The following is a 72089-nucleotide window of genomic DNA, read 5'->3' as shown; positions in this document are numbered from 1 at the left end:
CATCTTGTGGAGACGCTTCATCTCCATAAATGTCACCTGAACAATGTATTGAACGCGGTGATTCTGCACAGTTCAATGAACACATGCGGAATCACCTGCATTCAAAAACCTGCAGCACTTTGGACGGAGCGGACATGTGCTGCGTCCAAAGAGCTGTCAATACTGACCGTAAGAAAAGGAGAGAATATACCATCATGCATTCAGGCAGGGATCATCATAAAAAAATATGTAACATTTTATTAGACTACTAGATGGCAGCCCGATTCTAAAGAATCGGGAGTCTAGAATCCATATATACTTTATTTATTCAAATGTAAGAATAATACAATTAATAAATAATAGTAAGAAAGAACAAAAAATGGCTGCACTCACCAGCTCTTGACAATTCTTGTTATTTAAGGTACAGTTACACAGGATCCATGAACATGCTTATGAGGGGAGTGATGAAAGACATCAGACAACAACTTTGCGTGTTGTGGCAAATGCCACAACAACGGTTCTTTGCTTAAGAACAATAATGTAAATAATAAATATGTATCAATAACTATGTATATTGGTATGTTCTATGACATTTTAAAATATTTCATTATTATGTGGAAAAGCTCTTAGTACCCATACTGGCGCATACTTGTGTGCCCATCAGGTATTTTCACAGTAAAATTTTCACAGGTGGGGCCCCTCGGCCTCCGATGTGGTGGGCGGGGCCCCTCGGCCTCCGATGTGGTGGGCGGGGCCCCTCGGCCTCCGATGTGGTGGGCGGGGCCCCTCGGCCTCCGATGTGGTGGGCGGGGCCCCTCGGCCTCCGATGTGGTGGGCGGGGCCCCTCGGCCTCCGATGTGGTGGGCGGGGCCCCTCGGCCTCCGATGTGGTGGGCGGGGCCCCTCGGCCTCCGATGTGGTGGGCGGGGCCCCTCGGCCTCCGATGTGGTGGGCGGGGCCCCTCGGCCTTCGATTTGGTTGGCGAGGCCCCTCGGCCTCCGATTTCGTTGGCGGGGCCCCTCGGCCTCCGATTTGGAGGGCGGGGACCCTCGGCCTCCGATTTGGTGGGCGGGGACCCTCGGCCTCCGATTTGGTGGGCGGGGACCCTCGGCCTCCGATTTGGTGGGCGGGGACCCTCGGCCTCCGATTTGGTGGGCGGGGACCCTCGGCCTCCGATTTGGTGGGCGGGGACCCTCGGCCTCCGATTTGGTGGGCGGGGACCCTCGGCCTCCGATTTGGTGTGTGCTCTGCCTGGGGCCCCTGTGCTCTGCCTGGGGCCCCATATGCTGCCTGGGGCCCCATATGCTCTGCCTGGGGCCCCATATGCTGCCTGGGGCCCCTGTGCTCTGCCTGGGGCCCCATATGCTCTGCCTGGGGCCCCATATGCTGCCTGGGGCCCCTGTGCTCTGCCTGGGGCCACTGTGCTCTGCCTGGGGCCCCATAAGCTGCCTGGGGCCCCTGTGCTCTGCCTGGGACCACTGTGCTCTGCCTGGGGCCCCATATGCTGCCTGGGGCCCCTGTGCTCTGCCTGGGGCCCCATATGCTGCCTGGGGCCACTGTGCTCTGCCTGGGGCCCCATATGCTGCCTGGGGCCCCTGTGCTCTGCCTGGGGCCCCATATGCTGCCTGGGTCCCCTGTGCTCTGCCTGGGGCCCCTGTGCTCTGCCTGGGGCCCCATATGCTGCCTGGGGCCCCTGTGCTCTGCCTGGGGCCCCTGTGCTCTGCCTGGGGCCCCATATGCTGCCTGGGGCCCCTGTGCTCTGCCTGGGGCCCCATATGCTGCCTGGGGCCCCTGTGCTCTGCCTGGGGCCCCATATGCTGCCTGGGGCCCCTGTGCTCTGCCTGGGGCCCCATAGGCTGCCTGGGGCCCCTGTGCTCTGCCTGGGGCCACTGTGCTCTGCCTGGGGCCCCATAGGCTGCCTGGGGCCCCTGTGCTCTGCCTGGGACCACTGTGCTCTGCCTGGGGCCCCATATGCTGCCTGGGGCCCCTGTGCTCTGCCTGGGTGTAGGACACTGGTGACGTCACTTAGCTCCGGACATTAGCTCCGGACATTGCCACGGAAGTTGGCACAAACTGCAGGAAGTAGTATTCTAGGCAATTATATATTAGATATGTAAAAAACACAAAAATACAAAAACATGCACTATGAGGACAGGGGCTGCGGAACCCCGGCCAACACTCAAAGTTTAGCCCCAATGGGCTTAGTACCAAATATTTAGACTGTTATTGTTTAGTGGCAATTAAACAGTATAGCTTCATTGCAATGTCATTTAAATAGCAAAAAACACGATTATACAGTATTATATACATTATCTTTACATGATTTCTAAGTAGAAAAGAAAGCACCAATGAATAATGTCCAACCAATAAAATCCCATCCACTATGCTGTAATATCTGGACGCTGCGGATTGGATGCTGCGGCTGTACACAATATCCAATCTGCAGTGTTCACTGACCGTGGGAACATACCCTTATAGGTTTGGGAATATTGTGGACTAATGAAGTCTTGTACCCAATAAGCTTTGGATGTTTTGCACCTGACTATGCAGGCTATTGATAGCATAATTTTGGTTTTCTCTCAATGTTGGGTAACATTTATATTGGGTACCAATCATTACCTTCTTATTGGTCGGACATTATTCATTGGTGCTTTCTTTTCTACTTAGAAATCATGGAAAGATAACACTGGTCAACAGCATTTTTGGTGCCAAATATATTTCATCGAATTTAGGGTGTGATGATGACTGTTATTTATGGTAAACACAGGTACAGGCACATCTTCACAATGAGGGACAGGCCTTCTTGCAGATTCCATGTTACTCCCATTTTCGTTTCTTATGCTTATTGAATCCTTGCACTTGCACTGCACAGAAATAACAGTCATCATGATGATTTTTTGGCTCTCTCCACACCATTGGAACACCAAATTTGAAGCTTTTTCTTTGTCCTTTGCTCCATTTTCGTAATAATTCGATACATGCTTTGCACACTATGTGTGGTGCCCAAAACTTGTCTTGGTCCCCAAGCATAACCCCAAAATAGGCAAAATACACTTTTTTTTTACGAAGTCTGTTATGTTTCTTCTATGTTTTGGCAGTGTGTATTCACCACAAATGTAACAGAATGAGTCTGGATCGTTAAGACAACTTCTTGATGAGTTCATGCTTTTCACTGGAAAACAGACAACATAAAGTTAGTGCAAAAATCAAGCTATGAACAAACTTTTAGAACACTAATTAACACAAAACTATATTGAGAACTGCTCAGTTCAAGTACTAATCCAAAGAAATTAATGAGATGATGCGTCGCATTTACCAACAAGTGCTATAAATAAGATACCAAAAATGTCAAAAACTTGAGCCAATCTGGCAAAACTGATAGCATATTCAGAATCAGCACCCCAAAAATACCCCAAATTCATTAAAATATTTTGGACACCAGAAAAAAAAAATTTTTTTGTTTACCTGTGTAATGTATATAAGGCCGGGGTCACACTTGTGAGAAACTCGCATGAGTCTCGCACCTCAATATCCAGCACTGCCGCTGGCACTTGGGAGCGGAGTGTGCGGCTGCATGTATTTCTATGCAGCTGAACGCTCCGATCTCGAGTGCCGGCAGCAGTGCTGGATATTGAGGTGCGAGTTTCTCACAAGTGTGACCCGGCCTAAGGCTGCCGTCACACTAGCAGTATTTGGTCAGTATTTTACATCAGTAATTGTAAGCCAAAACCAGGAGTGGAACAATTAGAGGAAAAGTATAATAGAAACATATCACCCGCTCCTGGTTTTGGCTTGCAAATACTGATGTAAAATACTGACCAAATACTGCTAGTGTGACGGCAGCCTTATAGTGTGTAATCATGGTTTTTGCTATTTAAGGCCTCATTCACAGTATTTGGTCAGTATTTTGCATCAGTGTTTGTGTGCCAAAGCCAGGAGTGGAACTTAAAGAGAAAAACTACAAATTGAAAGAATGACATCTGTTCTGTGTTTTCAAGACACTCCTGGTTTTGGCATACAAATACTGATCAAATACTGATGGAGAAATACTGACGTGTGAATGAGGCCTAAATGGCATTGTTTGGTACTAAGCCCATTAGGGCTAAACTTTTTGGGTGTTGGTCGGTGTTCCGCAGCCCCTGTCCTTACAGGGCACGATTTAAAATTTGTGTCTTTTTTTAAATGTTTTTAATATTTTTGTGTGGTTTACATATAGTCTAGTACAATTTTATATATTTTTTTTATGGTGATCCCTGCCTGAATGCATGACAGTCTATTCTCTCCATTCATCCACTGATGCTGGTTCTGACCCTGCGTTCATCTACTGACTGTGGTTCTGACCCTGCATTCATCTACTGATGGTGGTTCTGTCCCTGCATTTATCTACTTGTCAGTGGTTCTGTCCCTGCATTCACCTACTGATGGTGGTTCTAATGTTGTATTGATTTGCTGACTGTGGTTCAAATGGGTTATTAATTTACTGATGGTGGTTCTCACCCTGCATTCATCTACTGACGGTGGTTCTATCGCTGCATTCATCTACAGATGGGGTTCTGTCCCTGCATTCATCTACTGATGGTGGTTCTGTCGCTGCATTCATCTACTGACAGTGGTTTCTATCGCTGAATTTATCTACTGATGTGGGTTCTGTCCCTGCATTTATCTACTTTGGGTTGGTTCTATCGCTGCATTTATCTACTTGTCGGTGGTTCTATCGCTGCATTTATCTACTTGTCGGTGGTTCTATCGCTGCATTCATCTACTGACTGTGGTTCTATCGCTGCATTCATCTACTGACTGTGGTTCTCACCCTGCATTCATCTACTGACTGTGGTTCTGTGCCTGCATTCATCTACTGACTGTGGTTCTCACCCTGCATTCATCTACCGACGGTGGTTCTGTCGCTGAATTTATCTGCTTGTTGGTGGTTCTGTCCCTGCATTCATCTACTGATGGTGGTTCTGTCGCTGCATTCATCTACTGATGGTGGTTCTGTGCCTGCATTCATCTACTGATGGTGGTTCTATCCCTGCATTCATCTACTGATGGTGGTTCTGTGCCTGCATTCATCTACTGATGGTGGTTCTGTCCCTGCATTCATCTACTGATGGTGGTTCTATCGCTGCATTCATCTACTGATGGTGGTTCTATCGCTGCATTCATCTACTGATGGGGGTTCTGGGGTTCTGGCGCTGCATTTATCTACTGACGATTCTGTCACTTCATTCTACTACTGGTTCTGGACATGTACACATGTAGCAAACCATAATGTGCTTCATGGCTATATTAAAACTGAAAATTATATGTTTCCCTATGTGATATCTAAAGGCTCTGTAGGCAGGTCAAGGTGTGACCAGTATAAAGCATTTAAAAAAAAAAAATCCTAGGTAATGATGAGAAGCATAATATATGCTTTGCTTTATTACATATCTGAAATTGTGTATCCAGTTTAAAAATAATACATGAGCAAAATATGTGATTTGTCTGATCAGTAGAAACGCTCATCTGAGCTGATCCGAGAACTTTCAGGTTTTTCACTGAGCAGCTGTCAGACAGGCAATACAGTAGTAGAAATATAGGCTATGAAGCAGCCAGAGGTAAACATGTTAAAGGGGTTGTCCAGTTTTAAGTTACAAGTCACTCTGTGACTGCAGACTCGTGAATCCTCACATTGCTCACAGTGCTGTGGTGATTCAGCGGGCGTGTGACTGCAGGTAAGGGATTTGCATACATGACAACTAGCCTTGCTCAGCTTCACTTATTACACCTGTATTGAACAAGGCCAGAAACAGTCTAGTTGTAATGTGGCAGGGAATATAAATATCACATACTTGATCACATAACTGCCCGCTCCCACTGCCAGCACCAGAGAATCCTCACAACGCACATGATGTGAGGATTCACATATAGTGACTTTAGACTTGTAGCTTAAAATCGGACAATCTTTTAAACGATGGGCCGCTACTCATGGGCCACTGCTGTGTGCTTGCCCCCAGGCTAAAATTTGCCAGCCAGCCCCTGATGATCTCTGACCACCGCCCCACCTGTCCGGCGGCTGCGGGAGGTGAGAGACCGAGACCTGCAGCAGGAGAGGATGTGGCGCCATGGCGGGCTGTGTGCGGTGCAAGCTGCAAGATGTAGCTGAGCTGGACATGTGCATGACACGGGGGCTGCAATGTGTCAGTATAGTGATGTCTCCGACCTTGTGACAGCACCAGAGATGCGTGTGTGTATGTCTATATATTTGTGTGTATGTCTATATAATGTGTATCCGCCTTTGCCTCCGTATCCACTGCGGCCTGTGCCTCCGTATCTGCGTCTGCCTCCGCATCTGCCTGTGCCTCCATCTGTCTTTTCTGATCTCAACTGTTTGATTGCGCCCCTACTTGTATATGTTTGATGAAAAGGTGTGTGTAAATGGGTGTGGTTTTCCTACACACAAACACAACCTGTTGTTAAAAATTTTAATCCCACCCCTGGGCTAGGCGGATAGACAGAAATAAGGGAGATGTAAGGGAGTGCTGCACTGTGAAGACCTTTGTGGGTGAGGACAAGTACTTTGAATTGGATCCTATAATGAATGGGTAGACCGTGTAACGACTTGCAAAGAGCGGCTGCATCTGAGTACCGATTAGCCAGGTAGATGACCCTGGCTGCATTAAGGATAGACTGAAGAGGGGAAAGTCGAGTAATGGGGAGGCTAATTAATAGAGCGTTACAGTAGTCCAGGGGGGAGTGTATCAGGGCAACAGAGAGGGTTTTTGTTGTTTCCATGGTGAGAAAAAGGCAGATTCTAGAGATGTTCCTTAGGTGTAAGCGGCACGAGCGGGCAAGAGATTGTATATGTGAAGTGAAGGAGAGATTGGTGTCAAGTGTAACACACAGACAGCGCACCTGCTGCCAGGGTGTTATTATGGTGCCACCCACGGAGAGGCAAATGTCAGGTTTAGGGAGGTTAGTAGACGGTGGGAGCAGAAGTAGTTCAGTTTTGGACAGGTTGCCTTTCAGATAGAGGGCGGACATGATGCTGGAGACTGCAGACAGTCACTGGCATTCTGTAGTACAGCGGGAGTAAGGTCAGGGGATGACGTATATAGTTGTGTGTCATCGGCATAAAGATGTACTGAAAGCCAAATCTGCTAATAGTCTGTCCAATTGGGGCCATGTAGAGAGACAAGAGAAGTGGGCCAAGGACTGAGCCCTGAGGTACCCCGACAGTGAGAGGAAGAGGGGACAAAGTGGAGCCAATGAACGATACACTGAATGAGCGGTCAGAAAGATAGGAAGGGAACCAGGAGAGAGCAGTGTCCTTAATGCCTAGTGACTGGAGCCTAGAAAGTAGGAGATGGTGGTCAACAGTGTCAAAAGCTGCAGAGAGGTCAAGAAGAATGAGCAGAGAGTGGTCACCGTTACACTTTGCTGTCGGAAGGTTATTGGTCACTTTGATGACTGAGTGCAGTTTTTGTCGAATGTAGGGGGCAGAAGCCGGACTCTGAAGGGTCTAGGAGGGAGTGAGTGGAGAAGTAACGGGTAAGGCCTGAGTAGATCAGGTGCTCCAAGAGTTTAGAGATGAAGGGGAGGTTGGAGACTGGGCTGTAGTTATTTGTGCAGGATGGATCGAGTGAGGGTTTCTTTAGCAGTGGAGTAATATAGTGTTTTTGAAGGCGGATGGGAAGATGCCCGAGGAGAGGGAGAGATTAAAGATTGTAGTAAAGGTACCTTCACACGAAGCGACGCTGCAGCGATAGCGACAACGATGCCGATTGCTGCAGCGTCGCTGTTTGGTCGCTGGAGAGCTGTCACACAGACCGCTCTCCAGCGACCAACGATGCCGAGGTCCCCGGGTAACCAGGGTAAACATCGGGTTGCTAAGTGCAGGGCCGCGCTTAGTAACCCGATGTTTACCCTGGTTACCAGCGTAAAATGTAAAAAAAACAAACACTACATACTTACATGCGTCCCCCGGCGTCCGCTTCCTGCACTGTGTGAGCGCCGGCAGTAGCAGGGCACAGCGGTGACGTCACCGCTGTGCTGTGCTTTCACTTTCACTTTGCGGCGCTCAGTCAGTGTGGGAAGCGGACGCCGGGGGACGCATGTAAGTATGTACTGTTTGTTTTTTTTACATTTTACGCTGGTAACCAGGGTAAACATCGGGTTACTAAGCGCGGCCCTGCGCTTAGTAACCCGATGTTTACCCTGGTTACCAGTGTAAAATATCGCTGGTATCGTTGCTTTTGCTGTCAAACACAACGATACACGGCGATCGGACGACCAAATAAAGTTCTGAACTTTATTCAGCGACCAGCGACATCACAGCAGGATCCTGATTGCTGCTGCGTGTCAAACTAAACGATATCGCTAGCCAGGACGCTGCAACGTCACGGATCGCTAGCGATATCGTTACAAAGTCGTTTCGTGTGAAGGTACCTTTAGGCGAGTTGTGATGACTGGAGGAGGTGTGAGGGAATGGGGTCAGTAGTGCATGTAAACGGAAGAGGAGAGGAGCCTGGAGACTTCTTCTTCTGTGATGGGATCAAATGAGGAGTGAGCCAGGGGAAATGCAGGGAGGGATGCACTTAGTGGCTGGGAGCAGATTTCCAGACGGATATTATCTATTTTCTCTATAAAGTGGGAGGCCAGGTCATCAGCACAAATGTCTGTGATAGGGGCTTGTGCTTTTGGCCTGAGGGGGGAGTAAAAGGTGTCAAAAAGTTTCTTGGGGTTGGATAGTGAGATCAGAGTGGTGAAGTAGGTCTGTTTGGTGAGATGAAGGGCAGAGTTATAGAATAATACAAATTTGAAGTGGATGAAGTTTTCTGGTGTGCGAGTTTTCCTCCATAAGCGTTCAGCACACCTAGGGCATCGCTGGAGAAATCGGGTTTGCGATGTGGGCCAGGGCTGTTTTACTCTGTGTTTGGAGGTTCTGAAGGTGAGGGGGGAGCTACTTGGTCCAGGGTGCTTCTAAGAGTGTCATTGTAGTGATGTACAGTCAGACCAGGACAGGAAAAAGAGATTGGGTACAGTGATGAGTGTAAGGAGTCTGAAAGTGTATGAGAGTTAATGGCGTGTAGATTTCTGAATGTGTGGTAGGTAGGAGTGTACTGGGGTGGGCGAGGGATTGTGAGTGTGAAGGAGAGAATGTTGTGGTCAGTGAGGGGAAGTGGTGAGTTATGTAGGTAGGAGATTGAACAGAGCCAGACAAAGACCAGGTCAAGGGTGTTACAGTCTTTGTGTGTTTCAGAGGTTGAGAGCTGTTAGAGGCTGAGAGAAGTGGTTAGTAATAGAAGCTGGGATGCAGATGTGGAAGTGGGGCGGTTTATGGGGATGTTGAAGTCTCCCAAGATAAGGGTTGGGAGTTCTGAGGACATGAAGTGCGGCAGCCAGGCTGAGAAGTGGTCAAGGAACTGGGTGGGCGAGCCTGGGGCCAATATATGACAGCTACTCTGAGGGAGAGGGGACGAAAGAGCCTGATTGTGTGGACCACAAAGGAAGGGAATGAGAGTGATTGAACTGGGGGATGACCTGGAAAGTGTATTGTGGGGACAGGAGTATGCCGACTCCACCACCATGTCTGTTTGTGGGTCTTAGGGAATGGGAGAATTGTAGGCCACCATGGGAAATGGCAGCAGGGGAGACAGTGTCAGAATCCTGAATCCAGGTTTCAGTGAGGGCCAACAGATTCAGAGAGTTGTTCAGAAAGTAATTGTGCAGAAAAGAAAGTTTGTTACATACAGACCGTAGATTCCAAAGGGCACAATTAAAAGGATATGAAAGAGTGCAAGTAATAATAAGATTAGTGTAGTTGTGATACGAGGTAGGATAGGGGTTGAGGTTGGGGGTTGGTGGACCAGGGTTGGGGGAGATATCCCCCAAGATCAGAAGGAGTACGACGATAAAGAGCAAGTAGTTTTTGGAATTGTACAAAGTTTTTTTGTTCATTGTGTTTGGGCAAAATGGGCTGAGATTTTTCAGGAAGGTGAGAAGTGCATGGGAGCTGTACATAGGAGAGTGAGAGAGGAGCTGATTTATGAGTCTTGATGGAGGGGGATGGGGCAGTGAATGTGGATGGCAAGGGAAGATAAGAGGATAGGAACAAAGCACATGGATAAAAGGTAGAGCAGTGTGGGTTACCTGACTCCTGCCCTGACTAACTGCCATGGAATAACTGCTTTATCTCGATGCTTATCTTCGGGATGCTTTGTTTCTGGGAATCTCACGATAGATCCATGTACTTACACATTATAATGCTCCCTGAACTGTCCATAGATCCTAGTTTGCTCTTCGTTCACTGAACTCTCCATAGATCCTAGTTTGCTCTTCGCTCCCTGAACTGTCCTTAGATCCTAGTTTGCTCTTCGCTCCCTGAACTGTCCTTAGATCCTAGTTTGCTCTCCACTCCCTAAACTGTCCGTAGATCTTAGTTTGCTCTTGGACGGGCCATGGACAGTAGAGGAGTTGGAGGAGACAGTGAGTAAACTCCAAAATGAAGAAGCCCCGGGGTCTGATGGTTTCCCAGGAGAATCCTATAAAGAATATGGGGGTGGGGGGATCTTGTTACCAGAATTAATGGGCTTTTTGAGGAGCAGCATCAGTAGGAAGATTGCCCACATCTATGAATGAAGCAATTATTGTCCGTTAGAAAACCCTGAATCCCCAGACTCTTATTGTCAGATAACCTGACTCACTGCAGATAATGAAATATTATCCAATAGGGAAATAAAATGATAGCGAAAGTGATCCATGAAAACAAACAGGATTTATGCTGAACAGATCTATGGCACCAACATCAAGCCAGTGATATCTTACTGTACAGATTAGTAATAACGAGGCTGGAAATAGAGCAATAATGTCCCTGACGCTATGAAAGCTTCCAACAGCGTCCAGTGGAATTATGTATGGAAAGTATTGGGCAAAATGGGATTTGGTCATAAGTTTATAAATTGGGTCAATGTTCTCTATGGACCACCATCCGCTAGATTGAGAGTAAATGGTCGATTGTCAGGGCCATGCGAGATGGGCAGGGGTACACGACAGAGGCGCCTGTTATGATCCGGTGACTTTGGAGCCGCATGAGACTCTCAGGAGCAGTGGAATCTACACTGACCGCAAACCCTGAACTAACACCGCAACTAGAAGTAGCCGTGGGGTGTGCCTAACAAAACCCTAGACACCTCGACACAGCCGGAGGACTAAATACCCCTATAGATAGAAATAGGAATACTATCTTGCCTCAGAGCAGAACCCCAAAGGATAGGCAGCCCCCCACAAATATTGACTGTGAATAGGAGAGGAAAGACACACAGGCAGAAAACAGATTTCAGCAAAAGAGGCCACTCTAGCTAAACAGGGAAAGATAGGACAGAATACTAAGCGGTCAGTATTAAAACTCTAAAAATATCCACAGCAGAAAATACAACAAGTTCCACAATCTAACTAAAGACATGGAATGTATATCTGCAACTCCTGAGAATCCAACAAGACTGAGAAAATACTGATACAATCTAAGCTGGACAAAAAAACACTGAATAGTACTAAATTGTTAAGCACACAGCATGTGTGCCACAAAAACCAGACACTTATCTTTGCAGATTTGGCAGCAAGGCAGAAGGAACCAGGCAAGGACAAAACCTCCAAAAACAATGGACAACTGGCAAGGACTAATGAATCCTGCACGCCTAAATACCCCAGTCAGAACTGCAATAAGCGGATACACCTGACCAGGGTTGCAACCCAGAGACAACTGCATTACCACCTACAACCACCGGAGGGAGCCCAAAAGCAGAATTCACAACAGTACCCCCCTTGAGGAGGGGTCACCGAACCCTCACCAGAGCCCCCAGGCCGATCAGGACGAGCCAGATGAAAAGCATGAACCAAATCAGCAGCATGGACATTGGAGGCAAAAACCCAAGAATTATCCTCCTGGCCATAACCCTTCCATTTAACAAGATACTGAAGCCTCCGCCTCGAAAAGCGAGAATCCAAAATCTTCTCAACCACATACTCCAACTCCCCATCAACCAACACAGGGGCCGGAGGATCAACAGAGGGAACAACGGGTACCACATATTTCCGCAATAAAGATCTATGGAAGACATTATGGATAGCAAAAGAGGCCGGAAGCGCCAATCGAAAAGACACCGGATTAATAATCTCAGAAATCCTATAAGGACCAATAAACCGAGGCTTAAACTTAGGAGAAGAAACCTTCATAGGAACATGACAGGAAGACAACCAGACCAGATCCCCAACACGAAGCCGGGAACCAACACCCACGACGACGGTTAGCAAAACGTTGAGCCTTCTCCTGGGACAACACCAAATTGTCTACCACATGAGCCCAAATCTGCTGCAACCTGTCAACCACAGAATCCACACCAGGACAGTCAGAAGGATCAACCTGCCCAGAAGAAAAACGAGGATGAAAACCAAAACTACAAAAAAATGGCGAAACCAAAGTAGCCGAACTAGCCCGATTATTAAGGGCAAACTAGGCCAATGGCAAAAAGGCCACCCAATCATCCTGATCAGCAGACACAAAGTATCTCAAATAAGTCTCCAAGGTCTGATTAGTTCGCTCGGTTTGGCCATTTGTCTGAGGATGAAATGCAGAGGAAAAAGATAAATCAATGCCCAGCCTAGCACAAAAAGCTCGCCAAAACCTAGAAACAAACTGGGAACCTCTGTCAGACACAATATTCTCCGGAATACCATGCAAACGAACCACATGCTGGAAAAACAACGAAACCAAATCTGAGGAGGAAGGCAATTTAGGCAAAGGCACCAAATGAACCATTTTAGAGAACCGGTCACAAACAACCCAGATAACCGACATCTGGGAAACCGGAAGATCAGAAATAAAATCCATAGAAATATGCGTCCAAGGCCTCTCAGGGACCGGCAACGGCAAAAGCAACCCACTAGCACGGGAACAACAAGGCTTGGCCCGAGCACATGTCCCACAGGACTGCACAAAAGAACGCACATCACATGATAAAGAAGGCCACCAAAAGGACCTACCAACCAAGTCTCTGGTACCAAAAATACCATCCTGACCTGTTCCACATGAGACTTCCAATCATCAGAAAAAAAATCAAAATATCGTCCAGATATACAATCATGAATTTATCAATATAAGTCCGGAAGATGATATGCATGAAAGATTGAAAAACAGATGGAGCATTAGTGAGCCCGAACGGCATCACAAGGTACTCAAAATGGCCTTCGGGCGTATTGAACGCAGTTTTCCATTCATCGCCCTGCTTAATACGAACAAGATTATACGCCCCCCGAAGGTCAATCTTAGTAAACCAACTAGCCCCCTTAATCCTAGCAAACAAATCGGAAAGCAAGGGTAAAGGGTATTGAAATTTAACCGTGATCTTATTCAAGAGGCGATAATCAATACAGGGTCTCAAGGAGCCATCCTTCTTAGCAACAAAAAAAAAACCTGCTCCCATCAGTGAAGAAGATGGCCGAATATGCCCTTTCTCCAAAGACTCCTTAACATAACTCCGCATAGCGGTATGTTCAGGCACAGACAGGTTGAAAAGTCGGCCCTTAGGAAACTTACAGCCTGGAATCAAATCAATAGCACAATCACAATCCCTGCGCGGTGGAAGAGAACTGGACTTGGGCTCATCGAATACATCCTGAAAATCAGACAAAAACTCTGGAATTTCAGAGGAGGAAGAAGAGGAGATGGACATTAAAAGGAACCTCATTATGAACCCCCTGACAACCCCAACTAGTCACAGACATAGACTTCCAATCCAACACAGGATTATGTACCTGCAACCACGGAAAACCCAGCACGATAGCATCATGCAAATTATGCAACACCAGAAATCGACAATCTTCCTGATGGGCTGGCGCCATGCGCATGGTCACCTGAGTCCAAAACTGGGGCGTATTTTTAGCCAAAGGTGTAGCATCAATGCCCCTTAAAGGAATAAGGTTCTGTAAAGGCTGCAAGGGAAAACCACAACGCCTGGCAAACTCTAAGTCCATTAAGTTCAAAGCGGCGCCTGAATCCACAAACGCCATGACAGAAAATGATGACAATGAGCAGATCAGGGACACAGATAACAGAAATTTAGGTTGTACAGTACTAATGGTAAATGAACTAGCGATCTTCTTTGTCCACTTAGGGTAGACTGAAATGACATGAGAAGCGTCGCCACAACAATAACACAACTTATTCTGACGTCTTAACCCTTGTCGTTCTGTTCTAGACAGAATCCTATCACACTGCATTGGCTCAGGACTCTGCTCTGAGGACAACGCCACAGTATGCATAGTTTTGCGCTCCCGCAAGCGCCGATCAATCTGAATGGCCAGAGACATAGAATCACTCAGACCGACAGGAGTGGGAAACCCCACCATAACATCTTTAACAGATTCAGAAAGACCCTTTCTGAAAATTGCCGCCAAAGCATCATCATTCCATTTAGTCAACACAGACCATTTTCTAAATTTCTGACAATACAATTCTGCCGCCTCTTGGCCCTGAGACAGAACCAACAAGGTCTTCTCCCCTTGATCCACAGAATTAGGTTCATCATACAATAGTCCTAAAGCCTGCAAAAAGGAATCTACATTAAGCAAAGCAGGACTCCCAGATTCCAGGGAAAATGCCCAATCCTGTGGATCGCCACGCAGCAGGGAAATAACGATTTTAACCTGCTGAATGGAATCACCAGAGGATCGAGGTCTCAAAGCAAAAAACAGTTTACAGTTGTTTTTAAAACTCAAATTTAGACCCGTCACCAAAAAACAAATCAAAAGTAGGAATCTTCGGCTCCAAAACAGGAGTCTGAACAATATAATCAGAAATTCCCTGCACCCTAGCAGCAAGCTGGTCTACACGAGAAGCTAATTCATGAACATCCATGCTAATACAAGACTCCTCAGCCACCCAGGGAAAAAGAGGGAGGAACAGGCAAAACAGACTGCAGAAAAAAAAAATGACTCAACACCTTTCTTCCCTTCTTCTGACATGCATTTAACTCATTGTTGGCCAGTTGTACTGTTATGATCCGGTGACTTTGGAGCCGCATGAGACTCTCAGGAGAAATGGAATCTATACTGACCGCAAACCCTGAACTAACACCGCAACTAGAAGTAGCCGTGGGGTGTGCCTAACAAAACCCTAGACACCTCGACACAGCCGGAGGACTAAATACCCCTATAGATAGAAATAGGAATACTATCTTGCCTCGGAGCAGAACCCCAAAGGATAGGCAGCCCCCCACAAATATTGACTGTGAATAGGAGAGGAAAGACACACACAGGCAGAAAACAGATTTCAGCAAAAGAGGCCACTCTAGCTAAACAGGGAAAGATAGGACAGAATACTTAAGGCCCCGTCTCACACAGCGACGCTGCAGCGATACAGACAACGATGCTGATCGCTGCAGCGTCGCTGTTTTGTCGCTGGGGAGCTGTCACGCAGACAGCTCTCTCCAGCGACCAACGATCAGGGGAACGACTTCGGCATCGTTGAAACTGTCATCAACGATGCCGAAGTCCCCCTGCAGCACCCGGTAACCAGGGTAAACATCGGGTTACTAAGCGCAGGGCCGCGCTTAGTAACCCGATGTTTACCCTGGTTACCAAAAAAAACAAACAGTACATACTCGCCTTTCGGTGTCCAGGTCCCTTGCCGTCTGCTTCCTGCTCTGACAGTGCCGCTGTACACTGAGAGCAGAGCGCAGCGGTGACGTCACTGCTGTGATCTGCTCTCACTTTCCGGCCGGCAGTCAGAGCAGGAAGCGGACGGCAAGGGACCTGGACACCGAAAGGCGAGTATGTACTGTTTGTTTTTTTTGGTAACCAGGGTAAACATCGGGTTACTAAGCGCGGCCCTGCGCTTAGTAACCCGATGTTTACCCTGGTTACCAGTGAAGACATCGCTGGATCGGTGTCACACACACCGATTCAGCGATGTCAGCGGGACCTCAACGACCAAAAAAAGGTCCAGGCCATTCCGACACGACCAGCGATCTCGCAGCAGGGGCCTGATCGCTGGTACGTGTCACACATAGCGAGATCGCTACTGAGATCGCTGTTGCGTCACAAAACTTGTGACTCAGCAGCGATCTCGCTAGCGATCTCGCTATGTGAGACGGGGCCTTAAGCGGTCAGTATTAAAACTCTAAAAATATCCACAGCAGAAAATACAACAAGTTCCACAATCTAACTAAAGACATGGAATGTATATCTGCAACTCCTGAGAATCCAACAAGACTGAGAAAATACTGATACAATCTAAGCTGGACAAAAAAACACTGAATAGTACTAAATTGTTAAGCACACAGCATGTGTGCCACAAAAACCAGACACTTATCTTTGCAGATTTGGCAGCAAGGCAGAAGGAACCAGGCAAGGACAAAACCTCCAAAAACAATGGACAACTGGCAAGGACTAATGAATCCTGCACGCCTAAATACCCCAGTCAGAACTGCAATAAGCGGATACACCTGACCAGGGCTGCAACCCCGAGAACTGCATTACCACCTACAACCACCGGAGGGAGCCCAAAAGCAGAATTCACAACAGGCGCCGCTCTCACCTCTCCTAGTTCTCCTTGTTTCATTAGCAATAAGCCACTGACATGTAAACAGAGATTCCAAGGACTTCATTGGTTTTGCGTGTAATTACTTCACAGAGGTGAATCAGTGTGCCAATGACGCTACTGTATGTGGGCGATATAGTCATCTGAGGGCCAATAATGACAGATATATAATGGAGTTTGGTGCGAGATCAGGCCTCAGCATCAATTGGGATAAGTCATCTATATTCCCACTGACTCTCTCCCACATATGGAAACAATTGCACCAGCTCGGACACAAGTGGTGGAACAGATTAAATATCTGTGTGGTGGTCAGGTCTAATATTACAGATTATATAGTGTTAAACATTAACCCCTTACTAGACAGATTTACATCCAAAATAACTGTGTGGTGTAATTTCCTCCATCTGTAATAGGTCAGGCGAATCTCATTAAAGTGATTTTGATGCCACAATTGTTGTATTTTCTTCACAATTCCCCATATTGGATCCCTCCTTCCATATTCCAAAAGGTGCAGTCATTGTTTAGAGAACTGATACGGTGCAAGAGAAATGCAAGGATAAAACTGAAAGAGGTTTGGAGATTCCAGATCCATGGATGCATTTTATAGCTTCGCAGATGCAACATTTTCATGGGTGGGGAAAGTATCGTAGTTACTTACCGATAACGGTATTTCTCTGATCCCATGACGGCATCACGGAGAGAGGGATCCGCCCTCAGGGACAGGAAACCCACAGGTTAAAAAGGCGGGACCTCTCTTCCACCTCAGTTTGGTTTACAGAGCCTTAACAGGACTACAGCTGTAACTTAAATGGTTATTAAACAGCAAAATAATTTAACTTTTTTTTTTTTTAAAGACACCTCGTGACTAAGTATTAATGGTTGCTTACTAGTGTGCACACCCACACGTGAAAGGGAGGGAATATACGGGTACAGTCATGGGATCAGGGAAATACCGTTGTCGGTAAGTAACTACGATATTCTCTTACCCCATGACGGCACCACGGAGAGATTTTCATAGAATGTGTTTTAGGGTGGGATTACTGCCTCCAAGACCCTTTTACCAAAAGTTAGGTCTGAAGAGCAAGATAGGTCCAGTTGGTAGTGTTTGGAAAATGTAGAGGGAGAAGACCAAGTGGCTGCTCTACATATCTGGTCGATCGATGCTCCTGCTTGCTCTGCCCAAGAGGTTGCTACCGATCTAGTTGAATGAGCTTTGATCCCGTCTGGAATGGCTTCATTAGATGAAGTGTATGCTAGAGTGATGGCATCCCTTACCCATCTCGCCAGCGTGGCTTTTGATGCTTTGTTTGTTTTCAGGGTCCAAATAAAGGCCACAAACAGAGACCTGCCTTTCCTACACTCTCTTGTGGCTGATATATATTGGGTCAGGCATCTCTTGAGATCTAATGTGTGTAGAGATTTTTCCTTTTCATTCTTGGGATTTGGGCAAAAAGATGGTAAGGATATCTGCTGAGATCCATGAAACCGCGATGCTACCTTAGGCTAAGTTCACACTGCGTTAGCAGCAGCCCATTCAGCATATACGCTAACGGGCTGCTGCTAGCGCAAGTGCTGGCGTTTGCGTTATGCCACGGTGTAACGTAGTCCATTAAACGGGTCACACTAACGCAGTGTGAACCCAGCCTTAGGCAGGTAAGATGGGTCAGTCCTAAGGACTACTCTATCCTCTAATATCTGAGTTAGAGGCGGGTAAGCTGAAAGAGCCTGCAAGTCACTAATTCTGCGGGCTGAGGTTAATGCTACCAGAAGAGAAGTTTTCAGGGAGATTATCTTTAAGGAAGCTTGAGACAAAGGTTCAAAAGGCGCTTTAGTTAGTGCAGACAGTACTAGGTTTAGGTCCCAGGGAGGCGAAGTGTGGTGTAGGACTGGTTTGGACCTACTTGAGGCTTTAATAAACCTTTTAACCCAATGGTTTCCTGCTAGGTCATAGTTGTATAGAGCACCTAATGCTGCGATTTGAACCTTAAGGGTATTTGTTGCTATCCCTTTTTCTAATCCTTTCTGAAGGAATTCTAGCACTTCCTGAATTGGAATTTTCCCCGACACGCTGACATTTGAATTAGAGAGGAACTTTTTCCAGACCTTGCCATATGCTCTGCTAGTTACTGGTTTTCTACTGGACAAAAGGGTTGAAACTAAATTTGAAGAAAACCCCCTTTCTCGCTAAAAGTTCCCTCTCAAATTCCAGGCTGTCATATGCAGATTTTATATGTGCGGATGATTTATTGGCCCCTGACGTAGAAGGTTTGGGATATCCGGGAGAACCCATGGTTCTGTTACGGACATTAAGCGTAGCCATGGGAACCACGCTCTGTTCGGCCAAAACGGGGCTATCATAATTACTCTCGCCCCCTCCTCCTGGATTTTATTCAGAACTAACGGAATTAATACTATCAGAGGAAAGGCATAAGCTAGTTTGAAGTTCCAAGGAATTAGAAAGGCATCTAGGGTCACTGGATTCCCCCATGGGTCGATTGAAGAGAATGCCTGTTTTCTGGTTTAGATAGATTTATTCGCAAACAATTTCCGGAACTCCCCAACAATCCACAATGTGGTTGAATATCTCCTGATTTAATTCCCATTCACCCTGCTTTAACTGTGTCCTCTTCACTGCCTCTTCCCTGCACACACGCAGGGCCCGCCGATCCCGTATTTGTGCCTTCAGGGATGAAAACTCCACCTTAACCGCGGCAGAGCCCCCCGCTGCTTGTAATCGGCCAGATGGTCCCCGGCATCCCGCGACGAAGGTATGTCACCTGTAGGTTCCCCGTCAGGGACAGGAAACCGAACTGAGGTGGAAGAGAGGTCCCGCCTTTTTAACCTCTGGGTTTCCTGTCCCTGAGGGCAGATCCCTCTCTCCGTGGTGCCGTCATGTGGTAAGAGAAAGTCTGGGCAAGAATGGTAGTCATGTCCTTCAAGACAATAAATGTGTGTCAACCATATAGGTGGTGGAGGTGGGCACTTAGTACAGATAGAGACCAACCTTAGCAATGATGTACAAGGTGTGGGACAGGGGAAGAGACTAGGGGATTAGGGAATACTCTTACCCCATTATGAAAAAAATCAGCGACTGTTGGAGTTTGACAAGTTGGCTGGTTTCAGAGGTTGGGAATCAAGGGAAATTCAGACTTTAGATCAGTTAGTAGAAAATTGAACACTTAAAAGCTTTAACAAACAACAAGAGTTTGGATAGCCTCATGGCCTCTTCTTTCGATACCTACAACTTAGGCATGCATATCTGACTCAACTTATCGCTGCAGCACTGGATGTACAGAAAAATTATTTACTAAGCTCAATAGCGGTGGCAAAATACACAACCGGACTAATTTCAAACATCTATCAGCAACTCTTACAGTCTCACATGGGAAACCATCCCCTGATAGCTACATTAAAATAGGAAGCAGATGTGAGGCTGATTATGGAAGAACAGTGAAAAGAGGTATTGGAGTTCACACCTAGACTGTCCCCATGGGAATCTCAGAGGCTCTCCCAGATATACCTTGTACATAGGAGTATATAGAACAAGGCTTTCTTTTTAGAATTGGGGTACATCCAAATGCAGATTGTCCAAGATGTGGAACAAGAGATGCACATTTCGTGTTATTTTTGTATTTGTTTGAATGAAAAAAATCAAATCCTTGGCAGATAACTTTATTGAATGTTATGTATAACAATAACATATAATGATATCCTGTAACATTGAAAATATCTTTGTTAAAACTTTACTGTGTAATTTTCTTAATAAAAATGATCTAATTAAAAGTGTCTCAGTCCAAGAAATACGGTAAGTTCTAAGGTAATTTCCCCTTCTCATTTAATTATATTATGTTTTTGTACAATTTGTCAACATATACAGTGGCGAAAATACTGTAAGTATCCGATGCACTGTTGATTTTGTAGGTTTTCCCATCTACAAAGAATGGAGAGGTCAGTAATTTTTATCATAGAAATACTTCAACTGTGAGAATCAGAATAATAAAATATCCAGAAAATCACATTGTATGATTTTTACATAATTAATTTGCATTTTATTACATGAAATAAGTATTTGATACAATATAAATACAGAACTTAATATTTGGTACAGAAACCTTTGTTTGCAATTACAGAGGTCAGACGTTTCCTGTAGTTCTTCACAAAGTTTAAACACATTGCAGCGGGGATTTTGGCCTACTCTTCCATATAGACCAGTGTTTCTCAACTCCAGTGCTCAAGACCACACAACAGGTCAAGTTTTCAGGATTTCCTTAGTATTGCATAGGCAATGGAATTAATGCTTGAGCAGGTGATGAAATTATCACCTGGGCAATACTAAGGAAATCCTGAAAACATGACCTGTTGTGGGAATATGAGGACTGGATTTGAGAAACACTATTATAGACCTTCTCCAGGTCTTTCAAGTTTCGGGGCCGTAGCTGGGCAACTGAGCTCAGCTCTCTCTTAAGATTTTCTATCAGGTTCAGGTCTGGAAACTTGCTAGACCACTCCAGGACCTTGAAATGCTCCTTACGGAGCCACTCCTTAGTTGCCCTGAGAGTTTTGGGTCATTTTCATGCTGGAAGACCCAGACACGATTCATCTTCAATGTTCTTACTGAGGGTAGGAGGTTGTTGGCTAAAATCTCACAATATATGACTCCATCCATACTTCCCTTCAATATGGTGCAGTCTTCCTGTCCTCTTTGCAGAAAAGCAACCCTAACGTATGAGGTTTCCCCCACCATGCTTCACAGGTGGGACAGTGTTCTAGGGGTTGTATTCACTCTCCTTAGTCCAAACACGGTGAGAGAAATTGATACTAAAAAGTACTATTTTTGTCTCATCTAACCACATGACTGTCTCTCATGCCTCATACGGATCATCCAGTTGGTCACTGACAAACTTCAAACAGGCCTGGACATGTGCTGGCGTGAGCAGGGGACCTTGCATCCCCTGCAGGATTTTAATCCATGACAGCGTAGTATGTTACTAATGGTAATGTTTAAGACTGTGGTTCCAGCTCTCTTTAGATCATTGACGAGGTCCTCCCAATCTTAACTGATTCCTGACCTTTATCAGAATCATCCTTACCCCACAAGGTGAGATCTTGCATGGAGCCCCAGACCGAGAAAGATTTACAGTCATCTTGTTTTTTCTATTTTCTAATAATTGAGCAATCAGTTGTTCCCTTCTCATCAAGTTCCATGCCTATTGTCCTCTAGCTCATCCCAACCTTGTGCAGGTCTACAATTTAATCCTTGGTGTTATTAGACAACTCTTTGGTCTTGGCCATAGTGGAGAGTTTGGAGTGTGTGTATCGGTGTCTTTTATACAGGGAACGAGTTCAAACAGGTGCAAATAATGCAGGTAATGAGTGCAGAGTAGGCGGCTTCTTAAAGAAAAACTAACAGGTCTGTGAGAGCTAGAATTCTTGCTGGCTGGTAGGTGATCAAATACTAATTTCATGCAACAAAATGCATTTTAGTTATTTAAAAATCATAGAATGTGATTTTCTGGTTTTTACTTTTAGATTCTGTCTCTCGCATTTGAAGTATACCTACTATAAAAATTACAGACCTCTCCATTGTTTGTAAGTGGAAAAACTTGCAAAATCAGCAGTGTGTCAAATACTTATTTTCCCCACTGCATCGTTTCTTCCCGTATAAGTTATTTTTGATGGTCAACAAAATGATTTTCCAGTAATTCACTCTAGGTATGATAAGGACTTCTCTCTTTGTAGGATTTTGACTTCTCATTCCTCATGTTTGGTCCTGTTAAAATAAAAACACTTCTATAAACCTCCTATGCCGGCGCAGTTCCAGTGGTGTCAGCACTTGTGTTTCGGGGGCTCTGCTTGTTATGTAATGTGAGCCCTGCATCCAATTAGCGCTGGCTTCACTATTCATATCTTCGGACAAATCGAAAGAAGAAGTCAAAGAGAAGTCGCCGCCCTGGCTTCCTGTTAATGTTAAATATGTCTGAGGGTGGGAACAGTGAAGCTGGGGCTGATTGGGCACAGGGCTTGCGTAATGTAACAACCTCATATGAGCCCCAAGAATGCAAGTGCCGATACTGCCAGAACAGCACAGGCACGGAAGGTGAATATTTTTTATTTTAACGAGGCCTATTATGATGACAACCCCTTAAAGAAAATACAATTTGCATTTTCAACATTTCCCATATTAAGAACATGAAAAAGGCTTATCCCCTATGTGGGTTCTCTGGTGGAGATCGAGATTCGCTTTCCGGGTAAAACTTTTCCCACATTCTGAACATGAAAAAGGCTTATCCCCTATGTGGGTTCTCTGGTGGAGATCGAGATTCGCTTTCCGGGTTAAACTTTTCCCACATTCTGAACATGAAAAACGCTTCTCCCCTGTGTGAATTCTCTGGTGATTACCCAAATCGGATTTCTGGCAAAAACATTTCCCACATTCTGAACATGAAAAAGGCTTCTCTCCTGTGTGAATTCGCTGGTGCCTAACCAACTCCGATTTCCGGTTAAAACATTTCCCACATTCTAAACAAGAAAAAGGCTTCTCCCCTGTGTGGGTTCTCTGGTGGTAATCAAGTTGCGTCTTATGGGTAAAATATTTCCCACATTCTGAACATGAAAAAGGCTTCTCCCCTGTGTGGGTTCTCTGGTGATTACCCAAATAGGATTTCCGGGTAAAACATTTCCCACATTCTGAACATGAAAAAGGCTTCTCCCCTGTGTGGGTTCTCTGGTGCTGATCAAGATTCACTTTCCGGATAAAACATTTCCCACATTCTGAACATGAAAAAGGCTTCTCCCCTGTGTGGGTTCTCTGGTGGTGATCAAGATGTGCTTTCTGGTTAAAATATTTCCCACATTCTGAACATGAAAAAGGCTTCTCCCCTGTGTGGGTTCTCTGGTGCTGATCAAGATTCACTTTCCGGATAAAACATTTCCCGCATTCTGAACATGAAAAAGGCTTCTCCCCCGTGTGGGTTCTCTGGTGGTGATCAAGATTCGCTTTCTGGTTAAAATATTTCCCACATTCTGAACATGAAAAAGGCTTCTCCCCTGTGTGGGTTCTCTGGTGGTAATCAAGATGCGCTTTCTGGTTAAAATATTTCCCACATTCTGAACATGAAAAAGGCTTCTCCCCTGTGTGGGTTCTCTGGTGCTGATCAAGATTCACTTTCCGGATAAAACATTTCCCACATTCTGAACATGAAAAAGGTTTCTCCCCTGTGTGGGTTCTCTGGTGGTGATCAAGATGCGATTTCTGGTTAAAATATTTCCCACATTCTGAACATGAAAAAGGCTCCTCCCCTGTGTGAGTTCTCTGGTGTATAACAAGATCTGATTTCTGGTTAAAACATTTCCCACATTTGAAACAAGAGAATCTATTTTCTGCTGTGTGAATTTTTTGATGCTTAAGAAAAGACTTTTGAAGGGGAAAACTATTTCCATATTCTGAACATAAAAATGTCTTCTTTGCTTTAGGAGCAGTTAGTTTTTTAATGCTTATTTTGTGACTTTGATTTTCCTTAGTAGACGGTAATGAATCAGAGGACAGAATCTGTTTGAAAGGATCAGATGACAGATATTTGCTATGAATGCATGATGGTATATCTGGAGTAATGGCATTCACTTCAATTGTATCCTGTAGGATCTCAAGATCATCGGATTTAAAAATTGAAGATGTCAGCTGTCCCTCTGATCTCCTGGTACAGTCATCTGCTGAGAAAAAAAACAAACTTATTTTTCAATAAAATATCCTCAAATGTTATATTTCTGAACATTTCAACTTAAACGGTCAGTGAAAATTTCAAGTTATGTAAAATATTGAATAATTCACCAAGAAACTGACAGTTCACAGTAGAATAGAAAACTTTATAGCATGAACCAGTAGAATGTGGTGTCCCAACTATTTGTTTATTCTGCCTCCCACATATGGAATAAAAAGCCACCAATGTCACCAATGTCATGTAGGAGAAAATAATACCAATAAAAAGTTACTGTATACTCATCTTACAAAAAACAAGTCCCCACTCACGTCCATAATCTGTCAATGGAAAAATAGTTTTTCACATTATTAATGGCTCAAAGTCTCTTTAAAAGAGACATGGCTTTCATAAACAAATCCAGCAAAATCTGCTCTCCCAAAGTCAAATCTCCCCCTCGCTTCTGAGCCTTGTAATGTGCCCAAACCACATTGGTTTATGTGGGGATTTCTCCTGCTCTGTTTTGCCATTTTGTCATATTAGTGCATCTGCAAATGATGTGGTTACATCTCCTCTGGGACCTGCTCCTATGACGTCTGCTTCTGTCACCCGGCGCCGCCTTATTCATTCTGCAGGTGCTGGAAATGGAGGAGACATTGAAAACAATCTCTGGGCAGTGCAGAGTAAAGTGCATGCGACCTGTGAGAACCATCCAGTCTGGCAGTATAGGTGTGTGTGCGCTGTCCAACTGAAGGAATATGCTCCCTGCTTCAGCCATTTGTAAAGCACCACACCCTACTAAAGCTGAAAGCATGTTGCTGAAAGCGGCCAGATACAACCTTGTTCTCCTCTGGTTCAGTCCTCTGTGCTCAGCTCCCGGCTTATGTATTTGTTTCCTGTTGTGACCCCAGCCTGTTTACTGACTACTCTTGCGTCTTCTGATTTTGTATTTTCTCTGCCTCCCCGGCTGTGATCAGACTACGTGACTATTGTTGTTGCTATCGTGGCCCAACCTAGGGGTCTGTCTGTAAGTCCAGATGGATGTAGAGGGGTTAAAGGTTGATGGGCAAAACTGTGACTATACACAGTAACAAGTCTGCTGAAATGATCAAGCTGAACAGTTTTTAAGTATAAAAAAAATTAGTAACTAATGGTGAAACATCTCTGGGGTAATTAGAGTATGAGGCTCTGTGGCTCTTGGCAATAAAAACTATTGTAAAGGCCAATATGTTCTATCACATGAGTTTCAAGAAGAAATATTAGACTTTTAAAGAACTACCAGTATTTCTATTAGTTCAGAGCTGAGGTGTCAAATATAGATATACAGCCATGAACCAAGCACAGCTTAGATATACAGTATATCATGGCATAGGTGTAATGTGTTTTATGGAGTTTATCACAATCCTTCTTGAAGTTAGTCAGTTTTAAAAGAAATTGAAAAGTCAGGATAAAGGGAAACTCTGTTATTGTACAGAAATTCACACTTGGCCTTCACTACACATTTTATGTTATCAATCATAAAAGTGAAATTTAGCCAGAAAGACTGAACCTGGTCTTGTGGGGACCATATGAGCACATTCAGCAGCCTAGAAGGGAAAGAAGGTAGATTCATCCAATAAGATATCAGGAATCTACTAAGCCAACAGCATCATTACCCTCCGATTTCTCTTACAGGCCCATTATAATATTTTTCTTCAAGTCATTTCCTAACTTGTCAGTACATTCTACGTAGACTGTCATTTGGCTTTGTAGTTTACCGACCTGGGCAGGTAAGGGTCAGGGTCTTCTAATCCCAGTGTGCAGGTGGATACTCCAGGTTCTAAGTTCTATAGGAAAGGGCTTTCATTACCCAAAGTCATTTGAACAGTTTTGTGTGGAGGAGAATGTAGTGGTCTAAAAGCAAAATGGTGATCACAGGATTGTAATACGGCCGGACTACACCACTGATAAAGCAGCCACAGCTGGTGACTGAGAAGAATCTGTGACTTCTCAGTATTTAGCGGTCACTACTCACCTTGGTGGTCATATGTAGGAATCTCCTCTTTACACCACTCATCACCCCTCACATATGTCTCTGTAGTATTAATATGGGTCAGGTCTTCACCCTGAAACAAACATCGTAATAGTCACAGACAGATGGAGAAGTCACATCTATGATCAGCTCTAATCCTGCCATCTCCACTATTCTCATTACACAAGTATAAAACATAATACTGGTGGATAAAACAAGACCGAACACAAGACCTTCACAGCCTTCTACACATCAAGGGGGGGGGGGGGGTGGATCACATGACACCTTCTCTCCATCTACCTGATAATCTAGAGGAACATTGGGATCTTCTTGATTACAGTCCTGTGGAAGAAGAGGATGGGGACATCTCTCTGGTGTTGTCCTCTTACTGGATAGATCTGGAGGAAACCCATACAGGGACAGAATTAATTATTTACATACAGATAATTATAGGCCGTGTGTATTTAGTCCTGTCTATTACCTGGTGATGTGAGAGGCTGGGGAACCTCCATCATGATGTCCTTGTACAGATCTTTGTGTCCTTCTAAATACTCCCACTCCTCCACGTTTAAATAGACAGCGACATCCTGACACCTTATAGGAACCTGACACATACAATGATACCATCATCCTCCGATCCTTTCACAGCATTACTGTATAATGTCCCAGCATTCCCAGCACTGTCACCTCTCCAGTCAGCAGCTCCATCATCCCGTAGGCGAGTTCTAGGATCTTCTGGTCATTGAGGTCTTCATGTATCAGAGGATGAGGTGGAGGCCCCGTGATTGGGCTCAGGGGTCTTCCCCATCCCTCAGACACAGGGTCCTGACAGTGCTCACTAGAAGTCTTCTTCAATACTGTGTAATGCTGGTTACGGAGAGACACATTGATAAGTCTCACTACGTACATTTCCTCACCTCTCCAGTTCTGTCCATCTATTAATCCCATAGATAAGAATGATGTAATGCAGACCTGGACAAAGTGCGGAGCGCGGGCCACATTCAGCCTTGTGGCTGTCTCAGTCTGGCCCGGGAACAAAGGCAGCCATGGGGATGGAAACTAGAGGTCCACGGGCCGCACCGTGCCCGCCTGCTCGCTGTCTCCATCTACGCTGAATTCTTTGGTGGAGGAGTGGCCTAGCCTCATGCTGTATACAGGGAGGCTATGTGAGGCTCATGCAGTATGTAGGGAGGATGTGTGGGTGCTTTAACCCCTTTCTGACATTAGACATACTATCCCGTCGAGGTGGGGTGGGCCCGTATGACCACCGACGGGATAGTACATCATAGCGATCGGCCACGCTCTCGGGGGGAGCGCGGCCGAGTGTCAGCTGCCTATCGCAGCTGATATCCGGCACTATGTGCCAGGAGCGGTCATGGACCGCCCCCGGCACATTAACCCCCGGCACACTGCGATCAAACATGATCGCAGTGTTCCGGTGGTATAGTGAAGCATCTGGCAGGGAGGGGGCTCCCTGCGTGCTTCCCTGAGACCCCCGGAGCAACGCGATGTGATCGTGTTGCTCCGAGGGTCTCCTACCTTCCTCTCCCTGCAGGCCCTGGATCCAAAATGCCGTGGGGCTGCATCCGGGTCCTGCAGGGAGGTGGCTTACCAAGCGCCTGCTCAGTGCAGGTGCTGGTAAGCCTGCAGCACTGTAAGTCAGATTGCAGAGCACTGTGTCAGATGAGCGAAGTGTCAGATCAGCGATCTTACACTATAACATGATGCGTGCGCGCCCCAAACCCCCCCTGGGGCAATGTTAGTGTAAAAAAAAAAATATTCAGAAGTGTAAAAAAATAACAAATTCCTAAAAAAAAAAATAATTATATATTGTTCCCATAAATACATTTATCTAAATTAAAAAAATAAAAGTACACATATTTAGTTTCGCCGCGTCCGTAACGACCTGACCTATAACACTCCCAGTAGTTAACCCCTTCAGTGAACACCGTAAAAAAAAAAAAAAAAAAAAAACCCAAGGCAAAAAACAATGCTTTATTATCATACCGCCGAACAAAGAGTGGAATAGCACGCCATCAAAAAGTCGGATATAAATAACCATGGTACCGCTGAAAAAGTCATCTTGTCCTGCAAAAAACAAGCCACCACACAGCATCATCAGTGAAATTATAAAAAAAGTTATAGTTCTCAGAATAACGTGATGCAAAAATAATTATTTTTTTTATAAAATAGTTTTTATCGTATAAAAGCGTCAAAACATAAAAACATGATATAAATGAGGTATCGCTGTAATCGTACTGACCCAAAGAATAAAACTGCTTTATCCATTTTACCAAACGCGGAACGGTATAAACCCCCCCCCCCCCCTAAAGAAATTCATGAAAAGCTGGATTTTGGTCATTCTGCCTCACAAAAATCAGAATAAAAAGCGATCAAAAAATGTCACGTGCCCGAAAATGTTACCAATAAAAACGTCGTCCCGCAAAAAAACAAGACCTCACATGACTGTGGACCAACATATGGAAAAATTATAGCTCTCAAAATGTGGTGACGCAAAAAAACCATTTTTTGCAATAAAAAGCGTCTTTTAGTGTGTGACGGATGTCAATCATAAAAATCCACTAAAAATCCCGCTATAAAAGTAAATCAAACCCCCTTTCATCACCTCCTTAGTTAGGGAAAAATTAAAAAAATGTATTTCCATTTTCACATTAGGGTTAGGGTTAAGGCTACAGTTAGGGTTGGGGCTAAAGTTAGGGTTAGGATTACATTTACGGTTGGGAATAGGGTTGGAGGTGTTAGGGCAGAATGTCCGGCAATAGGCCTGGCTGTAGAAGAGGATACGTGGAGGACACTCCATGTGCTCGTCTGTAAGGACGGGGGGAGATCGGTCCCTTGAAAGGGGCCCGTCTCCCCCAAAGAATCAGCTCAGGCAGTGGCTTCCCACTTCGCAGGAGAGGTAAAACTCCCGTGCTCGCTTGTTGTTGGTTCGGGGAGATCGAAGCCTTGAAAGGTTCCGTCGCCCCTTCGTCCGGTAAAAAAGTGTTAAATCCAGTGTGCCTCCTACGGACACTAAGCTTGAACTGGGTCTCTGGAAGCCAGCATGAGGGTGTATACTGCAGGGGAGGAGCTAACTCTTTTTGTCTCAACTTAGTGTCAGCCTCCTAGTGACAGCAGCATAACACCCCATGGTCCTGTGTCCCCCAATGTGGCGAAGGAGAAATGAGAAATTGCTGGTCAACTTTTAACCCTTATAACTGCCTAACAAAAAAAAAATTTGGGTTCCAAAATTGTGCTGATGTAAAGTAGACATGTGGGAAATGTTACTTATTAAGTATTTTGTGTGACATATCTCTGTGATTTAATTGCATAAAAATTCAAAGTTGAAAAATTGCGAAATTTTCAAAATTTTTGCCAAATTTCCTTTTTTTCACAAATAAACACAGGTAATATCAAAGAAATTTTACCACTATCATGAAGTACAATATTTCACGAGAAAACAATGTCAGAATCACCGGGATCCGTTGAGGCGTTCTAGAGTTATAACCTCAAAGGGACAGTGGTCAGAATTGTAAAAATTGGCCCGGTCACTAACGTGCAAATAACCCTTGGGGTAAAGCGGTTAAGGGGTCTGCTGGGGTGATGTTATTGCAGCTAGATGGTATACCTTCCCACAGGTGAAGTGTATCCCCAGTGCGTAGATGGTGGATGGTGAGAGGCGCAGTGAAGAACAAGGACACAAGGTTGCAGTCTCTTTACCTTTTTACTGAAGGCTTCAGCATCCACAGTCCAGAGCACAGATCACAGGGCAGGGAGAGTCCGGACTGTTTGGAGGCAAATCCAGAGTCCCCTTATCCAGGTGGAAATCAGTAGCCTTCCTCTAGTGCCTGGGTGTTGTAATACCTTATTGCTGAGCCTCTCATAAGGTCCTCACAACTGTTGTAGATGTTCTAGATGTTATGTCTCTCTCTCTGTCCCCCAGATGGATAGGACAACCCATATGACCGGTGGCCTGAGGCTTTTACAGGGACTCTAGCACGCACCGGCCTCTTGTAGGTGCCACCTTGCCTCCTGGCTATGGGGCGGATCAGCAACGTGAAATTAGCTGTCCTGCCGGTCTCTGGAGCAAGGCATAAAGGACTGTTGCTCCCTCGGTGTTCTGGCTACCGGATCCTGCGCTTCAGAAGGAGGCAGCCTTTGCAGGGCAGAACTCCTGGTTTCCACTCTTTTTGCTATGACTTCCTTCTCACTCTCTACAATACAGTTCTCCGTTCGTGTCCTTTCTTAGGAACTGCCGCACGTGGGGCAGGCGCAGCTCCGTGACCTTCAGTCTAGGCCTGTGAAAGGATGCCACCCCTGTCAGGGACCAACTACCTGAGCCGAAGCTCAGCCAGCAACTGCCTAACTTCCTCTCCAGGCCACCAGTTTTACCTAAGTGTGAAGAGTGCCCTAATAAATAGGAGCATGGCTCCCCCTGGTGGAATGGAGTATGAAATGTGTTGTATGCATGTGGTACCTAGTAACGAGATCTCCTTTATTGCCTCCAAACGTAACATCACTCCCCCCTAGAGGAGAATGATATTACTGCAACGACCAGGACCCTGGGGCGCTGCACACGCAGTATATAGGGAGGCTGTGTGGGGCTCATGCAGTTGTGATGTAGCGATGTCCTTGCTGTGCAGTGAATAGGCAGTAAACAGGAACGGAGAAAACGCCAAAGCACTCACCAATCTCGCAGTTGAATGATTCTTTATTGCTTCATACAAAAAAGTCTTCACGGCACGGGGGAAGGAGGAACAAAGTGCGGGAGTGCAACGGACGAGACAACGGCCGTTTCGCGCTCGGTAACAGCGCTTCAACGGGTCTGAGTCAGAAAGGAAATGACGCCAGTATACATAGGTGAGTACAATTAACCCCCACCTGCGTCAGCTTCCCACCTGACAAAAAGTGCACGGTGCTGTTATAAAACGATTTAAAACCACATCTTAAAGCACATGAATCTGTGACTATCTAGGACAGTATGAAATTATTCCTAAAATCAAAGTCTATCGCATCATTAGTGAAAAATCACAAAGACGCTACATGCGGCGTCATTTTTCCGAGCGTTGTTATTCTTAACATCACGCTCAAGCGTCTCAAAAAAATCTGTTGAGGGAAAAGGAACATGCAGAAATTCAAATTAATATATCGATCTAATACACAATAATCGAACTAGAACAGAGACACACCAAAGCTAATACATCAGAATGACACAAGCACATCAAAGGAAAATGGACATGTCTATTCTATCGTTCATCCCAGCTGGGCCAGTGGCTTGTGTACGCATAATCCATCTGGCCTCTGTGCGTAGTAATAGTTTGTGGAGATCACCTCCCTGTACTGGGAGAGAAACTCTTTCCACCCCTGCAAAGGTTAATACTTCAGAGTTTCCTCCATGGCACTCTCTCACATGTTGGATCAGTCTGGGGACGCCTTTCCCTGACGAGACCGATTTGAGATGTTCTCTAAACAGTATGTAAAATTTACGGATGGTTTTACATATATAAAATCTCTTGCAAGGACAGAACAAGACATATACCACAGTCTGTCTTGCAAGAGATAAATTGTTGTACAATATGCGTGATAGGGCCAATATTGATAGTCTGGCCTACAATATGGGACCGGCAATGTCGGCAATGGCCACACCGAAAATTGCCTTTAAAGACAGAACGTTCTAACCAAGTGGCGTGATTGTTGGTTAACCAATTGTGTACCAAAGTGTCTCTTAAACGAGTACCTCGTCTCGTGGAGACCAGTGGGCCTCCTGTGGTTTTGCCCATAAGTTCCCTGTCTCTCTCAAGAACATGCCAGTGTTTATAAATCACCGATCTGATCTCCCGATCTAGTGGACTGTATTGGAAGCAGAAAGTGAATCGCTGCTCAGAACCGGTGGAAGTCTTGGTGCGTGGATGTAATGCACCGGTTTCGGCTCGACTAGCTGCTGATTCCAATACATCCTCTGGGTACCCCCTTTCTCGAAATCTAGTGAGAAGCTCTTTAGATTGTTTCATGTAACCCTCCTGAGTGTTATTAGTGCGTCGAGTTCTTACTAACTGACTGTATGGCAGTGACCTTTTAGTGTGATGGGGATGGAAACTATTATAATGTAGAAAGGAATTAACCGCAGTTGGTTTCCTAAAAACGGAAGTCTTTAGGCCATTAGTAGACACCTCTACTGACACGTCCAGAAAATCAAGACTAGACCCTCCAAAATTATAAGTAAATGACAAGTCCATGGTGTTACAACTATTGAGGTAGGTGACAAATGACTCAAATTCAGTTTGTGCCATCCCACACTACAAAAAGGTCATCCACAAATCTCACAAAAAATTGAATGTGTTTCAGGAACCTGTTTTTACCCGAGTAAAGAAAATCTTCTTCAAAGACAGCCATATACAGGTTGGCGAACGTACATGCGACCGGGGTCCCCATGGCAGTCCCAGTGGTCTGTCTGTACCAATCATCCGCAAAAGTAAAGGCATTGTGTGTGAGTATAAAATCTAGGCCTCCACATACAAAATCAATGTACTCTGGGCTTCTGTCAGTGGTGCGCAGAATGCGTTTGATGGTATCCACGCCAAGCCTCTGGGGGATGCTGGTATACAGACTGACCACATCAATGGACGCCAGGGAGAACCCCGGCCGCTTTTTGAGACGCTTGAGCGTGATGTTAAGAAGAATAACAACACTCGGAAAAATGACTCCGCATGTAGCGTCTTTGTGATTTTTCACTAATGATGCGATAGACTTTGATTTTAGGAATAATTTCATACTGTCCTAGATAGTCACAGATTCATGTGCTTTAAGATGTGGTTTTAAATCGTTTTTTTAACTGCACCGTGCACTTTTTGTTGTCAGGTGGGAAGCTGACGCAGGTGGGGGTTAATTGTACTCACCTATGTATACTGGCGTCATTTCCTTTCTGACTCAGACCTGTTGAAGCGCTGTTACCGAGCGCGAAACGGCCGTTGTCTCGTCCATTGCACTCCCGCACTTTGTTCCTCCTTCCCCCGTGCCGTGAAGACTTTTTTGTATGAAGCAATAAAGAATCATTCAACTGCGAGATTGGTGAGTGCTTTGGCGTTTTCTCCGTTCCTGTTTTCTGCTATGGACTTTATGTTTCCACGCTAGCACCTCCAGTCTTTGCCGCATGCTCTGGTGTTTGCTGACATACTCCACGCTGCTGCATCTCTACGCTCAGTGGGGCTGTGCTGCTCTATTCCTCCTTTTAATAATTTCAGTGAATAGGCAGTGACCCATATAAAGTTCAAATAAAGTCTTGTTTATTTCACAGCATACTCAGAAACGGGAAAAAGTAAGCAAACAAGTCCTTCGGTATGCAGCAGGGAAAAATAAACGACAGTCCACAATCCGTTGCCATGAACGTAATACACCACCGTGTATGCTGGGGTGTCAGGCTTTTTAGGCTTTGCCTGGCCCGTGTTGCACCACACGGACAGAGCTCCTCATAAAGCTCCTGCTAGGTCTGACTCCCAGACCAACACTGACACACCCAAACTCTCTTCCATGGTTTTTTTTTTTTCTTTCCTCCAGATTCTATGGCCATGGGCCACTATAAGATCTGGGCTGGAGGAAACGGACCGGCCCCGCTGCCTTCCTGCAGTCAGTTTCAAAAATAAAAGCCCATACTGGGTTTTCCTGAATAATTTCTGGGTCAAATAACTTGATCCAGTTCACACTCACTTTTATTCTTCCCTGTGTCTCACAGGCAAACCTGCTGTGAGCACAGGGCACTCCAGCGGATCTAATATGCTTCTAAGCACATCCTGGGGGATACGTAGCGACCCTCGCATATGACACCGGTCACTGCCTTACATAACCCCCCTCTGTTCAGACTTGTGGGGTTGAACATTTGTCAGCATACATGGTGCCCGTGACAGGGCATCCGCATTTCCCTGTGATTTCCCAGCCCGATGTTCCACAGAGAAGCTGAAGTTTTGTAGGGACAAGAACCATCTGGTGACTCGGGCATTCCTCTCTTTTGCATTTCTCATCCAGACCAGGGGTGAATGGTCCGTTACCAACCAAAACTGACCCCCGAGCAAATAGTAGCGTAGGGACTCCAAGGCCCATTTAATCGCCAAGCACTCCTTCTCCACTACGCTATAATTTTTCTCTGCCGGGGTCAGTTTCCTGCTTAAATAGGTGACTGGATGCTCATCCCCGTTCACCTCTTGCGACAGCACCGCTCCTAAGCCTACCTCTGAGGCATCGGTTTGCACAATAAAGGTTTTCTTGAAGTCGGGGCTGATGAGGACCGGCTGTCCACACAACGCCGACTTCAGAGACTGGAAAGCTTCCTCTGCTTGAGGATTCCACTTGACCATCACCGTTTTCTTCCCTTTTAACAGGTCCGTTAGGGAAGCCGATTTACCAGCAAAATTGGGTATAAATCGACGGTAATACCCAATGATGCCAAGGAATGCCCTCACTTGTTTGGTACTTAAGGGCTTGGGCCAGTTTTGAATGGCCTCAATTTTGTTCACTTGAGGTTTGATCACCCCTCGGCCGATCACGTATCCTAAGTACCGGGCTTCCGTGAGACCTATTGCGCATTTCTTTGGGTTTGCTGTTAACCCTGCGGCTCTATGAGAGTCCAGCGCTGCTTGTACCTGGGACAGATGGGTATCCCAGTCGGTACTAAAGATGACTATGTCATCCAAATAGGCCGACGCGTAATCTCTATGCGGCGCTAACACAATGTTCATCAGCCTCTGGAATGTGGCCGGAGCCCCATGTAACCCAAATGGTAAGACAACGTATTGAAAGAGACCCTCTGGGGTTATAAAAGCAGTCTTTTCTTTCGCTGACTCTGTTAAGGGAACCTGCCAGAAACCTTTCGTGAGATCCAGCGTGGTGAAGTACTGTGCCTTCCCCAGTCTCTCAATTAGCTCGTCCACCCGTGGCATGGGATACAGGTCAAATTTTGACACTTCATTTAACTACCTAAAGTCATTACAGAAGCGTAATGACCCATCAGGTTTTGGTATTAGTACAATGGGGCTAGCCCACTCACTTCGGGATTCCTCAATGACTCCCAACTGAAGCATTCGCTTTACCTCGGCCGCGATGGCTTGCCTTCGGGCTTCTGGCACTCGGTAGGGTTTCATCCGCACCTTTACCCGGGGCTCAGTGACAATGTCATGCTGAATCACTGAGGTTCGCCCCGGCAGCTCTGAGAATACATCCATATTCTGCTGTACCAAAGCTCGAGCCTCCCACCGCTGCTGTTTTGTGAGGTCATCATTGACTTTTACCTCACCCCCGGCTGTGTCCTTGGCGAGTGCCAGAGGGACTTCCGACTGTATGACCGTAGTTGCTTCTGTGACCAAACATTCTCGGTCCTTCCAGGCCTTTAGCAGGTTTACATGGTACAGCTGCTCGGGTTTTCTTTTCCCGGGTTGGTACACTTTGTAATTCACTTCCCCCACCTTCCCCCGTATCTCATAAGGCCCTTGCCACTTGGCCATGAGTTTACTCTCTGGGGTGGGTACTAGTATCAACACTCGGTCTCCTTCTTTAAAGGTCCTGACCGTGGCCCTTTTATTATATGTACGGCTCTGAGTGGCCTGGGCATCCAACAGATGCTCCTTTACTATGGGTTGCACGACCGCAATCCGATCCTGCATACTTGCCACATACACGATTACACTTTTATGTGGAGTGGGCTCCTGTTCCCACGTCTCATTGGCTACATCCAGCAGTCCCCTCGGGTGTCTGCCATACAATAGCTCAAATGGGGAGAACCCCGTGGACGCCTGCGGTACTTCGCGTATGGCGAACATTAAATATGGCAATAACATCCCAATCCCTCCCATCCCTGGCGACCACCTTTTTGAGCATGGCCTTGAGGGTCTTATTAAACCTCTCGACCAACCCATCGGTTTGTGGATGGTACACTGACGTACGTAACTGTTTAATTTGGAGCAATTTACATAGCTCCTTAGTCACTTTAGACATAAAAGGGGTTCCCTGATCTGTAAGGATCTCCTTGGGAAGCCCCAGGTGACAAAACATGGCAAACAGTTCACGGGCTATTAGTTTAGCCGAAGTGTGCCGGAGCGGTATCGCCTCTGGATACCGGGTGGCGTAGTCTACGACTACTAATATGTGCTGGTGGACCCGGGCGGATTTTACTATTGGTCCTACCAGATCCATCGCTATCCGCTCAAAAGGTACCTCTATGATGGGCAGAGGCACTAATGGGCTCCGGTAGTTCATGGTGGGTGAGGTTAGTTGACACTCAGGACGTGTCACAGTACTTGGTAACCTCAGCGTAGACACCAGGCCAAAAAAACCTCTGTAATATGCGCTCTAACGTCTTTTTGGCCCCCAAGTGCCCCCCCAACATGTGAGTGTGAGCCATGTCGAGTACCGCCCGACGATAGGGTTGGGGCACTACCAGTTGTTCCACCACCTCATCCCGGATTTTATCAACCCTGTACAGTAACTCCTGGTTGATCATCATCCGGGGAAACTCTTTTTCTGCACCAGGTTGTTGTGCCACAACATTCACCTCAATTACTCTTTCCCTTGCCCGGGTCAGAGTGGGATCCTGGAGCAGGGCAGTCCCGAACTTACCAGGTGACACCTCCAGCACAGGAATTCGTAGATTCTCCTCCACCTCTCCTGCCAATACCTCTAGGGGAAACCCATCGGGATTACACACTGTCCCTATGGTGGCGACCCCTACGGCAGGTATCCCTGACTCGGGATCTTCAGGTTCTGCACCTGGAACGCTTTTTACCCTGAGAGGGTTAACTCTGTTCTCCCAGAGGGACCAGAACAGGGGCAAGTCTCTACCGATCACAGTCCCATACGGAAGAGTCTTTACCACGCCCACCACGTTTTATCTCTCCACATGGGGTGGAGAAAGTGACCTCCGCAGTCGGGTACTCTCGGAGGTCCCCATGTATGCACACTAACCTCACCTTTCGTCCATTAGGACTGTCCCCAGCAACCAGGGACCCGTGTACCAGGGTCACCAAGCTCCCTAAGTCCAAGAGAGCATCCGTCTGGTACCCGTTAACGAGTACTCTACACAGCTGAGGTTCGGTACCGGCAGGGTCTGTAGTGGCAATGCAGACTGGCTGGGCATACATAGACACCCGACGGGTATACCCGCAGTCCATGGGTTCTGTTAGAGGGCAATTAGCAACCACATGTCCAGGTTCTTGGCATCGCCAACACGTAACGACTGTGGCACGAGGTAACCTTGAGGCCAGCTTAGGGGACACAGGTCTGTGGTCACTCTCTTTCCAAGACAACCCCTCAGCACGGACTCGGTCCGGTTTTGTCCCAGTGGAGGGTCGTGGACTTTTCTCAGACTCCTGAGCTGGCGGAGCCTTACGTGACAGCCGAAGCGGAGCAGTGTCCCGTATAAAGTCCTGGGTGGCCTTATACCGCTCTACCAGACCTACAACCTGGTCTAGGGTACCCGGGTCCCCTTGACCCACCCAACGCTGTATGGCTGCTGGCAGAGCCCTCACCAGTCGGTCGACCACCACCCTCTCCACTATCTGACTTGTGGTTAAAGTCTCAGGTTGGAGCCACCGTTTCACAAGCTGCAGTAAGTCAAAAATCTGAGACCGGGCAGCTTGGGCTTCCACAAAAGTCCAAGAAAACACCCGTTGAGCTCTCACATACGTATTAACCCCCAGTCGGGCAAGGATCTCACCTTTTAGCTTGGCATAGTCCTGGGCATCCTCCCGACTGAGGTCAAAGTAGGCCTTTAGCGCATCACCCCTCAGGAACGGAGCCACAACTTCAGCCCACTGTGCTGCTGGCAGATTCTCCCGCTCTGCCGTGCGCTCATAGACGGTGAGGAAAGCTTCCACATCATCTTCCGGACTCAATTTCCTCAGAGCGGAGCGGACCTTGTCTCGGGCATCGCAATGTTCCGGGGTTGGTGCTGGAGGTGCCTCACGCAGGGCTGTAATTTGCTGCAGCAACAGGTTATTAGTTTGTTGCTGTTGTTGCTGTGTGAGGACCAGCTGCCTCAGGATCTCCTCCATTTTGTCTGTAGGCCTGAATTGTAATGTAGCAGGCTTAATAACAGACATGCAAATGGTGTTGGGGTATGCCTTAATTCACACTGCTCCGCATTCTCCAACCAAATGTGATGTAGCGATGTCCTTGTTGTGCAGTGAATAGGCAGTGACCCATATAAAGTTCAAATAAAGTCTTGTTTATTTCACAGCAAACTCACAAACGGGAAAAAGTAAGCAAACAAGTCCTTCGGTATGCAGCCGGGAAAAATAAATGACAGTCCACAATCCGTTGCCGTGAACGTAATACACCACCGTGTACGCTGGGGTGTCAGGCTTTTTAGGCTTTGCCTGGCCCGTGTTGCACCACACAGACAGAGCTCCTCATAAAGCTCCTGCTAGGTCTGACTCCCAGACCAACACTAACACACCCAAACTCTCTTCCATGGTTTTTTTTTTTTCTTTCCTCCAGATTCTATGGCCATGGGTAGTGTTGGGCATTCCGATACCGGAAGTATCGGGTATCGGCCGATACTTGCGGTATCGGAATTCTGATACCGAGATCCGATACTTTTGTGGTATCGGGATTAATATCAATGTGTAAAAGAAAGAATTAAAATAAAAAATAGGGATATACTCACCTCTTCGGCGGCCCCTGGACTTTACCGCCGTAACCGGGAGCCGTTGTACCCAAGAATGCGCGCTTGAAGGGCCTTAGATGACGTCACGGCGCTCTGATTGGTCCGTAGCGGTCGCGTGACCGCTACGCGACCAATCACAAAGCCGTGACGTCACCTAAGGTCTTTCAAGCGCTTGAAAGACCTTAGGTGACGTCACGGCTTTGTGATTGCTACGGACCAATCAGAGCACCGTGACGTCATCTAAGGCCCTTCAAGCGCGCATTCTTAGGTACAACGGCTACCGGTTACGCCGGTAAAGTCCAGGGCGCGTCAGAGGGTGAGTATATCCCTATTATTTATTTTAATTCTTTCTTTTTTTCTTTTACACATTGATATAGATCCCAGGGCCTGAAGGAGAGTTTCCTCTCCTTCAGACCCTGGGAACCATACAGGATACCGTCCGATACTTGGTGTCCCATTGACTTGTATTGGTATCGGGTATCGGATTAGATCCGATACTTTGCCGGTATCGGCCGATACTTTCCGATACCGATACTTTCAAGTATCGGACGGTATCGCTCAACACTAGCCATGGGCCACTATAAGATCTGGGCTGGAGGAAACGGACCGGCCCCACTGCCTTCCTGCAGTCCGTTTCAAAAATAAAAGCCTATACCGGGTTTTCCTGAATAACTTCTGGGTCAAATAACTTGATCCAGTTCACACTCACTTTTATTCTTCCCTGTGTCTCACAGGCAAACCTGCTGTGAGCACAGGGCATTCCAGCAGATCTAATATGCTTCTAAGCACATCCTGGGGGATACATAGCGACCCTCGCATGTGACACCGGTCACTGCCTTACACAGTATATAGGGAGGCTGTGTGGGGCTCATGCAGTATATATAGGGAAGGTTGTGCGGGCCTAATGCAGTATATATAGGGAGGCTGTGTGGGGCTCATGCAGTAGATATAGGGAGGCTGTGTGGGGCTCATGCAGTAGATATAGGGAGGCTGTGTGGGGCTCATGCAGTATATATAGGGAGGCTGTGTGGGGCTCATGCAGTATATATAGGGAGGCTGTGTGGGGCTCATGCAGTATATATAGGGAGGCTGTGTGGGGCTCATGCAGTATATATAGGGAGGCTGTGTGGGGCTCATGCAGTATATATAGGGAGGCTGTGTGGGGCTCATGCAGTATATATAGGGAGGCTGTGTGGGGCTCATGCAGTATATATAGGGAGGCTGTGTGGGGCTCATGCAGTATATATAGGGAGGCTGTGCGGGGCTCATGCAGTATATATAGGGAGGCTGTGCGGGGCTCATGCAGTATATATAGGGAGGCTGTGCGGGGCTCATGCAGTAGATATAGGGAGGCTGTGTGGGGCTCATGCAGTATATATAGGGAGGCTGTGTGGGGCTCATGCAGTATATATAGGGAGGCTGTGTGGGGCTCATGCAGTATATATAGGGAGGCTGTGTGGGGCTCATGCAGTATATATAGGGAGGCTGTGTGGGGCTCATGCAGTATATATAGGGAGGCTGTGCGGGGCTCATGCAGTATATGGAGAGGCTGTGTGGGGCTCATGCAGTGTATATAGGGAGGCTGCATAAGGCTCATACAGTTTATATAGGGGGGCATTGTGGGGCTCATGCAGCACATATAGGGAGCAGAGCCGAACTGTCCTGGTGCGACAAAAAACGAAACAATTATAAAGTGAGGTGTTACATCGAGTAGAAAGACAAAAACAGAAAAAAAAAAAAAAAGAACCCCTAAAATGTAACCTTTAACAGAAAGTTCACAACACCAATAATGTATCCTAGTGTGGTTAACCAACCATAATGAATAAATACCTACAAACAAAGGCACCACAATCATAGTATTAAAAAGTTTAACTTTATTAATAACACATAAACCACAAAGTGGTCATAAAATTGCCAAATCCGGCAAGGGTGAGACAGAACAAACACACGACAATGGTGGACAAAACAAACCTGGAAATAACATTAAAACATACGTAAACACTTAATATGATATTATGCAAAACAGATGGGAACAAGGTAATTTAAACACATGGCATGGCAGCATAGTCTGATATAGTGGCAAACATGATAACTATAATATTGCACATAATACCGATAAGCAAAGTGAAAGTCACAAGGCTTTAAGTAACCATACAAATCAGTCCAAAAGCAGCATGTAAGCCGCCATTGCTAAACATATAAGTCGCCAACAGCTACCTAAGAAGCACGTGTTTACCCAAATGTAAAGGGATCCAGGAGTCCACCACACCTGGGGTGTGGTGGACTCCTGGATCCCTTTACATTTGGGTAAACACGTGCTTCTTAGGTAGCTGTTGGCGACTTATATGTTTAGCAATGGCGGCTTACATGCTGCTTTTGGACTGATTTGTATGGTTACTTAAAGCCTTGTGACTTTCACTTTGCTTATCGGTATTATGTGCAATATTATAGTTATCATGTTTGCCACTATATCAGACTATGCTGCCATGCCATGTGTTTAAATTACCTTGTTCCCATCTGTTTTGCATAATATCATATTAAGTGTTTACGTATGTTTTAATGTTATTTCCAGGTTTGTTTTGTCCACCATTGTCGTGTGTTTGTTCTGTCTCACCCTTGCCGGATTTGGCAATTTTATGACCACTTTGTGGTTTATGTGTTATTAATAAAGTTAAACTTTTTAATACTATGATTGTGGTGCCTTTGTTTGTAGGTATTTATTCTTTAACAGAAAGTTGTCTAAAAATATTGCCTGATAGGCCAGGATATAATATATATAAAATTCTCAAATTAACCAGTGTCTCAATTAGAAAAAAATATGAACAGAAGGGAAAAACAATTCCACCCGCAGCTATTGTGATCATCCTATTGTTTCAGAGTTATGGGGCACCAGCATTCCGTATGGGGGACCATCAAACTATATGAGGGACTGTGGAGGGACCATCATACCATATAAAAGGCTGTGGGGGCACATAATACTGTGTGGGGGTTCCATCACACTGTATTGGAGATGTGGGCGGACTATCATATATCATATACAGGCCTATGGGGGAATCATATTGTATACTGGTGTGGGAGGACCATCATACTATATTGGGGTATTGGGGAACCATCATACTGTATTGGATCTTTGGAGAACCATTGTACTATGTGAAGGGCCGTGCTGGGACCATAACATCCCCCTGTGTGGGGATCATCATACTATATGGAAGGCTGTGGATGGGACCATTATTATGTGTATGATGACCATCATACTGTGTGTAGTGACTATTAACCCCTTAAGCCCCGAGGGTGGTTTGCACGTTAATGACCGGGCCAATTTTTACAATTCTGACCACTGTCCCTTTATGAGGTTATAACTCTGGAACGCTTCAACGGATCTTGGCGATTCTGACATTGTTTTCTCGTGACATATTGTACTTCATGTTAGTGGTAAAATTTCTTCGATATAACTTGCGTTTATTTGTGAAAAAAACGAATATTTGGCGAAAATTTTGAAAATTTCGCAATTTTCCAACTTTGAATTTTTATGCCCTTAAATCACAGACATATGTCACACAAAATACTTAATAAATAACATTTCCCACATGTCTACTTTACATCAGCACAATTTTGGAACCAAAATTTTTTTTTGTGACGGAGTTATAAGGGTTAAAAGTTGACCAGCAATTTCTCATTTTTACAACACCATTTTTTTTTAGGGACCACATCTCATTTGAAGTCATTTTGACGGGTCTATATGATAGAAAATACCCAAGTGTGACACCATTCTAAAAACTGCACCCCTCAAGGTACTCAAAACCACTTTCAAGAAGTTTATTAACCCTTCAGGTGTTTCACAGGAATTTTTGGAATGTTTAAATAAAAATGAACATTTAACTTTTTTTCACACAAAATTTATTTCAGCTCCAATTTGTTTTATTTTACCAAGGGTAACAGGAGAAAATAGACCCCAAAAGTTGTTGTACAATTTGTCCTGAGTACGCTGATACCCCATATGTGGGGGTAAACCACAGTTTGGGCGCATGGCAGAGCTTGGAAGCAAAGGAGCGCCATTTGACTTTTCAATGCAAAATTGACTGGAATTGAGATGGGACGCCATGTTGCGTTTGGAGAGCCCCTAATGTGCCTAAACATTGAAACCCCCCACGAGTGACACCATTTTGGAAAGTAGACCCCTTAAGGAACTTATCTAGATGTGTGTTGAGCACTTTGACCCAACAAGTGCTTCACAGAAGTTTATAATGCAGAGCCGTAAAAATAAAAAATCATATTTTTTCACAAAAATGATCTTTTCACCCCCATTTTTTTATTTCCCCAAGGGTAAGAGAAGAAATTAGACCACAAAAGTTGTTGTGCAATTTGTCCTGAGTACGACGATACCCCATATGTGGGTGTAAACCATTGTTTGGGCGCATAGCAGAGCTCAGAAGGGAAGAAGCGCTATTTTACTTTTCAATGCAAAATTGACTGGAATTAAGATGGGATGCCATGTTGCGTTTGGAGAGCCCCTGATGTGCCTAAACATTAAACCCCCCCACAAGTGACACCATTTTGGAAAGTAGACCCCCTAAGGAACTTATCTAGATGTGTTTTGAGAGCTTTGAACCCCCAAGTGTTTCACTACAGTTTATAACGCAGAGCCGTGAAAATAAAAATTATTTTTTTTTTTCACAAAAATGATTTTTTAGCCCCCAGTTTTGTATTTTCACAAGGGTATCAGGATAAATTGGACCCCAAAAGTTGTTGTCCAATTTGTCTGGAGTACGCTGATACCCCATTTGTGGGGAGGGACCACTGTTTGGGCGCATGACAGAGCTCGGAAGGGAAGGAGCGCCATTTGGAATTCAGACTTAAATGGATTGGTCTGCAGGCGTCACGTTGCATTTGCAGAGCCCCTGATGTACCCAAACAGTACAAACCCCCCACAAGTGACCCCATATTGGAAACTAGACCCCCCAAGGAACTTATCTAGATGTGTTGTGAGAACTTTGAACCCCCAAGTGTTTCACTACAGTTTACAACGCAGAGCCGTGAAAATAAAACAAATTTTTTTTCCCACAAAAATGATTTTTAGCCCCCCAAATTTTTATTTTCCCAAGGATAACAAGAGAACTTGGACCCCAGAAGTGGTTGTTCAATTTGTCCCTAGTACGCTGATACCCCATATGTTGGGGTAAACCCCTTTTTGGACGCACGGGAGAGCTCGGAAGGGAAGGAGCACTGTTTTACTTTTTCAACGCAGAATTGGCTGGAATTGAGATTGGACGCCATGTCGCGTTTGGAGAGCCCCTGATGTGCCTGAACAGTGGAAACTCCCCAATTCTACCTGAAACCCTACCCCTAACCGTTTACTGAACATTTTCTGACAGTCATAAGTGCCACGTATTTAAGTGCCACGTATTTAAGTGCCACGTATTTAAGTGCCACGTATTTAAGTGCCACGTATTTAAGTGCCACGTATTTCAGTGCCACGTATTTCAGTGCCACGTATTTCAGTGCCACGTATTTCAGTGCCACGTATTTCAGTGCCACGTATTTCAGTGCCACGTATTTCAGTGCCACGTATTTAAGTGCCACGTATTTAAGTGCCACGATATTTCAGTGCCACGTATTTCAGGCACTGAAAAATACGTGGCACGTAAATACGTGGCACGTAAATACGTGGCACGTAAATACGTGGCACGTAAATACGTGGCACGTAAATACGTGGCACGTAAATACGTGGCACGTAAATACGTGGCACTTATATACGTATATACGTATATAAACGTATATTTCAGTGCCACGTATTTCAGTGCCACGTATTTCAGGTTAGGGGTAGGGTTAGGGTTTTTTGTTTTTTTCTTGTTTTCTTGTGTTTTTCTATAAAAACGCATGCGTTTTACCGCGTTTACATGCATTTTTTCACACATGCGGTTTTTTTAAAAAACGCATGCAGATAAAAACGCAAGTGTGAAACCAGACTAAAAGACGCTTTTTATAGCAAAAAAGTTTTTGCGTCTCCACATTTTGAGACCTATAATTTTTCCACATTTTGGTCCACAGAGTCATGTGAGGTCTTGTTTTTTGCGGGACGAGTTGACGTTTTTATTGGTAACATTTTCGGACACGTGACCATTTTTTATCACTTTTTATTCCGATTTTTGTGAGGCAGAATAACCAAAAACCAGCTATTCATGAATTTCTTTTGGGAGAGACGTTTATACCGTTCTGCGCTTGGTAAAATTGATAAAGCAGTTTTATTCGTCGGGTCAGTACGATTACAGCGATATCTCATTTATATTATTTTTTTATGTTTTGACGCTTTTATACGATAAAAATTATTTTATAGAAAAAATAATTATTTTGGCATCGCTTTATTCTGAGGACTATAACTTTTTTATTTTTTTGCTGATGATGCTGTATGGCGGCTCGTTTTTTGCGGGACAAGATGACGTTTTCAGCGGTAACATGGTTATTTATATCTGTCTTTTTGATCGCGTGTTATTCCACTTTTTGTTCGGCGGTATGGTAATAAAGCGTTGTTTTTTGCCTCGTTTTTTTTTTTTTTTTTTCTTACGGTGTTTACTGAAGGGGTTAACTAGTGGGCCAGTTTTATAGGTTGGGTCGTTACGGACGCGGCGATACTAAATATATGTGTACTTTTATTGTTTTTGTTTGTTTTTTTTAGATAAAGAAATGTATTTATGGGAATAATATTTTTTTTTTTATTATTATTTATTTAGGAATTTTTTTTTTTTTTTTTTACACATGTGGAAATTTTTTTTTTTACTTTTTTACTTTGTCCCAGGGGGGGACATCACAGATCGCAGATCTGATAGTGTGCACAGCACTCTATCATATCTGCGATCATACTTTCATCGGAGCAGGCTGCAGCTTTCATCTGCAGCCTGCTCCGACCCGGAAGTGCTCCCTGCAGGACCCGGATACAGCCGCTCGGCCATTTTGGATCCGGGGCCTGCAGGGAGAAGACGTTCGGTACGAGGTGAGTACATCACCTTGTACCGATCGTCTCAGGGAAGCCCGCAGGGAGCCCCCTCCCTGCGCGATGCTTCCCTGTACCGCCGGTACACCGCGATCATGTTTGATCGCGGTGTGCCGGGGGTTAATGTGCCGGGGGCGGTCCGTGACCGCTCCTGGCACATAGTGCCGGATGTCAGCTGCGATATGCAGCCGACACCCGGCCGCGATCGGCCGCGCTCCCCCCGTGAGCGCGGCCGATCGCGTATGACGTACTATACCGTCACCGGGAATTAAGGCCCACCCCACCTCGACGGTATAGTACGTCATATGGGATTAAACTGTGTGGGGGCAGTGGGTTAACCATTATAATGTGTGAGGAAACCATCATAATGTGTTGGGGGCTGTTGAGACCATCATGCTATGTAGGGACCTTGGGAAAATTAATTGTCCACCCCTGATGTAATGTGACGTCATCAGAATCTCTCACCTCTCCAGTAAGCCGGAAGAGGATCTCTAGGGTGAGGTGTAATATCCTCTCCGCCATCTTGTCTCTGTCCATATCCATCTTTGATGGGTAATTTAGAAAAATTATTTTATATGGAAGATCTTCACAGAGAGGATCCAATATTGTAGAAACCTGAATGAGAAGATGAGCAGATATTACACAGGATTTTTATGATGTTACAATACAATTACTGGAGATAATAAGGGAAATATACACTACTCAAGGTGACCAGAAAAATGGCCAAAGGAAATTTGCCCACACGGAAATTTGCCAATTGCAGCATCACAAAGTTTCAGATCCATGATATTTGAGATGCCAGGTGAGGAATGCCCACAGAAAATTGCCCACAGGCTGAATTATAGGTTAAATGCACTGTAAGACAGGGGGATAGTATATGCATGTATACATGAGATGCTCTGCAGGGCAGAAGAAGAATATAGAATTATAGGCGAGATGCTCTGCAGGACAGAGAATAGCAAAGAGATATAGGTTAAATGCTCTGCAGGAAAGGGGATAGTATGCAGATATACGTGAGATGCTCTGCAGGGCAGAAGAATAATATAGAATTATAGGTGAGATGCTCTGCAGGACAGAGAATAGCAAAGAGATATAGGTTAAATGCTGTGCAGGACAGGTGGATATTATGCAGGTATACATGAGATGCTCTGCAGGATAGAGAATAGCAAAGACCTATAGGTTAAATGCTCTGCAGGACAGGGGGATAGTATGCAGGTATACGTGAGATGCTTTGCAGAACAGAGAAAAGTATAGAATTATAGGTAAGATGCTCTGCAGCACAGAAGAATGTCGGTGAAAATTGCCCACATAAAAAAACACCGACAAGTTTATTAAGAACAGTTTATTAAGGCCACGTTCACACGTTGCGGTTTTTACCGCGGAACCGCAGCGATTTTGCCGCTGCGGGTCCGCTGCAGTTTCCATTGCGTTTACAACAACATGTAAACCAATGAAAACCGCAAACCGCTGTGCACATGCTGCGGGAAAAACCGCGCAGAAACGCAGCGGTTTACATTCCGCAGCATGTCACTTCTTTGTGCAGAACTGCAGCGGTTCTGCACCCATAGACCTCCATTGTGAGGGTCAAACCCACAGAAGAAAAAATATCTGCGGGCTTTCTGCGGTTTTGGTGTAGAAACCGCTGCAGCAGGGAGTGCGGGGAAGCAGGAGGAAGTGCGTGGGCGGAGTGTGACCGTCAGCATGGAGGCGCGTGCGTGTGTGTGTGTGTGTGTGTGTGTGTGTGTGTGTGTGTGTGTGTGTGTGTGTGTGTGTGTGTGTGTGTGTGTGAAGTCTGTGCGTGTGTCCCCATGCGACCATAGTGCCACCCAATTGTGCTAAGTCGCCGTATGGGATTACTACTCCCATCCGATATTAGGATGGGAGAGTTGTCCCTGTGTCCGGCGACTTAGCACAATGGTCAGTAAAACACATACACATACAATACACATACAATAAACGTAACATACATGACAGCCATTACATCCAACATATAACAGAGTATATACTCACCATACAGCACACTGGTACGCGAAGCCCTCGGTCCCCTAGGGAAAAAGTCCAAAAAAAATAAACCAAATCCATACTCCCTGTCCGCAGAATCCAATAACGAGTGTCCCACGCCGATCGCTTGCTCTCCGGCAATACACTACCAGGAGCGAAGCTCCTAGCAGTGTATCGCGTACTTTACCGGAGTTCAGCGGCTCCGGCGTCTCTATTTACGGCATTAGAGCTGCGTGTGAACTTTCCCACGCAGCACTGCCGTAAAGCCAGAGTACGGGGGTCAATGAACGCCAGTAAACTCTCGCGCATGCGCAGTAACACACCGACAGGAGCCATAGCTCCTGTCAGTGTGTTGCTGCAGCCGTGGAGAGCAGACACATCTCCGGATGTGTCTGTTCCCCATGGCAGATCGTCGTGGGACCCTCGTTGGATTTCTGCGGACAGGGCCAGGGAGTAAGAATTTGGTTTGTTTTTTTAATTCTTTTTCAGGTCGAGGGTCTTCAGGTGGATTGAACGTATAACAAAGGGTTTGTCAAAAAGTGGGTGTCTATTTCATTAAAATATTTTTTTCTAGTGTCTGTTTTTTTTAACCCTTTAATAGGATTAATAATGAATAGGCGTCTTATTGACGCCTCTCCATTATTAACCGGGCTTAATGCCACCTTACAATAGCAAGGTGGCATTAACCCCACATTACCCCATATCCCACCACTACACGGGAGTGGGAAGAGGGGGGCTAAGTGCTGGAATTGGCGCATCTTTTAGATGCTCCTTTTCTGGGGTGGCTGCGGGCTTCTATTTGTAACCGGGGGGGGGGGGGGGGGCAAATATCCATGGCCCCTTTCCTAGACTATGAATATAAGTCCACAGCTGTCTGCCTAACCTTTCTGGCCTACAGATATAGGGGGACCCCATGTCATTTTTTGGGGGGGTCCCCCTATATATTTTTTTAACCTTTTAATAGGATTAATAATGGATAGGCGTCTTATTGATGCCTCTCCATTATTAACCGGGCTTAATGCCACCTTACAATAGCAAGGGGGCATTAACCCCTCATTACTCCATATCCCACAGCTACACGGGAGTGGGAAGAGAGGGGTTAAGTGCCGGAATTGGCACATCTCGTTTTGATGTTTTCACAAAATGGAGGATGAAAGAAGAAGGGGTTGGACAAGGAAATGACATCACGTGTTTTGGTTTTTTTTTTCCCACTGCAGTTCAAGCTTTATTTGTGTCAAAAACACAGACAATCTGCAGGGAAAAACGCATTAAAAACCGCACTAAAAACTGCATAAAAAAACGCACCAAAAACCACACCTGCATTTTCTGCCAAGAGCTGCTGATTTAGTGCAGAAAAATCCGCAGGCAAGTCTGCAATGTGTGCACATAGCCCAACTTAAGTTTATTAAACAATCATTGCACATCTGCAAATAATTAGCTGCCGGGTGATTGTCCTTGACTTCCATGGGCTCCATAGAAATACAATACAGCACAACACAGGCAGCAAAGAAAATGCAGAATGGATTTCAACAAAGGTCTCTGGGCCCAGTTTACTTCTCCAGGTTCGGTTCACTCATCCCTAGTCCCAGAGTACGGATTCTGTTCTTAGGAGTTGTCATTCCACTGTGCTAACAATAATTCAACTCTGTGTGGTGAGTCTGGGCCTAGAGACCCTTATTCCACTCATTGTGGTGTGTATGGGCCTAGAGACCCTTATTCCACTCACAGTGTGCTGTGTCTGGGCCTAGAGACCCTTATTCCACTCACAGTGTGCTGTGTCTGGGCCAAGAGACCCTTATTCCACTCACAGTGTGCTGTGTCTGGGCCTAGAGACCCTTATTCAAACCCACTCTGCATTTCCTTCCATCCTACACCTGCAGTATATGTGTATGATACAAGACTACATAGGATCTGTTCACTCTTACTCTTGGTAGTCATAAGTGGACAGGGAAGGAAGTGCAGGCGCCAGATTCACTGCCACTGAAGTCAATGGGAGAGCGGCGCTGCTATGGCACTTCCGCTCCTCTGACAGATTCTGACAGAATCTCACCTTTCTGCGGTGCCTTCTGGGCTTCCAGGACCATCTATCTCAGCCAGCAGCACCTGCTTTTGGTGGGCACCCACTGAGATGATAATGTATTAGATCTGACCTGCAGTACCACGTAACTCCACAGAAAATACAGTGATTCTTTTGTGGGTACTGATAGCCAGGGCCGCCAACAGGGCATTACAGCCGTTACTGCTGTATGGGGCCCGGTCAGCAGCAGTACACAGAGGGGCCCACAGATCCGGGGCCCCACTGTTGTGCTTCTACTGATCGGGCCCCATCGTGCACTAAACTACTGTGCAGTGCGGTGCACACGTCGGCGCTGGGGCCCGGGAGCCATTTTGCAGCTGTGCACGGCCATCTTACCTAGTCGGCTGCGCAGCTCCTGCTCGGCTGTAGCTAGAATGTATGGGCTCCCTGCAGGTCCTGACTACAGCCCATACATTCTAGCAATCTCAGTAGTGAATGTGCTAGAATGTATGGGCTCCTTTAAGGTCCTCTCAGCAGCCCATACATTCTAGCTGCTACTTCACTGCTGGAAACACTAGACGCCCCGGAACGACTGAGGTAAGTATACAAAACATTTTTATTTTTGTTTTTTTAAATGGGTGAGGTGGGGGAGAGTGAGACTGCAGATGATTAAGTGTGTTTGAGGGGGCACTGTGCATGATGAAATGATAGGGGGCTGCAGATGATGAAGTGGGGGTGATGGGGACTGCAAATAATGATGTGGGGGTGATGTGGACTGAAAATGATGCAGGGGTGATTTGGACTGGAAACGATGAGGTGATGGGGACTGCAAATGATGATGTGGGAGTGATGGAGACTGCAGATGATGAATTGTGTTTGAGGGGGTACTGCACATGATGAAATTATAGGGGGCTGCAAATGATAAAGGGGGACTGCAGATGAAGTGAAGGGGGGATAGGGGACTAAATGATGAAGTAAGGTGGACTGCAAATGATGAAGTGGGGGTGATGGGGACTGCACATCAAGTGAGTGTGAGGGACGGTGGACAGCAATTGAGGGTGGGGAGAGCCAATGGTGTATTGAAGGTCGGGAGAGCAAATAATGAATTTTGAGGGTGGGGAAGAGCAGTTAATGAATAGAGGGTGGGAGAGAGAGAAGACATGACAATGAATTGAGGCAGAAGGGGCATGTAACTATAATGAATCGGAGTTAGGGTTAGAGCGGGAGGTACATAGTGGGATCATTGAGGATAAAGTGACTGGAAATAAATTGGGGGAAAGAGTACAGGTGCTAATTAATTTATATATTAAATGGGGAAAGTGGCTATGTATAGCTAGAAGGGGCTCAGTGACGTATTATAATTTATATTTGGAATGGTGGGTTGAATAATAACCAATTACAGTATATATTAATGGTGGATGAATGTCTGTATTCAGATGTGTAGTGTAGAAGAAAGGAAAAAATTGGGGAATGTGCTCCGGAAGCGGTGCTCTAGATAATTGTTATTTTATGCAGAGATGAGTCCTGGCTGAAAGAAGTGATGGCGGTCTGTGCTGGATTAAAAAAACGCAAAGATGAAGGACTTCAGCTAGAGACGTCACTGGTGAGTCAGTATGTTACCTGTACACTGACACCATACACTGTATACTGTATACAGAGCTCCTGTGTATAATGTCACTGGTGATCACTATATTATCTGTACACTATATACAGAGCTCCTGTGTATAATGTAACTAGAGACCACTGTATTACCTGTACACAGACACTGCATACTAAGTACAGATCTCCTATGTATAATGGCACTTATTGTGATAGCATATTTTTTTTTTTTTATTAATGATCAGTATGGTACTATTCAGTCACAATGTGGTGGTAATATGTTGTCCGGCCATGGTGTGGCGGTATTTGTTCCTTGTATGTGCTATTATTTGGTCACTATGTGGTGGTAATATGTGGTCTGGTCATGGTGCAGTGGTATTTGTTCCTTGTACGTGCTATTATTCGGTCACCATGTGGTGGTAATATGTGGTCTGGTCATGTTGTGTTGGTATTTGTTCCTTGTATGTAGTTGGTTACCATGTGGTGGTAATATTTGGTCTGTACATGCTGCGGTGGTATTTGTCCCTTGAATGCGATATTGTTCGGTCACTGTGGTGGTAATATGTGGTCTGCACATGGTGTGGCAGTATTTATTCCTTGTAGATAGTGACCTATAATACTATGTGGTGATAATGTGGTGTCTGGTCATGGTGTTGTGGTATTTGTCCCTTGTATGTGGTATTATTGGTCATTTGAAAAATTGAAAAAATAAAAATATACCTAAATTGTATTGCACATTTTAACAAATGTTTATTCTAATTTATTAAAGTAGGGCCCGGCCAAAAGAGTCTACCTTGTCATCGTGGCAGATTAAAAAAAATAGTAGTTACTCACCGATAACGGTGTTTCTCTGAGCCCATGACGGCACCACGGAGAGAGGGGATCCGCCCACCAAGGACAGGAAACCTACAGATAAAAAGGCGGTACCTCTCTCCCGCATCAGTTGTTTACTAGAGAACGATGGGAGACTATGAACGGAGACTTTATTATTATTATTATTATTATTTTAACATTACTTAGTTGAGATACCGCGTGATTATTTACACTATTAACATAAGGCACTATATTTCTGTGCACACCCAAGAAGTGAAAGGGAGGGAATGTACGGGTGCCGCCATGGGCTCAGAGAAACACCGTTATCGGTGAGTAACTACTATTTTCTCTGACGCCCATGACGGCACCACGGAGAGAATTGCAGAGATTTGTACATTAGGGAGGGACTACCGCTTCCAGAACCCTTTTACCAAAAGTAAGGTCCGAAGAAGAGGAAAGGTCCAATCTATAGTGCCTATAGAAAGTGGACGGTGAAGACCAGGCAGCAGCTTTACATATCTGCTCGATAGAAGCTCCGGCCTTCTCCGCCCAAGAGGTTGCCACTGCTCTTGTTGAGTGTGCCTTGATATTTCCCGGAACGGGTACGCCACTCGCTGAGTATGACAGGCTGATGGCTTCTGTAATCCATCTTGCCAGGGTGCCCTTAGATGCTTTCTTCCCCTTCCGGGGACCCTGGAAACACACAAAGAGAGAGGTATCCTCCCTACTCTCCCTAGTGGCTTCTATGTAATGCATCAGGCATCTCCTCACATCTAATGTATGTAATGCCTCTTCCTCTTTGTTCTTGGGATTAGGACAGAAGGAGGGCAGAGATATTTCTTGCGTCCTATGGAAACGGGATGCCACCTTTGGAAGATATGCTGGGTCAATTTTTAGGATGACCCTATCATCAAGGATTTGTGTGAAAGGGGGGTTAGCGGATAGGGCCTGGATATCACTGACTCTACGTGCGGAAGTGAGCGCCACAAGGAAGTTTTAAGGGATAAGATTTTGATAGGAGCTTCCGCTAAGGGTTCAAAGGGAGGTTTAGCTAATGCTTTAAGCACTAAATTTAGATCCCACTTAGGGGTAACCTTCACAGGTAGAGGTCTTGATCTACCGGCTGCTCTGATGAATCTGGCAACCCACCGATTCCCTGCTAAATCATAGTTGAATAAGGCTCCTAGAGCCGCTACATGTACTTTTAGGGTATTTGTGGCCAGACCCAGTTCTAATCCTTTCTGCAGAAACTCAAGTATGGCTTTAAGGGGGACACCCTCCCCCATTTTGACACCAGAAGATGAAAGAAATTTTTTCCATACTTTCCCGTACTGCTTGGTTGTAACAGGCTTCCTACTTTTGAGCAGTGTAGATACCAGCCCCGGAGAAAACCCCCTGTTTTCTAGTAACTCCCTTTCAAATGCCAAGCTGTCAAGTGCAAATTCTCCACCCGTGGATGATGAACTGGGCCTTGGGAGAGGAGGTTCGGGAGATCCGGCAGTACCCATGGATCGGAGATGGACATTCTCATCATCCAGGAAAACCAAGGCCTCTTCGGCCAGAACGGGGCTATTAAGATTATGTGGGCCCCGTCCTCCCGAATCTTCCTCAGCACTGCTGGAATCAGAGCAACAGGGGGAAAGGCATACGCTAGTGGCTGGTTCCAGGGGATCAACAACGCATCTAGAGATACCGGGTTCCCCCAAGGTGTTATTGAGCAAAAGGAGTTCACTTTTTTGTTTAGATGGTTTGCGAAAAGGTCTATATTTGGTTTGCCCCATTTTCCTGAGATCTGAGAGAACACTGACTGATTCAGTTCCCATTCTCCCTGTTTCAAGCGAGAGCGACTTAGATAATCTGCCCTGTAGTTGTCCACCCCTTTTATATGAAGGCCTGATAGTGATTGGAGGTTGGTTTCGGCTATGTGGAAGATCGATTTGGTTATCTCCATCAGACTCAGAGTGGGTACCTCCCTGGTGATTTAGGTACGCTATCACCACCTTGTTGTCCGACATTACGCTGACATGGTGAGACCGAAGGGGACCCAGGAATTCTAATAGTGCATACTTGACCGCCAGCAGTTCCTTCATATTGGAGGACACCCTCATCAGATGAGGTGGCCAGGCTCCCTGGGCTAACAGGTCGTTCAGGTGTGCACCCCACCCGCTGGGACTCGCATCCGTTGTCACTATCTGTGAGACTGGGGTTACCCATGGGATTCCTTGAGAAAGATTGTCTAGCGATGTCCACCAATTCAGAGACTGAATTGTGCTTGGAGACAAGTTGAGCCGACCTTCTAAATTTCCTTTTAGAGAGACTTCTTCTGACAAGATTTGCCATTGAAGCTCCCTTGAGTGTAGCTGAGCCCATTGGACTGCCGGGATGCAGGCCGTCATGGACCCCAGGAGGGACATAGCTTGACGGAGAGTTATGTAGGGGGTGTCCCGCCTTTTGGATACTAGATTTATGATGTTCCGAATTTTCCCCTCTGGGAGACGGCATTCTTGTTTTAAAGAGTCCAGCGTAAGACCCAGGTACTCCTGGATTTGACATGGTGATAACCTGGATTTTTTTAAGTTCACTAACCAGCCCAGATTTTCTAGTGAATGTCTGATTGTCTTTAGCTGTTCCTCGCAATGTTGCGGAGAGGAACCGATTATCAAAAAATCGTCGAGGTATGGCACTATCAGGGTATCTTGCTCCCTCAGGTGAGCCATTACCTCCGCCACTAATTTTGTGAAGATTCGTGGTGCTATAGCCAGCCCGAAGGGAAGGGCTAGAAACTAAAAGTGGCATAACACCCCCCCAATGTAGATACCTATCCTGAGGTATTTTTGGTGATCTTTGTGGATGGGGACGTAATAATAGGCGTCCTTTAGATCCAGGACTACCATGAAACACGATGGGAACAACATTTTTATTGAGGTTTTTATTGTTTCCATTTTGAAGGACTGAATCTCCAGAAATTTGTTCAGATTTCTCAGATTTATAATTGTCCTGAAAGAACCGTCCGGTTTCTTTCTCAAGAACAGAGGAGAGTAAAATCCTTGTCCTCTTTCTTGAAGGGGAACTTCCGTAAGAACCCCTTTGTTTACTAGTCCCATGACTTCTCTTTCCAATGCTAGCTGTTCTTCCTCCGAAGACCTTAGCGATGTTGTCATAAAGAAGGGGCGAGGGGTTTTTTGGAACCTCAGCTTCAGTCCTGACTTTATTATACTCAACACCCAAGGACTGCTGGTAATTTTCTCCCAGGCCGAGAGGAAGAGGGACAACCTTCCCCCCACCTGGGGCAAGCCTTCATTGGGCAGGCTTTTTGTTGTCGTTGTGGTTCCTATTGAATATGAACCCCTTGGTCTTGTTTCGCTTATCTTCCCATTTATCTTGATTTTTCCCCGGTTTCCTTCGGAAGAACATCTTGCTCCGAAAGGGCCTCCTGTATGAAGGGAAACTCAGGGCGGGAAAGGATTTCTTTTTATCCCCAGCTTTCTCCAAGATATCATCTAGAGTGGGCCCGAATAGGAATTCCCCTTCACAGGGGATGCTGCATAATCTAGACTTTGTTTGGAGGTCTCCCGGCCAACATTTAAGCCAAAGGGCTCGTCTAGCGGCATTAGAAAAAACCGCCGCTCTTGCTGACAATTTGATTGAGTCGGCTGAAGCATCCGCTAAGAAGGCAGCCGCTCCACGCATAACTGGTAAGGTATTTAGAATAGAGTCACGAGATGCTTTGTTTTTGAGTTGGCTTTCTAACTGGTCTAACCATATCATCAGGGAGCGGGATGTACATGCTGCCGCGACTGCTGGTTTAAGACCTCCACCAGCTGCCTCCCATGAGCCTCGGAGGAAGGCATCTGCCTTTTTGTCCATAGGGTCTTTCAAGACCCCCATGTCTTCGAATGGGAGGGCATATTTCTTGGATGCCTTAGCGATGGCCACATCTAGCTTAGGTGCTTTATCCCAAAAGGAGCAAGATTGATCATCGAATGGGTATTTCCTTTTTGGTGTGAGTAGTGTCTTTTACGGGTTTTTTCCATTCTTTCTTAATTAAAGCCTGGATTTTTTCATTAAGGGGGAAGGCCCTTCTCTTTTTTTGGTCGAGCCCCCCAAACATTATGTCCTGGACAGATTTTTTGGGGTGAGAGTCTGCCAACCCCATAGTGCTTCTGACAGCCTTAACTAGACTGTCTGTTTCCTCCAAGGGAAAGCAACTACGCCTCCCAGAGGAGGTCGAGGATGATGATGATGATGCCGAGGAGGAAGAAGAGGTGGAGGAGTCTGAATCCATATCCTCCCCTGAATCACCGGACTCAGGAGACGGGGATCTGTGCTTGGTCTTCCTCCGCTTTTTCCCTCCTTTAAGGGACTTGAAGGTCTCTTCTACCTGAACTTTGATCAGGTTTTTAAGGTCCGCTGCGAACCCGGGGAGGCCCTCTGACACTGTCTGTTGGATACATACACTGCAAAGCCTCTTTTCCCACGAAGATGGAAGATCTTCCCTACACAGAGCACAAATCTTATGCTTAGACTTGCCTGTGCATTTCTTCCCCTATAGTAAGGAAGCACAAAAAATAGGCCCTCACTATCACTAACATTCACGTAGATCACTTACCACCTTATGGACCCATAAATACCGGTTGGGAGTGATCCAATGTCGGTCTATCCTTAGGGCCGGATGCTGTGCTGGAGTCCTTGCTGCGCAGTGATCCAGAACGTCCTTTACCGGTATCCTGGTGCCCTTTCTGGGGACGCTGCCTCTGCTGCTGCTGCCGTGGCGGCGGCGGCGGAGATGCCCTGGACAGGGGAGATGCCTGCTCGACGTCGCTCATTGCTGGTGAACGCTGGTCGGATTCCATAGGAAGCGCTTGCCCCCATGTGTGTGCTCATTAAGTAGTAGTGGAAGGTGCCATTTTTTTTTTCTCTCCCCGCGCATGCGCAGTTCCGCCAAGATCGCGCAGAATCTCGCGCCTGCGCCGATCGCCGCGTGTAGCGTGCCACCGCCAGCGCGGCAGCACAGCGCTGTATTCCGCGCGCCGGCGCGGCCCTTCTGCGACGGGAATCCCGGCACGAGCGGTGCCACAGCCAGCCGCGCGTGCGCAGAGACCCCTTCTGTCATAATCCCGGGGAATCTCGCGCGTGCGCAGCGGAATCCAAGATGGCGCCGCGCATCACCGTACCTTGTTGCTGGCTTCCCGGAACCCCCGGGAGCTACAGCTCGCAGTCTTACGCCGGAGGAGCAGGATGTAGGCTCCTTATCCACAGAGGGACTCCCCTTGGATCATGCTGCTGCCGGTGAGTCTTACCAGAGAGGTGGCCATGGTCCAGCCACCTCTCTCCGCGCACCCTAAAGGCCTGCCAGCCCCAGCGGTGGCGCTTCGGGTCACCACACCAGCCGAGGCAGGGGGGCCCCCGCTGCCTGAATCGAGCTGATTGGCCCCGGCATTGACCACGAAGAATCTCTCTTGACGACACCACGGAGGTGAATCTGTAGGTCTCCCATCAAGGACAGGAAACCAACTGATGCGGGAGAGAGGTACCGCCTTTTTATCTGTAGGTTTCCTGTCCTTGGTGGGCGGATCCCCTCTCTCCGTGGTGCCGTCATGGGCGTCAGAGAAAAATCTTTTGGCCAAAACAAAATCTGCTGGCTATGTGTGTGATCTGGTGATGGGAACTGTTAATGTGTGATTGGTGAGAAGTGGAATTTTTCCAAGAGACAGCGGTGGTGCTGTGGACAGTTCGAGGGTTGGAGGTGGGGCTAGGGTGGAGCCTGGGCGGAGTATTAAGGGGGCCCCGAAAATTTTGCCAGTATGCTGCTGTTTCTGCATGTGCTGCTGTTCTGGGCTGGTGGGAGAGGTAAGGCAGAGTCAGTGAGAGATGACTAGATCTATCTATTGCTGATAATGACAGACTGCTACAAACCACAGATCTTCAGCATGTTTGCAGTAGGTCAGCTGTAAATTTTAAAGTTGATCACACATCATGTGAACATCCTCACCTTTCACCTCAAATATCATAGATATGAAACTTTGTGATGCTGCAATTGGCAATTTTCCGTGTGGGGCAATTATCTCTGTGGGCAATTTTCAGGGAACCGTGCAGCTCATCCAGGATGTCACATCAAGGCGAGCTATAGCAAGAAGGTTTGCTGTGTGTCAGCATAGTGTTGAGGCTGGAGGCGCTACCAGGAGACAGACCAGTACACCCGAAGACGTGGAGGGGGCCGTAGGAGAGCAACAACCCAGCCGCAGGACCACTACCTCAGCCTCTATGCAAGGAGGAACAGGAGGAGCACTGCCAGAGCCCAGCAAAATGACCTCCAGCAGGCTACAAATGTGCATGTCTGCACAAACGGTTAGAAACGGACTCCATGAGGATGGTCCGAGTGCCCAACGTCCACAGATGGGGGTTGCGCTCACAGCCCAACACCGTGAAGGACGCTTGGCGTTTGCCACAGAACACCAGGAGTGGCAAACTCACCACTAGTGCCCTGTGCTCTTCACAGATGAAAGCAGGTTCACAATGAGCACATGTGATAGATGTGACAGAGTCAGAAGATGCCGTGGAGAGCGATCTGCTGCCAGCAACATCCTTCAGCATGACTGGTTTGGCAGTGGGTCAGTAATGGTGTGGGGTGGCATTTCTTTGGAGGGCCGCACAGCCCTCCATGTGCTCGCCAGAGGTAGCCTGACTGCCATTAGGTACCGAGATGAGATCCTCAGACTCCTTGTGAGACCATATGCTGGTGTGGTTGGCTCTGGGTTCCTCCTAATGCAGGTCAATGCCAGACCTCATGTTGCTGGCTGGCGTGTGTCAGCACATTCTGCAAGATGAAGGCATTGAAGCTATGGACTGGCCCGCCCGTTCCCCAGTCCTGAATCCGATTGAACACATCTGGGACATCATGTCTCCTACCATCCACCAATGTCATGTTGCACCACAGACTGTTCAGGAGTTGTTGGATGCTTTAGTCCAGGTCTGGGAGGAGATCCCTCAGGAGACCATCTGCTGCCTCATCAGGAGTATGTCCAGGCTTTGTAGGGAGATCATACAGGCACATGGAGGCCACACACACTACTGAGCATTATTTCCTTGTCTTGAGGCATTTCCATTGAAGTTGGATCAGCCTGAAACTTCATTTTCCACTTTGATTTTGAGCATCATTCCAACTCCAGATCTCCGTGGGATATTAGTTGTGATTTACATTGATCTTTTTTAGGTTTTATTATTCTCAACACATTCCACTATGTAATGAATTAAGATTTACAACTGGAATATTTCATTCAGTGTATCTAGGATGTGGGATTTTACTGTTCCCTTTATTTTTTTGAGCAGTGTATGAAGAGATTCATTATTTTACAGTATTTAGTTTTCTTCTTTACATCTACTAATAAAACCTATATATTTTAGGCCACAGATAACAAGCAGTTTCCTCCTCGGAGTCGGCAGCTGAATACGTGTCTCATAGACTCATCTTCTATAACGCTAATTCTCGTCTCATTTACAGACACTGGAATCGGCATTAGCAATACTGCAGGAGATATTCATTACACGTGACATGAGAAATAACTACTTCATGATGAGGACGACATCTTCTACTACGGATCTAGAAACATATTTGGCCTCAGTCCGTCACTGACTCCATCACCACCGGCCGCCTATATGAATGTTTCCCCGTATTGTAATCATCTATCATGTTTGATTTCATGTCTGATTCACACACAGAAGTTTGAGGCTTTTAGAAAATCTTGTTTGTAAGAACAACAAGACAGCAGATATTTGATGATATTTCTGTAACAACTCTGCTGGCATCACGGCACGGCCTCTCATCTCTCACACACCATCTTACCCACTGCTCCAGGTCATGTTGTGATTTCTGTCTGCTGCCGACTCCATGTTCTGTGTCTCTAGCTTTCTGCCTGCTCTCTGCATGCTTCATGGCTGTGTGCATAGGGGGCAGTGCCAGATCTCTCTGATTCTTATGGAATCTGGGCACACCTGTCTAATCTGTCCCTGACCAATTATCAAGAGGCCTCTAGTATTTAGGGCAGCTCTACCCTATGGAACTTGCCTGTGCAATGTATAAACTTAGTTAGTGTCTAGCTACTGAGCTGCCAGGTCTTGCTCTGTGTTCCTCCTTTTCTGGAGGCTCTGCTCCTAGATTTGCTTGGCTATTCTCTGTCTGCCCTCCAGGAGGCTGAATATCCTGATCTCATTGTCTTTGTCCTTGCCTTGTTCCTGTCTGTCCGCCCTCCAGGAGGCAGAATATCCTGATCCCTGTGTCTTTGTTCTTGTACCTTGTCTTGTACCATTTCCTTGTCTGAACTCTGTCTCCCTGCCTCTGGCTTCTTTCCCTGCTGTGTCTTTCCTTGTGTCCTCTCTGCTTATGCTCCTCACTCTTGTGGCTCTGACTGCTCTGTACCCTTGTGACTTTGTCTGTGCTCCGATCTCTTGCAGATTTATCTCTGCTCTGCACTCTGCGCCTTGGCTCTGCTCTGCACCTCCGTTCTACCCTGCTCTCGGCTCTGCGCCTCCGTTCTACCCTGCTCTCAGCTCTCCGCTCTGCCTATGCTGGAAAAAAAAAAAAAAAAAAGATCCAGTGCAGAAGTCCATAATGCAAACAAATAACAAATTTATTGAAAAATACAAAAGTCTATAAACAGCTAATGGGGTAAAATCGGCAATCACAAACATACTATATGGCAAGGGAGACAGGCTGACACATCTGCTCAAGTAAGCCAAATCACATCGCAATGCTTGTAACAATCAGGATGTTGTACATGAAACATATCATATAGTACCAAATAGCATTACTGCAACAATCAGGGAAATTCCTATGCACAAATGTGCACTAAACAACATGGTACAAATACATGCTATACAAGTGGGACAGAATACCTGATACAAGTACACAGTGTGTCGCACCGACTCCCGCCCTCCCCAACGCGCGTTTCGGATATTACCTTCCTGCCTATGCTCTGTACTCCTGCGGTTCTGTTTCATGCTGGTTCTGCTGCCGCAGAATCTCTTGCTGCTCTACAGCTCTTATCTGCAGCCTTTCGGTTCTCCTGTGTGAACAGGTCCCTACCTGTTCCTTCATACACAACACCAACCTGCCCTGTGTCTCAGCCGTGCCCACCTGGAAGAGTACCAGCCATGCTCACAGCCTCTCTGCTGCTCGTACAAGTCCCAGTGTGCCGTTTCCCCAAGTGGTATCAGCAGCCACAGCCAGACACCACCCTGGAGTAGCACCTGGTAGCTACCTGCCGCACAAGCCTGACCTCACCATCAGCGGCTCCAGAGAAGACCAAGGCAGCTGTCCTAGTCACACCCCTTCACAAAGGCTCACGCCCACCAGTCAGGGCGTGAGGGTGACAATTTCTATGTACAGGGTTGGTTTTTTTAGCATTTCCCTGTAAAAACAAACAAAACAGTACTATGGGAACATTATACTGTGTGTGGGGGCCAAGAAAGACGCCCTGTACTATGAGCGTAATACTTGTTTCTTTGGTTCCCGTCTTTCATAGTTGGGTCATTTGTATCTATCAACGGAAAAGGAATAAAACCATTGTGATTATTTTAAGGTGAGAACACAAAAAACCCTAAATATAACATTTCTATAAACACCCCACAATTTGTGGGTAAATCGCTATCTCACCATTGGATTAGAGCTGATAGTATGAAGCTAAAGTGACTAAGCAGACTTTCTGTCACATCCATAAAGGGGCACTTTTCCATGTTTGTCAGAACTGTCCGAGGATTATTAGAGGTGATAGTTTCCCCTAATTAGAAGGGACACCTGTGGCTATTGGGGTCTTTACCGTCTACAGTTCTGGTGTGTGGAGCCTCCACCCACAGAGCCGCACTCCACATAGAGAATAATGGGGCCTCCAGCACCGACTTCCACCTGCAGAGCCGCACTCCACGTAGAGAATAATGGAGCCTCAGCCTTGACCTCCAACCACAGAGCCGCACTCCGCATAGAGAATAATGGAGCCTGCAGCACCGACCTCCACCTGCAGATCTGCACTCCACTTGGGGAGAATAATGAGGCCTGCAGCACCGACCTCCACCCACAGAGCAGCACTATACATAGAGAATAATGGATCCTGCAGCACCGACCTCCACCCACAGAGCCGAACTATACATAGAGAATAATGGAGCCTGCAGCACCGACCTCCACCCACAGAGCAGCACAATACATAGAGAATAATGGAGCCTGCAGCACCGACCTCCACCCACAGAGCAGCACTATACATAGAGAATAATGGAGCCTGCAGCACCGACCTCCACCCACAGAGCAGCACTATACATAGAGAATAATGGAGCCTGCAGCACCGACCTCCACCCACAGAGCCGCACTATACATAGAGAATAATGGAGCCTGCAGCACCGTCCTCCACCAGCATAGCCGCACTATACATAGAAAATAATGGAGCCTCCAGCACCGACCTCCACCCACAGAGCAGCACTATACATAGAAAATAATGGAGCCTGCAGCACCGACCTCCACCAGCATAGCCGCACTATACATAGAGAATAATGGAGCCTGCAGCACCGCCCTCCACCAGCATAGCCGCACTATACATAGAGAATAATGGAGCCTGCAGCACCGACCTCCACCCACAGAGCCGCACTATACATAGAGAATAATGGGGCCTCCAGCACCGCCCTCCACCAGCATAGCCGCACTATACATAGAGAATAATGGAGCCTGCAGCACCGCCCTCCACCAGCATAGCCGCACTATACATAGAGAATAATGGAGCCTGCAGCACCGCCCTCCACCAGCATAGCCGCACTATACATAGAGAATAATGGAGCCTCCAGCACCGACCTCCACCCACAGAGCCGCACTATACATAGAGAATAATGGAGCCTGCAGCACCGACCTCCACCCACAGAGCCGCACTATACATAGAGAATAATGGAGCCTCCAGCACCGCCCTCCACCAGCATAGCCGCACTATACATAGAGAATAATGGAGCCTCCAGCACCGCCCTCCACCAGCATAGCCGCACTATACATAGAGAATAATGGAGCCTCCAGCACCGCCCTCCACCAGCATAGCCGCACTATACATAGAGAATAATGGAGCCTGCAGCACCGACCTCCACCCACAGAGCCGCACTATACATAGAGAATAATGGAGCCTCCAGCACCGCCCTCCACCAGCATAGCCGCACTATACATAGAGAATAATGGAGCCTGCAGCACCGACCTCCACCCACAGAGCCGCACTATACATAGAGAATAATGGAGCCTCCAGCACCGACCTCTACCCACAGAGCAGCACTATACATAGAGAATAATGGAGCCTGCAGCACCGCCCTCCACCAGCATAGCCGCACTATACATAGAGAATAATGGAGCCTGCAGCACCGACCTCCACCCACAGAGCCGCACTATACATAGAGAATAATGGAGCCTGCAGCACCGACCTCCACCCACAGAGCCGCACTATACATAGAGAATAATGGAGCCTGCAGCACCGACCTCCACCCACAGAGCCGCACTATACATAGAGAATAATGGAGCCTCCAGCACCGCCCTCCACCAGCATAGCCGCACTATACATAGAGAATAATGGAGCCTGCAGCACCGACCTCCACCAGCATAGCCGCACTATACATAGAGAATAATGGAGCCTCCAGCACCGACCTCCACCAGCATAGCCGCACTATACATAGAGAATAATGGAGCCTCCAGCACCGACCTCCACCCACAGAGCCGCACTATACATAGAGAATAATGGAGCCTCCAGCACCGACCTCCACCCACAGAGCCGCACTATACATAGAGAATAATGGAGCCTCCAGCACCGACCTCCACCCACAGAGCCGCACTATACATAGAGAATAATGGAGCCTGCAGCACCGCCCTCCACCAGCATAGCCGCACTATACATAGAGAATAATGGAGCCTCCAGCACCGACCTCCACCCGCACTCCACATAGAGAATAATGGAGCCTCCAGCACCGACCTCCACCCGCAGAGCCGCACTATACATAGAGAATAATGGAGCCTCCAGCACCTACTTTCACCTGCAGAGCTACACTACTCCACATCCATGGCGGTAAATGCTAGAGTGTATGGGCTCCTTCCAGGTGTGACGTCATTTCCGGGGGCGTGTCCTATCGGGAGGGGGCGTGTTCTCCAAGGCGGTGTTCTGAAAATTGTCGGCATGTCGTAGATAGTAGGGATGGGCGAGGCTACGGAGTCACGTGCCGCAAACTGACCAATCACGGCCAAGCAACAGCTGACGATGCAGGGTGGAGAGAAGAGGAGCTCTGGGCGGGGCTCTGGGCGGCAACATGCCTGAAAATTTCAGGGACGGGCGTGATTATGGCACCTGGGGGCCTGGTTAAAACCACAATAGTGAGGGAGGGGGCGTGACAAAGGGAGGGGGGCGTTACTATGCTCAGAAATTTCAGGGCGTCTTCATTTCTGCAAAGGGGGGTGATTAAAGCAGCGGGGAGTGACTACATGCCGAGAAGGGGAGTGTATACATGCCCAGGAAGGAAGGTCAGTCCTGAACGTGCATTCATTGAACACTCAGGACAGATAGCCGAGACAGATAGCCGAGAGGAGGAAAGCAGTTATGGAGGACGCTACGGCGGTGAGTGCGATTATCGTGCCGTGTGGATGAGCCCCTATCTCTTCGCGCTGAGATAGGGGCTCATTCAGATGGAGCGATGATCGCGTGTTCACGCAGAGCGAAGAGATAGGGGCTCTTCCACACGGCACGATAATCGCACTCACCGCCGTAGCGTCCTCCATAACTGCTTTCCTCCTCTCGGCTATCTGTCCTGAGTGTTCAATGAATGCACGTTCAGGACTGACCTTCCTTCCTGGGCATGTATACACTCCCCTTCTCGGCATGTAGTCACTCCCCGCTGCTTTAATCACCCCCCTTTGCAGAAATGAAGACGCCCTGAAATTTCTGAGCATAGTAACGCCCCCCTCCCTTTGTCACGCCCCCTCCCTCACTATTGTGGTTTTAACCAGGCCCCCAGGTGCCATAATCACGCCCGTCCCTGAAATTTTCAGGCATGTTGCCGCCCAGAGCCCCGCCCAGAGCTCCTCTTCTCTCCACCCTGCATCGTCAGCTGTTGCTTGGCCGTGATTGGTCAGTTTGCGGCACGTGACTCCGTAGCCTCGCCCATCCCTACTATCTACGACATGCCGACAATTTTCAGAACACCGGCAAAGGAAAACAGCATGACAGCTTGTGGACGCCATGTGTGACGTCATTTCCGGGGGCGTGACCTATCGGGAGGGGGGCGTATTCTCCAAGGTTGAGCCTGGAGTGTATGGGCTCCTTCCTGGTTCCCTGACTGCAGCCCATACACTCTAGCCGGTGTTCTGAAAATTGTCGGCATGTCGTAGATAGTAGGGATGGGCGAGGCTACGGAGTCACGTGCCGCAAACTGACCAATCACGGCCAAGCAACAGCTGACGATGCAGGGTGGAGAGAAGAGGAGCTCTGGGCGGGGCTCTGGGCGGCAACATGCCTGAAAATTTCAGGGACGGGCGTGATTATGGCACCTGGGGGCCTGGTTAAAACCACAATAGTGAGGGAGGGGGCGTGACAAAGGGAGGGGGGCGTTACTATGCTCAGAAATTTCAGGGCGTCTTCATTTCTGCAAAGGGGGGTGATTAAAGCAGCGGGGAGTGACTACATGCCGAGAAGGGGAGTATATACATGCCCAGGAAGGAATGTCAGTCCTGAACGTGCATTCATTGAACACTCAGGACAGATAGCCGAGACAGATAGCCGAGAGGAGGAAAGCAGTTATGGAGGACGCTACGGCGGTGAGTGCGATTATCGTGCCGTGTGGATGAGCCCCTATCTCTTCGCGCTGAGATAGGGGCTCATTCAGATGGAGCGATGATCGCGTGTTCACGCAGAGCGAAGAGATAGGGGCTCATCCACACGGCACGATAATCGCACTCACCGCCGTAGCGTCCTCCATAACTGCTTTTCTCCTCTCGGCTATCTGTCTCGGCTATCTGTCCTGAGTGTTCAATGAATGCACGTTTAGGACTGACATTCCTTCCTGGGCATGTATATACTCCCCCCTGCTTTAGGGGGGTGCCAACACTGCTACCCGTAGTAACCCTTTGGTGGGGTGCCAACACTGCTACCCGTAGTAACCCTTTAGGGGGGGGCCAACACTGCTACCCGTGGTAACCCTTTAGGGGGGTGCCAACACTGCTACCCGTAGTAACCCTTTAGGGGGGGCCAACACTGCTACCCGTAGTAACCCTTTAGGGGGGGGCCAACACTGCTACCTGTTGTAACCCTTTAGGGAGGTGAGGGCGCGGGGGGCTGTGTATGGATGGATAGGGGGTCCCTTATGGCGGGTGCCCGTGTATGGATGGATGGGGGTCCCTTACTGCGGGGGGCCTGTTTATGGATAGATAGGGGGTCCCTTACTGTGGGAGGCCTGTGTATCTCTGCCCACAATGCCTAGTTTGCAATATGGAAGGAGCACATTCAGGAGCGCGCATTTCTGGCGACGCGCAATTCCCGCATTTCTGCCGGTGCGCATTCAGGAGCGCGCATTTATGCCTTTTGGCGTGCATTTTGCATGTAAGGAGGTGCGCATTCAGGATCGCAGATACCTATTCTGCCTGAAGTAACCTGTTGCCTTTATTCCCAGCGGATCCATATTCTGCCTGTAGTAACCTGTTGCCTTTATTCCCAGCAGATCCGTATTCTGCCTGTAGTAACCTGTTGCCTGTATTCCCAGCGGATCCGTATTCTGCCTGTAGTAACCTGTTGCCTTTATTCCCAGCAGATCCGTATTCTGCCTGTAGTAACCTGTTGCCTTTATTCCCAGCAGATCCGTATTCTGCCTGTAGTAACCTGTTGCCTGTATTCCCAGCGGATCCGTATTCTGCCTGTAGTAACCTGTTGCCTGTATTCCCAGCGGATCCGTATTCTGCCTGTAGTAACCTGTTGCCTTTACTCCCAGCAGATCCGTATTCTGCCTGTAGTAACCTGTTGCCTTTATTCCCAGCAGATCCGTATTCTGCCTGTAGTAACCTGTTGCCTTTATTCCCAGCAGATCCGTATTCTGCCTGTAGTAACCTGTTGCCTTTATTCCCAGCAGATGCGTATTCTGCTTGTAGTAACCTGTTGCGTTTATTCCCAGTATATCCGTATTCCCCTTATTACCCCATATCCCACCGCTAAAGGGGAGTGGGAAGAGAGAGGCTCAGTGCCAGAATAGGCTCATCTTCCAGATGTGCCTTTTCTGGGGTGGCTGGGGGCAGGTGTTTTTAGCCAGGGGCAAGCCAATAACCATGGTCCCTCTCTAGGCTATTAACCCCTTAATCCCATATGACGTACTATCCCGGCAAGGTAACCTGGGACTTAATTGCCAGTGACGGGATAGTACGTCATACTGTTTAATGCGACATCGCGACTTAAGTCGCGGTGAACGCATTAAATTTCTGGCGCCATCTTACCTGCAGGAAGATGGCGTCGGCATCCCAAGGCCTGGCTCGGCCCCCCCGGTCTCACGATCGCTGTGATTGGCTGTTCAATTCTGAACAGCCAATCACACCGTTTCTCATTGTTTCAGCCAGTCGGGGCAGCTGAAATAAAGAGGTCCCAGGCTAGGATCGAGTAGCGATGTACTCTATCCTAGGGCCGGTGCCTGGCAAGACCCCCGGATTGGCATGATCGCCGATAGATTCGATCACGCCAATCGCAGGGCACAGCGGCGGTATTACCGAGCTGTGCCCTGCTGTACCCGGCTGTCCCCTGCTGTAGCGGGCCTGGATCGGTGCTGCAATCGCACCTATCGCAGGCCAGAGACTAGTGCAGGCCCAGCAGGACTATCGACGATTGCGCCAATCATAGGGCACAGCGGCGGTCACGTTGTGACCCCTGTGTGACCTGCTGGTGACCTGCCTAGGATCGGAGGGACCCTAGGCAGTTGCCATGGTCACCAGGGCCTGCAGGGATTGGTGGGATCGTTGTTATCATTCGACCCCACCAATGACAGCTCACATCAGCGGTGTGACCGCTCTGTGACCTGTCTGTCACCTGCAGGTGACCTGTCTGACCGCTCTGCAGGGGTCCCCACTCTAGCTGAGGACTCCTGCAGAGTGGTCACACAGCCAGATCTTGTCTTGCTGGGCCTTGTGGTGCTACAGAAGCCTGTAACACCACAATCCCCTGCGTTAGAAAAGAGGGAAAGAAAACCGAAGAAAGAAGAGAGACTACAAACGTAAGTGTTAACAGCCCCTCCCCCCCTCTTTTTTAACCCCCTTCGTCCCTCTTTGCGCCGCCTCCGTGCGCACGTTTAGCAGCCGCCGAGCGTTGATTGTTGACGCAGTTCACCGATCACTCGTGCTCGCTTTTTTTTCATCAGCCCCCTTTGAACTTTAACCACTACCTCCTGGAAACGAAGGTACGACGTATCGGTGTTGTGTGCACATCGTGACAGCAGGAAAGCGTTGAGCATTGCCATTTGTACAATGTGCACGGACAGCTTTTTGTACCATACCCTGGCCTTTCTCAAAGCACTGTACGGTTGGAGGAGTTAGGTGATCAGAGAGATCAACGCCCCCCATGTTTTTGTTGTACCCCAGTACACAGGTCGGTTGGCTGACCTCTGTAGAGGTACCCCTTACAGTGCTGAGGGCGCTGCCATCACCGTGTATGGTGGTCAATAGGACATCCCTTTTGTCCTTGTGCTTGACCACCAGCAGGTGGTCGCTACAATGGGCTTTGCTCTCACCTTTTGTGAGAGTCGGCCCAACTAGCGTCTTCGGGAGACCTTTCTGTTTTTTGCGGACAGTACTGCAGGCTGCGGTACCTCGCGCAGAGAGGGATTTGTAGAGTGGGATGCTGGTGTAAAAGTTATCGGTATAGAGGTGATAACCTTTATCCAGCAGTGGGTGCACCAAATCCCACACAATTTTCACACTCCCTCACAGGTTAGAAAGGACACTCAGGCGGTTCAATCCTGGTGTCCTTCCCTTCGTAAACTGTAAAGCTGTGGGTGTACCCTGAGGTACTCTCACACAGCTTGGACAGTTTGATTCCGTACCTGGCCCTTTTGCTGTGCAGGTATTGATGGAATTTGAGCAGCCCCTTAAAATGAATTAAGGACTCATCCATGCAGATGTCCCTTTGAGGCACGTACACTTCAGCAAAGTTTTTGTTGAAGTGTTCAATGACCAGCCGAACTTTGAACAGACGGTCAAAGTTGGGGTCATCTCGTGCGGGACACCGTGCATTATCGTTGTAAGGGCTCATTTCCACATGCGAGGCACACGTCCATATCTCGCATGTGGAAACCAAGCTGTGGAGCCGGCACTTTGGAGCGGAGCGTGCAGCTACATGTGTTCTTATGCTGTCGCACGCTCCGCTCTGGAGTGTCGGCTCCACAGCTTGGTTTCCACATGCGAGATACGGACGTATGCCTCGCATGTGGAAATGAGCCCTAATGCAGGAACTTGGCCTCATGGATGGCCTCAATACGCGTCCGGGTCATGACCATTCGGAACACTGGAGTGTTATACAAAATATCCACACTCCAATATTGCCGAAGTTCAGGCTTCTTCAGGATCCCCATGTGGAGGACCAGGCCCCAAAAGTGCATCATTTCAACTGCGGCTACAGGAGACCAGTTAGAATATGATGAACCCAAGTTTTGGTCCAAAAATTGCTGAGCATACAAGTTTGTTAGCTCCACCATGAGGTTAAAGAAAGCCTCAGAGAAAAAGACTTTGAAAAAGTCTAGTTCTGTGAGGCCGGTGGTGTCAAACTTGATTCCTGATTCTGCCACAAAATCAGGAATCAGTGGCTTGTAATTTTCAGGTGGTGGGGTCCATATGGGGTCTGCAGTGGGGTGCGCTGGTTCATCTTCACTAATGGTGGGCGCTTCATCATCTTCATCATCAATGATGGGCCTTGCCTCATCTTCTGTCCTGCGGCGTCTGCGTGGTGGTTCCGCAGGGCCGGAGGAGGAAGATGAGGAGTGGGAAGAGGATGAGGAAGAATCTGAAAAATAAAGAAAAGTGGGATCCTCGCTATCAGTGTCGGAGGCAAGGAAAGAATATGCCTCCTCCGCTGAATAGCGCTCTTGGGACGAGCGGGACTTTTTTTTTGTAAGTGTGGTGCTTGGGTGTACTTTATTGGTAACTGTGTAAGTGGGGGGGGGATAGTGCTTGGTGCAAACTACTCTGAAAAGAAAAAGCTAAAGGGAAAAAAAATAACTGTGAAAGAAAAGTCTAAAACAGCAGGCCCTAGCTCTGATAAGTGAACCGCGTCACTTATCAAAGTTCAGCGGCTGCTGGGTGTGCGCACGGAGATGTTTAAAAAAAAAAAAGGAAGGCACGGGTTTGACGCGGCGGCTGGGTGAGCGCAAGGAGATGTGAAAAACAAAAAAAAGGAAAACCGCAGGCACAAGCTCTGATAAGTGAACTGCGTCACTTATCAAAGTTTGGCGGCTGCGGGATGGGTGTACGGAATTGTTCAAAGGGGGCTGATGAAAAAAAAGCGAGCACGAGTGATCGGTGAACTGCGTCAACAATCAACGCTCGGCGGCTGCTAAACGTGCGCACGGAGGCGGCGCAAAGAGGGACGAAGGGGGTTAAAAAAGAGGGGGGAGGGGCTGTTAACACTTACGTTTGTAGTCTCTCTTCTTTCTTCGGTTTTCTTTCCCTCTTTTCTAACGCAGGGGATTGTGGTGTTACAGGCTTCTGTAGCACCACAAGGCCCAGCAAGACAAGATCTGGCTGTGTGACCACTCTGCAGGAGTCCTCAGCTAGAGTGGGGACCCCTGCAGAGCGGTCAGACAGGTCACCTGCAGGTGACAGACAGGTCACAGAGCGGTCACACCGCTGATGTGAGCTGTCATTGGTGGGGTCGAATGATAACAACGATCCCACCAATCCCTGCAGGCCCTGGTGACCATGGCAACTGCCTAGGGTCCCTCCGATCCTAGGCAGGTCACCAGCAGGTCACACAGGGGTCACAACGTGACCGCCGCTGTGCCCTATGATTGGCGCAATCGTCGATAGTCCTGCTGGGCCTGCACTAGTCTCTGGCCTGCGATAGGTGCGATTGCAGCACCGATCCAGGCCCGCTACAGCAGGGGACAGCCGGGTACAGCAGGGCACAGCTCGGTAATACCGCCGCTGTGCCCTGCGATTGGCGTGATCGAATCTATCGGCGATCATGCCAATCCGGGGGTCTTGCCAGGCACCGGCCCTAGGATAGAGTACATCGCTACTCGATCCTAGCCTGGGACCTCTTTATTTCAGCTGCCCCGACTGGCTGAAACAATGAGAAACGGTGTGATTGGCTGTTCAGAATTGAACAGCCAATCACAGCGATCGTGAGACCGGGGGGGCCGAGCCAGGCCTTGGGATGCCGACGCCATCTTCCTGCAGGTAAGATGGCGCCAGAAATTTAATGCGTTCACCGCGACTTAAGTCGCGATGTCGCATTAAACAGTATGACGTACTATCCCGTCACTGGCAATTAAGTCCCAGGTTACCTTGCCGGGATAGTACGTCATATGGGATTAAGGGGTTAATAGCCTAGAGAGGGACCATGGTTATTGGCTTGCCCCTGGCTAAAAACACCTGCCCCCAGCCACCCCAGAAAAGGCACATCTGGAAGATGAGCCTATTCTGGCACTGAGCCTCTCTCTTCCCACTCCCCTTTAGCGGTGGGATATGGGGTAATAAGGGGAATACGGATATACTGGGAATAAACGCAACAGGTTACTACAAGCAG

General features: G+C 47.1%; 1 protein-coding gene across 5 annotated transcripts; it reads right to left on the bottom strand.

Moving 5' to 3' along the window:
• Positions 1-20216: 20216 nt before the first annotated feature.
• Positions 20217-64979, bottom strand: LOC143767229 (uncharacterized). Of its 5 annotated transcripts, XM_077255398.1 has the most exons (8): positions 60170-62949; positions 46362-46511; positions 28267-28347; positions 26947-27126; positions 26741-26864; positions 26560-26657; positions 26263-26353; positions 20217-24261 (listed from the first exon to the last, which is right to left on the bottom strand). In XM_077255398.1, the coding sequence occupies exons 1-8, from the start codon at positions 60269-60271 to the stop codon at positions 22736-22738; spliced, it is 2352 nt and encodes a 783-aa protein (XP_077111513.1). In that variant the 5' UTR covers positions 60272-62949; the 3' UTR covers positions 20217-22735. The 5 variants fall into 5 exon arrangements, with proteins under 5 accessions (XP_077111513.1, XP_077111517.1, XP_077111518.1 ...); XM_077255402.1 differs by lacking the exons at positions 28267-28347; positions 60170-62949 and adding an exon at positions 64360-64979 and having other exon boundaries at positions 20217-24264; XM_077255403.1 differs by lacking the exons at positions 28267-28347; positions 60170-62949 and adding an exon at positions 64360-64979.
• Positions 64980-72089: the final 7110 nt, after the last annotated feature.

The sequence above is a fragment of the Ranitomeya variabilis genome, chromosome 4 (genome assembly GCF_051348905.1).
Source record: "Ranitomeya variabilis isolate aRanVar5 chromosome 4, aRanVar5.hap1, whole genome shotgun sequence".
NCBI classification, from domain to species: Eukaryota; Metazoa; Chordata; class Amphibia; order Anura; family Dendrobatidae; genus Ranitomeya; species Ranitomeya variabilis.
This window is presented reverse-complemented; position numbering and strand designations above follow the sequence as displayed.

Coding starts and splice junctions, on each gene's coding strand:
- LOC143767229 (XM_077255398.1), bottom strand. CDS start 60,271: ATGCACACAGCCATGAAGCATGCAGAGAGCAGGCAGAAAGCTAGAGAC. Junction 27,127..28,266: donor ATTCCACTCTTTGTTCGGCG/GTATGATAATAA, acceptor CTCCGTAACCAG/CATTACACAGTATTGAAGAA. Junction 24,262..26,262: donor TCCTACATATGACCACCAAG/GTGAGTAGTGAC, acceptor TTTTCTCAGCAG/ATGACTGTACCAGGAGATCA.